The sequence below is a fragment of the Cheilinus undulatus genome, linkage group 2 (genome assembly GCF_018320785.1).
Source record: "Cheilinus undulatus linkage group 2, ASM1832078v1, whole genome shotgun sequence".
In the NCBI taxonomy this organism is placed as follows: domain Eukaryota; kingdom Metazoa; phylum Chordata; class Actinopteri; order Labriformes; family Labridae; genus Cheilinus; species Cheilinus undulatus.
In genome coordinates, this window is record NC_054866.1 from 51,338,166 (window position 1) to 51,410,254 (window position 72,089).

General features: G+C 40.2%; 1 long non-coding RNA gene across 1 annotated transcript; it reads right to left on the reverse strand.

Annotated features, from left to right (window-relative positions):
- Positions 1-29,984: 29,984 nt before the first annotated feature.
- On the reverse strand, positions 29,985-46,376 carry LOC121515590. Its single transcript, XR_005992381.1, has 10 exons — positions 46,200-46,376; positions 43,406-43,541; positions 42,153-42,237; positions 41,853-41,953; positions 41,674-41,757; positions 41,434-41,550; positions 40,188-40,272; positions 39,577-39,952; positions 36,340-36,398; positions 29,985-36,249 (listed from the first exon to the last, which is right to left on the reverse strand). It is a non-coding gene; the product is annotated as an uncharacterized LOC121515590 (long non-coding RNA).
- Between the last annotated feature and the right edge of the window lie 25,713 nt (positions 46,377-72,089).

Genomic DNA, 72,089 nt, shown 5'->3' on the forward strand with positions numbered 1-72,089 from the left:
GTTTATTATCACCAGCGCACGCTTCATAATTCTCTGCCATAAAGAGGCAGGAAAGAATGCAAAACAATGCAAAACAAACCTCAAATTACAAATGTTCCAATTTGTGCAAGACCATGAACACTCTGCAGAAACTTGCATGTGACTGCAGAAATAAGAAGTGAATTCTGAGGTCTAGTGGTGTTTGAAAATAATCGTTTCCACAGTGCATGTGCTTGTGGGTGAGTCTGCATTGATGCAGTGTGAGAACATAATAGATGCATATGGATGTTGCTTGAGGATTTTCCCCTGCACCTGGACTGTATGCGCTCTAATAAGACTCTGTTTCCCTTTCGAACAGGGCTGCTTTATTCCATTATTCTTCTTGTCTTCACAGCAGTACTCTTCACATGTGACGCCACTCAACCAAGCACTTCCTTTGTTTTTTGACCAGGTTGGCACAGTCAACTGTATGTGATATTATTAGAAAGTAACCTGACACGCCAGATGGATGTGTTTCACACATTTTCACACACGTTTGAGAAAAGGCAGAGTATTTGAAAAAAACTCAGAGTGTGATTGGATGAACATTCTATCAGATCTCTATGGGCCAATCAGAGCAATATAACACCTGACATAGCAGCTATTGAGCTGTGCATGCACAGCTACTGAGCAATAACGCGAAACACAGCGACTACAGACATGTAAGTACTCGACTTTTGTCGTTGATGAAAAGAAAACAACTCACTGCTGTTCTTTGTTCTTCTTTTAATGAAGAAATGTTGTGAAGTTCTGATAAAACTGGCTTTAGCAGCATCCGCGCTAATCTCTTCCTCCATAACTAAACCAGCTCTTGCTGCTGCTTGTTTACATCACGACTCAACTGCGCCTGAAAGTGCTGCCCCTCGTTGCTGATTGGTCCTGTCACTTTCTAACCAGGCCCAAACAGTTCAGATGGGAGCTTTGCAAAATGGATTCACCAGTGAAAAACAAGGAAACGGGCGTATCCATCTGCTTTTCAGGGTTAATTAGAAAGTGGAAGAGTTTAGGAATAACAGCAACTCAGCATGACCAATGGATCTATGTTAAAGCGCTACGGCGAAAACACCTGCAGAACTTAGAAATAAAATGCGGGGTGCAGGTGGCTGAGTGGTATGAGGCACGTCCCATGTGCACGGACGACCCGGGTTCAAGTCCAGCCTGGGGGCCTTTGCTGCATGTCTCTCCCCCGCTCTTGTCCCTGTTTCCAACGCTATCCACTGTGCTCCCCTATCAGATAAAAGCAAAAAAAATCCCCCAAAAGAAATAAAATGCAGCTGTTAATCTGCAGCAGAGATGTGCATGTCATTTGTGTATAAAAATGATAAATCAAATATTTTCAAAGCTATGTGGCTACATCTAAAACTTGTCAGGTTGCATCCTGCTCTGCCCAATTGTATCACCGTCTTGTCTGAGCCTAAAAAGAAATGGCAGGCATTACTCTTTATGGAGTGTGGTGTTATTTGGAGTTTTACTGCAGAACTCACAGACAACTTTTTCACCTGACAGCGAGTGGCAACTTGTTGTCTGACATCCTCCAGCACTGGAGACACAGAATACATGCACTAATAACATCCTGCTGTATATTTCAGCCCTGTCTCTCTGCAGGAGACTGACCACACGGAGGGCAGCTCTGCCACAACACAAAACAACCGGAGCTGGATCCTGCACCATGTTACCACATCCAAACATCCTTGTTTGGGAAATTTGTGAAGGTCTATACAATCATTACCAAATTATGATTTATTCAACTTAGAAGTAAATGTGGAAAAGTAAGTCTTACACTCAGGAAGTAACTCGATGTTCCAGACTTCTTGTTATGTCTCAGATCTGCATAAACCTATCAGACCACCAACAGATGAAGATGACAGATAAATGGATTCACAGGTTGTTGAAAATATACTTGGAGAGATACTGCAGGAGGATGTGCCAAAGAGACATGGTAGGTGATTTATTTATTCCATTTAACATACAAATAAAATTCCCTATCTTGAATGACATGGAGTAAAATGAGAAATAACCTCAAATAATTCTTTAAAAAGAGATTTATCAACAGAACAAAAAAGTTCTACAGCAACTTTCCTGTATCCTACTTTTTACAGCTGTTTCTGGGTACATGGCGGCAGCGTGAAGTCTGTGTTACAGCTTGATCTTCATTTTGGTGTGAAAGTTAGTAAGTCAAACCATACAGACTGTTGTGCCATGTCTTCCTGCCGAGAACCTGAAGACTAGATGGTTTGCCTATTTTACCACAAGCTAAATGCTTCATGTATACAGATGACGAAATTATTGACAATTATTAGCCTTCCAATGAAAATGTCATTTCAAGTGCTCTTCAAGCTTTTTTGTGTGCCACACAAAGCATCTTATCCCACGGATGTCAAACTCAAGGCCTGGGGGCCAATTGCGGCCCACAGTGCAGTTTTACCCGGCCCACAAGATCATTTCATAATTTAATTAGAAGTGGCTCACCTGAATGAAGTCTGCAGATTCCCTCCAGTATAAAAATGTAAATTTAACCTTGAAGATTAAAAAAAAAAAAAAAAAAACCCTTGTTAAGTCATAAAAATCTGAAAAAGTAGAAGGAGTTGTTTGATGTTCAGATGCTCTGATAAATTATTGATGCGGAGCCTGTTAAATAAAGTCAGCACTCGTTTGATTACAAATCTCATTAGGACTTGCAAAATATGCTTTAATAACAAAATCCATCAACATAATCGCTATGTAAAGAGACTGAGAGCTGTCATTACACAAAGCATACAGCAGTGGTATTGTTACTATAGTGTTCAGATGCACAAACACATGCAGTGTAACACTCACACAGCTCTTAGAAATGCTTCTCTGAATGAGGAACTCTTAGAAAAATAGATATTTTTGGACCAGAGAGCAGGCTTCCTGTAGATCCTTGAAAAGTCTTCAATTGTGAATTTGAAATGTCAATTAAATAGAAATATGTAATATAAAAAGGTGTTACATAGATAGTCACCACATTCAAGTCGATATTTAGTAGATGGTCTTGTCTGGGCCCTTTAAAGCATTTCTAGGTTTTTTTTTTTTTTTTTGTATGCTTCTGGTCATTTTACAACTAGAAAATAAATCTCCAAAGCCCAGGTGGGTCTCTTGCAGACTGAATAAGATTGTCCTCCAGGAGTTTCCTATATTTTGCTGCATTCAAATCAGCCCCAAGCCCTCAGGGCCGGCTACCAAGAAGCATCCCCACAGCATGATGCTGCCACCACTGTGCTTCACAGTGGGGATGGTGTGTTTGTTGGGATGTGCATTGTTTGTGTTTGGCGTCTTGTCTGGTGGCCAAAAAGCTCTGTTTTGGTCTCATCAGACCAAAAAACTTTCTTCCTCTTGACCATGGAGTCTCTCGCATGCCTTTTGGTGAACTCTGGTCCAGATTGAATCTGAGTTTTCTTCAACAGTGGCTTTCTCTTTGCCACTCTCCCATAAAGCTTTGACTGGTGAAGAACCCGGCCAACAGTTGTTGTCTGCAGAGTCTCTCCCATTTCAGCTGCTGAACCTTGGAACTCCTTCAGAGTATAGTCATAGGTGTCTTGGTGGCCTCTCTCACTAGTCTCCTTCTCGCCTGATCAATCAGTTTGTGACAGTCTGATCTAGGCAGATTTACACATGTGCTAGATTCCTTCCAAAAGTGCTAAATTATATTGATCTGGATTGATAAATAAAGAGGAAAACATCCATGGGAATGAACACTTTTTATAGGCACTGTACCACTGCATATTAAGGCTGTTCATGCAAATAAAGAGGATTATTTTAAGACAAACACCTGAAGAAATTTAAGATAAAAAAAATCTTATGGTTTGACTTTATGTACTCTTATATCTCATGTTGATAAATCCAGAAATTTACTATAATAAAAAGTCAGAAATTAAAACATGACATTATTAAACTGACATTGCAGACAAGCTTCTTTTTACTAGCAGTGACACAAGAAAGAATGGCAAACTAGTAGAAAACTATTTGTATTCAGAAAGTTTCAAAGGGTTAAAACAGCATTCAAATGAAGATATCATCCTTCATGCTTCATATCAGATTGGAACAACATCAAAAAAGACTTCCCCCACATCCATACTGGCCTCTATATTTTTCCATGCCTCTCTGACCCTCCAACAGCACGAGTAATGCATCCGAATGAATCCCAAATAAGGTGCTTGAGCAAACCCAGCCTGGGTTCATTAGGCCACTGCCAGAGAAACCTGGAGAGAAGAGAGGTATAAAAATGAAAGAGGAGCAGGATCTGTGTCTGTCTGTCATGATCTCTGACATCAGTGCTGTCAAAGTAGAAATAATTCAAACAGAAGCTTTGATGGAAATCATTGGTGCTGCTTCTGTCTTTGGGAATCAGCAGATTTGGGTCACTCCTTGCAGTTGGTGACTTTTCAGTCCCCAGGATTTAACTCTTAGCATTTTACACAGAGTAAGTCAAATGTACTTTTCAGCAGACTTTCTTTTAAAAGACAAAGGTCTGCAGTATTTTTAATTACAATAATGTATGTAAATGTTTTTTATTCTTATCAGAACTGCCTATGAAGAGCTGCCCCATATAAAATAGACTACTGTTGAAAGGCATCAAAGGAAGCCCTGTTTAAAAGGTAAACTGGTTGAAACTTGGGTCCAGGTACAGGGAAGAAATATGCAAGAAAAATCAGTATGAATCATGGTTACATTCTGCCGCTATGACAATGCAGATTCATCCATGTCTGCATCACAATGCATTAATGACTACCCAGTGATTTACATGCCAACCGTCTTTTGCAGCATTGCACACTGACATCAGTTCTAGGATGGGAGTTTCCATCCTTTACAGAGTGTCAAACTCAGGGCCAACGGGCCAACTCCGGCCCGTGGAACAGTTATATCCAGCCTGCAAGATCATATCATATTTGTATTCTACCTGGACCACCAGTATGAGGTCTGCAGATTTCCTCCAGTATAAAAATGTAAATTTAACCTTGATGATTTAAAATGCCTTTGTTGAGCCAAAAAAAAATCTGAAAAAACTAAACTGTAAGAAAAATTAGTTAAGAAGTCAGGAATGTGGGGAAAGAAATTAATTTGTGTTTTTATTTCATATTTTCAATTTTGTATCTCAAGATTATGACTCAAACTTATGATTTTGACCTTTTATGTCATACTTTGACCTTTTCAACTCATAATTTGTACTTTATATGCCATATTTTATTTCTCTAGATTCACAATTTTAAATTTTAAGTCATATTTTTTACGTTTTCAACTCATTATTCTAAGTTTTGTATCATATTTTGACATTTTCAACTCCTAGCTTTAGCTTTTTAATCCCATATTTTGATTTTTAAACTCGTTATTTAAATTTTTTGCTCATATTTTGACATTTTTAATCCAGAATTTATACTTTTTATATCATATTATGACAATTTAGACTAACAATTTTAAATTAAAGTCATATTTTTTAACTTTTTAAGTCATTATTTAAATTATAGATCACATTTTGACATTTTCAACTCCTTAATTTGGCTTTATTTGTAATATATTTTGACTTTTAAACTCGTGATTTAAATTTTTTCTCATATTTTGACACTTTAAATTAATCATTTATAGTTTTTATATCATATTATGACACTGTAGACTCACAATTCTAAATCTAAGTCATATTTCTTAACTTTTTAACTGACTATTTTGGATTTTAGCTGATATTTTGACATTTTCAACCCGTAACTTTGGCTTTTTAAGTTATATTTTGACTTTTAAACTTATGATTTCAACTTTCTACTCATATATTTGTTCTTTAGAACATTATTTTTCAATTTTTAATATCATGTTCTGACCTTTGGAACTAATGAGCTTGAATTTTTATTTCTGATTTTGAGCCTTTAAACTTATGGTTTTTATTTATTTATTATTATTTTTTTTTTTTGGATTTCCAAATGATTTACCATCAGTGCTGTTTTTTTTTTTCTTTTTCCATATTTTATTACTGTTGAAAATGAGGTTGACAGTTTAAGTCTGTGATGACCATGTTGGGATCTCAGGTTAGACCTAAGTCCTGAACTGAGTCCCTGCTCTGATTGAGTTTGACACCCCTGCCTTATAGTCTACCTCTGCATGATTCCTCAGCATTCTATGACAAAGCTTTCTCTGCATTTAAAGTCCAGGAGTCTCCATCCTTTATATTCTACCTCTGCATGATTCCTCAGGCTTCTATAACAAAGCTTTCTCTGCATTTAAAGTCCAGGAGTCTCCATCCTTTATATTCTACCTCTGCATGATTCTTCAGCCTTCTATGACAAAGCTTTCTCTGCATTTAAAGTCCAGGAGTCTCCATCCTTTATATTCTACCTCTGCATGATTCCTCAGGCTTCTATAACAAAGCTTTCTCTGCATCTGCTTAAAGGCTGACGTCTGTTCTTCAGGGACTTCGTCAGCCGTCATCTGTCCTCACAGATGCTGCTGTCTCCCGTCTCCTCCCACACTCAGTTCTCGTCCTCATGTTGAACCCTCTGTTGCCCCGGGACGGTATTTCTAGATGAACTTTTGCCTGCTGTACTTTGTCCCGGTGGAGCTCACAGATACGTACATAAAGAAGACTCTTAAAGGGGAGTGATGTTTTCCTCAGCTTTTCTTGCCCTTCTCTGGTGGCTAGTGTTGAGTCTGTCTGCCCCTGAAAAGTTTGCTTCTCTTACATTTATGATTCATCGATTGTGCAAAAACAATAAGTCAAATCTGTCTGGTGCTTGTAGAGGTAGACCTTTGGTTTAGGTAAGAAGGAAAAAAGCCTTTTATTCAACCAGGAACACTTACTATGTTGCTCATCTGCTGTACGTTGTCAAATAGCAATATGTGGTGATTTGGTTTGGTACACTTTGGTGCCCACAGAAGGTCTAAGAATGCAGCTTAATGCAGAGTAAGTATTACTGTGACGGTCGAGGATGAACAGCTCCACTGGAGAGTCAAATGTTTGACATGGTTAAGACAGGTTGGTAAGGTCCCAAATCAAAAAGTCATTACTTTAGGTGTGGCTTAACTGGCTTCTTTTTAGCTGAATGCTGGTGTATGAACTAGGCCCATAAAGACAAGCACACTTTTCATGAGAGAACCGCAGCATGCTGCCAAAGCTACACCATGCTGAAAGCAGTCGACCGAGGCACTCTGTGGAAATTATATAGATGCCATTCTTCCTGTTAAAAGTTACTGTACTGACTTGAAACTGTTTTTGTTCCAGCAGGAAAGTTACATGTTGTTGCTATAAAGCAGGGGCGTCAAACTCATGGCCCGCGGGCCAAATCTGGCCTGTGGAACCGTTAAATCCGGCCTGCAAGATCATATGATATTTCTGTTATTACTGGCCATCAGTATGCAGATTTCCTCAAGTATAAAAATGTCAACTTAGATATACTTGTTAGGTCTTAAAATCTGAACAAGTAAGGAAGAAAAATAATTGGATAAAAAGTCAAGAATGTGGAAAAATAAACTAGTTTTTGTTTTAATTTTATATTTTCAATTTTTGCATCTCACAATAAGGACTCAAACTTGGGATTTTGGCTTTTTATTTTGTACTTTAAGCATTTCAACTTAATTAGTTTGTAAGGTACCTGATATTAAACAATACAAAAGCAGCAAAAAAGGAGCAACTTCCATGTTCGAGGAGTTGCTGATTCCCTATTTATCAACTGTGTCTGGAGGCTTACAAGAAAATAGTACAGTGCTTAACCCAGACATCCCACTCCCCAAAGACATGTTCCAACTTCTTCCATGAGACTCCAAGGCAATCCAAGTCCAGATGGGATAAATAGCCTAGTGAGTTCTGGGTCTGCCCTGATCAGATGCCCAAAACCACCTCATCTGTCTCCTTTCAGTGCAAAGGAGCAGCAGCTCTACTCTTAGTTCCCTCCGGATGTCTGAACTCTTCACCCTATCTCTAAGGCTGAGCCCAGCCATCCTTTGTAAAAAAAACTCATTTTGGCCGCTTGTGTCTGCGATCTCGTTCTTTCGGTCATTAACCAGAGTTCATGACCATAAGTAAGGGTTGGGAGAAAGACTGACCAGTAAATGGAGAGCTTTGCCTTCTGGCTCAGCCTCCTCATCATCACGACCGGTCCAGTACAACACCTGCAGTTCTGCTGCCAGTTCTGCACCAATCCACCTGTCAATCTCATGCTCCCTTTAACCCTCACCTGTGAACAAGATCACCAAGATACTTGAACTCGTTCACCTGAGACGGAGACTCACTCCCCACCTGGACGAAGCATTCCATCATTTTCCGTCAGAGAACCATGGCTGTGGTCTTGGAGGTGCTGGCTCTCATCCCTACCCAATGTCCCATTGCTTGCTGAAGGTCCCTAGCTGAGAAACCAACAGAATCACATTCTCAGCAAAAAGCAGAGAAGTAATTCTGAGGTCCCCAGACCAGAAACCCTCCTCCCAATGACTGGGCCTTGAGATTCTGTCCATGAAAATCACAAATAGAATAAAAGATAAGGGGCAGAAGCCAAAATGCATCAGGAACATGTTCATCTTTGTGCTGAGTATGCAGACACAACTCTCACTTTGTTATACAGGAATCTGACGGCTTGCCGCAGTGGCCCCAGGACCCCGTATTCCCACAGTACCCCCCACATGACCCCGAGGTACATGACTGTAAGCCTTCTCCACAAAGCACCTGTAGAATGGATGAGCAAACTCTCATGCTCCCTCAATCAATCCAGTACAATACTTGCAATCCCGCTGGTGCCGCACCAATCAAACTGTAGATCTAAGGCCCAATTTACCCTCCCTAGTGAACAAGACCCTGAGATAATGGGACGGCTTCACTTGCAGGTCTACCATCTGCAGGGATGGGCTTAGGGTTGGAGGTGAAGGGAGTTCTGAAAGAGAACAGTGTCTCCTTATCCATTCATTTAATTTCACTTTGTTCAGGGAGAGCCATTAAGACTAAAACTGTCATCTGTCAGGAGCAAACGCAACAGGTTTTGGCTGAACTGACACCAAATTGTTGGTTTAATTGATCTGCACACTGGATATTTTCCTGCAGTGACAGCAGGCTCTCTGGTCACTCTTTTGAATGGTTCATTGAAGCAGTTCTAAAACCTTCACGTTTAAAAGAAAGAGCAAACACTGATTTGGATCAGAAGTGGTTTTATAATCTTTTCATGCTTCTTTTCAAAAAGGTCAAATATGTTGTTAATTAAATTGAAGCAAAAGTACCAAAAACTCATGAACAGACTCACAGTGTGGACTCAGCCTCTCTCCATTCAACCATTAGTACTGAAGCAGGAACAGCTTGGTAATTTTTGGTGTTGATTAGTCAAGGATGAGAGATCTCAGAGTGTAGACACACATACATACACTCTTCCAAAATAGCCCATAAATAAGTCCTGGCTGTTAATCAGTGGATGAGAGAGCAGTTATTAATATCCCAGCTCTCGCTGTAATTTTGCCTCTCATCAAAAGATCAAATCAACTCCTCACTTTGAATTAACACTGGTCTGTGACAAACACACAGGCTTTAGAGGCTGCAGAGTGGTCCATCAGACCAAATGTGGCCAATCAGAGCATGTTTACTCAGAAAGTTACTGGTTTTGGAGCTAAAAGGCTCACTAAGGATGCACAATGTTGGATTTTTGCTGATATCTAATATTCCAATATTGCCAAACTCATTTTAACTGATACAAAAACAAATGTATGCACACATTTTTTATTGTAAAGACCACCAACCCAGTGTGCAAAGAGAAACCGAGTTAAACAGAGCTCAAAGTCCCAGTAGGCCTAATTTATCAAACTTGTGTAAAAACCAGCACAGATTTGGGTGTAGAACTCATCATACTACATGTCCATGTGTAATTTATGAAAAACGCATATCTGGCCAATCATAGCGTATGAATGAGCTGGTGTTGATAAATGCATCGGCTGAAAACAACTGGCAATGACATGCTTCTGAATATTCATGGTTCAGCCGGCCTCGCCCCCAGAGTTTACAACATGGAGAAACAAAACCTGCTCCCCTTGTTATGGTTTCAGTCTCCAGGTCAGAGAGGTAAAGGAAAATTAAAGATTTATTGTTTTTAGCCTATAGAGTGGCACATAAAGTAAATCAGAAACACCGCATGTGAAAGGTAATCACCGCACTGGTTAACAAAGCTGACTAATAATAAAACTTCAGCAGATATTCGAATATTTGTTTCATACATCTGAGATACACTATATTGCCAAAAGTATTTGCTCACCTGCCTTGACTCGCACAGGAACTTAGGTGACATCCCATTCTTAATCCATAGGGTTTAATATAACGTCCATCCACCCTTTGCAGCTACAACAGCTTCAACTCTTCTGGGAAGGCTTTCCACAAGGTTTAGGAGTGTGTTTATGGGAATTTTTCACCATTCTTCCAGAAGCGCATTTGTGAGGTCACACACTGATGTTGGACAAGAAGGCCTGGATCTCAGTCTCTGCTCTAATTCATCCCAAAGGTGTTCTGTCAGGTTGAGGTCAGGACTCTGTGCAGGCCAGTCAAGTTCATCCACACCAAACTCTCTCATCCATGTCTTTATGGACCTTGCTTTGTGCACTGGTGCACAGTCATATTGGAACAGGAAGGGGCCATCCCCAAACTGTTCCCACAAAGTTGGGAGCATGGAATTGTCCAAAATCTCTTGGTTTGCTGAAGCATCCAGCTCCTTGAAAACAATCCAACACCATAATCCCCCCTCCACCAAACTTTATACTTGGCACAATGCAGTCAGACAAGTACCATTCTCCTAGCGACCACCAAACCCAGACTCATCCATCAGATTGCCAGATGGAGAAGCGTGATTCGTCACTCTGAAGAACGCATCTCCACTGCTCTAGAGTCCAGTAGCGGCGTGCTTTACACCACTGCATCTGACGCTTTGCTTTACACTTGGTGATGTATGGCTTGGATGCAGCTGCTCGGCCATGGAAACCCATTCCATGAAGCTCTCTACGCACTGTTCTTGAGCTAATCTGAAGGTCACATGAAGTTTGGAGGTCTGTAGCCATTGACTCTGCAGAAAGTTGGCGACCTCTGCGTACTATGGGCCTCAGCATCCGCTGACCCCGCTTCGTCATTTTACGTGGCCTACCACTTGGTTGCTGAGTTGCTGTTGTTTCCAATCGCTTCCACTTTGTTATAAAACCACTGACAGTTGACTGTGGAATATTTAGGAGCAAGGAAATTTCACCACTGGTCTTGTTGCACAGGTAGCATCCTATCATTGTAACATCACAGTACCATGCTGGAATTCACTGAGCTCCTGAGAGCGACCCATTCTTTCACAAATGTTTGTAGAAACAGTCTGCATGCCTAGGTGCTTGATTTTATACACCTGTGGTCATGGAAGTGGAACATATATAGAAGCTAGTACTCATTGGCTCCTACAAGGACGGCATGGTCAAATGCGACAATTGACATGTGTTATTCAAAGTGAAATAACTTTTTAACCATAACTCAAAAGTACTGACTTGTTTTTTCTTCTGAAAGTCCTCTGTTGGGTCATTCTATGATGATATCCATGCCTGCTTAGCTCTTACAGAATGTTTTCTCGCAAGCCTTGAACTTGGCTGACTTTTCGGGGTCTTTAAAGATTAAATCAACACCAGCAACTCCCATACTGGATGTCTTTTTATCAATTTATAATCGTTTTTTCAATTTTTCCTGCAGCTAGCTAGTCAGCCCGCTGCCATATTGTTTGTTTGTATCCCAGAATGCATTGTGACTGGGCTGTGACAACCAACAGCAGGCTGTTCTGTCGTCACTTCACACTTTGCTGCATAAGGCATACTCACAGACTTAGAAACTGGAGAATAGAGTCTGAATGACTCATACTAGAGAGAACAAATTTATAGAGGCTGTGATTTGTCCCTCAGAGTGACTGCACTTTAAAAAAGCTGGAATTAAGATTGATTTTGACACCAGCTCATTATTGATACAATGTACTAAATAACTACTATTGAAGGTAACACCTTTATTAATGGGTTAATGGTTAACAAAGTTACATTTTTGATTAACTTGGCTAATACTATTGAAACACTCACAACAAACACCTCTGTCTCCTCTGCAAAATAAATTATCCACTGATGAAAACACTGAGGATCATGATTTTGAGACTGAGAGAGAGATGCAACTCAATCTCACAAAACAGCCATGCACACACTCCAGATCACACCCAGACACACACACACACCCTGGCGTTTCAATTACATTACACACTGGTGGCTAATTGCTGGAGCGATGGTTTCTGTAATGACTTCTCAGGGAAAAAGGAATTAACATGCAGAGGCTGTTCCAGCTGCAATGATTGACCTACACAAGCTAACACCCAAACCATGACTTTCAGACACGGCACAATGAAATGAAGCACTTGTACATCCGTGTCTTAAGAGCACACAAACCGCCATACACTAATAAGAGCAACACACAGTCCAACAGACATTAACGCACTCACACTTGTGATTGGAGGCATCAGTTGGGCTGAAGGGCTCCAGGGACAGAGACAGCCAGGCTGCTAATGTTGCCGTCTTAGTTTATGGTTATTAAAATGCCTGGAAATGGCCGTAATGAAAGAGTTGTGGATTAAAGTTTGGAGGGTAATGTAGGAAGGAAGCATGACCGCTCTTTCATAATGGAACAAGGCCCAGAAGGCTCAGCAGATTATTGGTTTTTATTTGGAGTTGTAAATTAACGGCAGAGCAGCATGGTGGGTTTTAACCACAATCGTGTTTGTCCCGCTCATGTTTGTAGCCTGGGTAATTATAGTTAAAGGGTAAGTTACAGAGTAATAGTTTTGGACCAGTGGTGAGAAACATTTGTTTGGTGTTTTTTCCCCTTACATTGGTTTTATTTTGCCTAAAGACTCTGAAAAGAAAATGAATGAGCAGCTCTGAGCTTTTATTTAAAAAATATCTATTTAGATGTGAATATAAAATCCAGACAAGGAAAGTGTTCTTTCCTTTATGGTGGGTGTGATGCATGAAGCCTCTGCCAGAGTAATGGTTTATATATTTTGAGGAAAAATATGGCAGTGTAGGTGTAACTTTTTATAGAGTTGGTTTGTTTTCACAGCTATTCCTTTAAGAAACTGTCAAGCTTTGTACACCTCATCTTAAGTCTTTTCTGAGACAAACAGTGAAGTTATAAATCAATCGCTGCCATGAGGGCAAACCGCTCAAACATTTTCCAACTTTTGCAAGGGGCTGTGAGTTTACTTCACTTACTAGTCTTATACTTAAAGACTTTTAGAGCCATTTCAGAGTCATAAAAAACCTTCAAAACTTTAAATAAACCATAAGAGTTGGGTCACACTCCCATCAGATTGGTTGTTTGGTTTAAGATGCTCATTAAACTGAATCCAAACAGTTCTAAGGCAACCTTTTTCTTACAGTGTATATAATCCTTAACAAAACTGCACATGCACCAAAAACCCCATAATGTGCATGTGCCCAAAATCATTCAGATCTATGCATGGGCATCTTCACTGTCTTTATAAGTCCTGATCCACCTGGAAATGTGACCACACAGAGGTGCAACCAAAATAATTCAAACCCCATTGCAAATCAGGTTGATTGTGAAAATTTACAGACTTTCTGCTTTTTGCAATGAACAAATCAAACAAAAGAAAATAAATAGCTCAACAAAATTACAGGTACATCTCAAAAATTAGAATATCATGAAAAGTTCAATATTTTTTGTCACTCAGAAAGTGAAACCCATATATTACATAGATTCATTACACATAGAGTGAAATATTTCAAGCCTTTATTTCTTGAAATGTTGATGACTATGGCTTACAGATAATGAAATCTAAAATTCAGTGTCTCAGAAAATTACAATATTACATAAGATCAATCAAAAAGGATATTTTAAACAGAAAAGTCAGGCTTCTGAAAGTATGTTCATTTCTATGCACTCAGTACTTGGTTGGGCCTCCTTTTGCATGAAGTACTGCATCAATGTGGCGTGGCATCAAGGGGATCAGCCTGTGGCACTGCTCAGGGGTAATGGAAGCCCAGGTTGCTTTGATAGTGGCCTTCAGGTCATCTGCGTTGTTGGGTCTGTTGTCTCTCATCTTCCTCTTGACAATACCCTGTAGATTCTCTAAAGGGTTCAGGTCAGGCCAGTTTGATGGCCAATCAAGCACAGTAACACCATGGTCACTGAACCAGCTTTTGTTACCTTTGGCAGTGTGGGCAGGTGCCAAGTCCTGCTGCAAAATGAAATCAGCATCTCCATAAAGCTTGTCAGCAGAAGGAAGCATGAAGGTCTCTAAAATGTCCTAGTAGATGGCTGCGTTGACTGTGGACTTCAGAAAACACAGTGTACCAACACCAGCAGATGCCATGGCAGCCCAAATCATCACTGACTGTGGAAACTTCACACTGGACTTTAAGCAACGTGGATTCTGTGCCTCTCCACTCTTCCTCCAGACTCTGGGACCTTGATTTCCAAATGACATGCCAAATGTACTTTCATTTGAAAAGAGGAGTTTGGACCACTGAGCAACAGTCCAGTTCTTTTTCTCCACAGCCCAGGTAAGATGCTTCTGACGTTGTCTCTGGTTCAGAAGTGGTTTAACATGAGGAATGCCACATTTGTAGTCCAGGTCTAGGATTGGTCTGTGTGTAGTGGCTCTTGATGCCCTGACTCCAACCTCAGTCCACTCCTTGTGAAGCTCCCCCAAATTCTTGAATGGATTTTGCTTGAAAATCCTCTCAAGGCTGCAGTTCTCCCTTATGCTGGTGCACCTTTTCCTACCACACTTTTTCCTTCCACTCAACTTTCTATGAATATGCTTGGATACAGCACTCTGTGAACAACCAGCTTCTTTAGCAATGACCTTTCGTGGCTTACCCTCCATGTGGAGGGGGTCAGTGACTGTCTTCTGGACATCTTTCAAGTCTGCAGTCTTCCCCATGATTGAGTAGCCTACTGACCCAGACTAAGAGACCATTTAAAGGCTCAGGAAACCTTTGCAGGTGTTTGGAGTTCATTAGCTGATTAGGGTGTGACCCCATGACTTTCCAATATTGAACTTTATCACAACATTCTCATTTTCTGAGACACTGAATTTTGGGTTTCCATTATCTATAAGCCATAATCATCAACATTTCAAGAAATAAAGGCTTGAAATATTTCACTCTATGTGCCTCTCCAGAGGCTTGCAGTCCTGTATAAACCTAGTATTCAGCCACCCCTAATCAATGCTCACAAGCAGAAATGGTTGCAGTGGGGCCAGAAATACATGAAGACTCATTTTCAAACTGTCTTGTTTACTGATGAGTGCCGTGCAACCCTTGATGGTCCAGATGGATGGAGTAGTGGATGGTTGGTGGATGGCCACCATGTCCCAACAAGGCTGGGATGTCAGTAAGGAGGGGGCGGAGTCATGTTTTGAGCCAGAATCATGGGGAGAGAGCTGGTAGGCCCCTTTAGGGTCCCTGAAGGTGTGAAAATTACCTCTGCAGAGTATAGAGTTTCTGACTGACCACTTCCTTCCATGGTACAAAAAGAAGAACTATGCCTTCCGTAGCAAAATTTTTTTCATGCATGACAATGCTCCATCTCATGGTACAAAGAATACCTCTGTATCATTGGCTGCTATGGGCATAAAAAGAGAGAAACCCATGGTGTGGCCCCCATCCTCCCCTGACCTCAACCCTATTGAGAACCTTTGGAGCATCCTCAAGCTAAAGATCTATGAGGGTGGGAGGCAGTTCACATCAAAACAGCAGCTCTGGGAGGATATTCTGACATCCTGCAAAGAAATTAAAGTAGAAACTCTCCAAAAACTCACAAGTTCAATGGATGCAAGAATGGTGAAGTTGATATCAAAAAAGGGCTCCTATGTTAACATGGAACTTTGCCTGTTAAGATGTTTTTGATTGAAATAGCTTTGATTTCTGTAAATATGACCTAATGTTGCAAATTCAACAAATGACAATTTTCAGTTCTTTACAACCTATAAAATGTTTTAAAACCTTGTTGTGTATAACAATGTGGAACAGCTCATTTTGAGTTTTTTTTTTTTTTTTTTAATAAAAATAGTTATCATCGAGAGTTTTGTTGAAAAAAAAATGCTGTCATTTGCATTAATATTTAGGAAAATCAGAGAAAATATCATTTGCATAATGATTTGGAACGTGGTGTAAAATGACTTTTCCGGTCTCAAAATTATTCAACCCCTTCATGGCAAACATCTTTAGTATTTAGGAGAGCACCCTTCTGCTTCTATGACTGGCTGCAAACCGGACGCGTAGCCAGACACCAGCTTCCCAAGGAATTTTAGTCCATTCCTCATGTGCAACGACCTCCAGCTCAGAAATATTCTTGGGTCTGCATGCTGCAACCATCCCACCAGACATGTTCAACAGGGTTCAAGTCAGGCAACTGTGATGGTTATTGTAGAATCTTCCAGGACTTCTTCTGCAACCAAGCCTTGGTGGAATTAGATGAATGCATGGGATCATTGAAAGTCCAATGATGCTCAAGCTTCAGACATTTCCTCCTAGGTTTTCCTGATAACTTCCACACGCTGCAGGTTTCCAGCGCCAGAGGATGCAAAGCAACCCCAGAGCATCACCGAGCCACCACCATGCTTAACTGTGGGCACAGTGTTCTTTTCAGCTTCATTCTTCTTCCTCCAGACATACCGCTGATCCATTGTGCCAGAAAGTTCCAGTTTGGTTTCATCGCTCCACAGAATCCAAAAACCACTGTGGCTCACTTATTGAATTTTGAGCCTATTTTCTTGTGTTTTTGGGTCAGTAGTGGCGTACATCTTGGAGTTCCATTGATAGCTTCCTTTATCTGCCCCATCCAGGTAGTGGAACCACTGTTCCTGTAACTCTGAACTTGTGAACTATGCTTCCAATGGTGTCTTGAGGAACATTCAGGGCCTTTGCGATCTTTTTGTATCCTGCTCCTTGTTTGTGAAGAACAATGATCTCTCCTTTGAACAGTTTTAAAGGATGCAAAAGTCCTTCAAGAATCCGGCCATGTGACTGCAGTGATGCCGTTCTGTACATTTGCGAAGTCAAGTCAAAGTCATTTATGTATTCAAAACGCCTTCTGCTGATAAAGATTTTAAGGCTTAAAACACTATGAAAGGAAAATCAATACTTTGAAACTTGAGGGAACTGACCAATGACCTGGAAAAAGAAATGTTTAAAAGGCTAATTTTCATTTTTTTTGCTTCAGTATAAAAGAAGGCAGTTATTTGTTTGATTCTCTTTCTCTTGCAGACTCCAAACTATTTCCAATCTTCCCTTAAGATTTGCAAGCATAATTAAAGATAAACCTGATTTCAAAATGAAATCATAAGCCTGCTGTGACTTCTTAAATTATGACTTGAACTCAAAAGTACTAATCGATCTCTAACGGGGTGCAGCGAGTTTGAAGGTTGCTTTGAAATTCACTTCAAGGCTAAAATATTTGACACTGCAGATTTTCAGGGAGTGTTTGGAGTGTTTTCTTAGTACTCAACATTCACACTCTGGGGGCTGACCGCTAAAGCAGAGTAAAGATGTAGTAAAGGTCAAGATCTTTGAAATCTTTCAGCTGAGCTGCCAAGATTTTAAACGTGGGAGGTTCTGCAGCTATAACCTCCTGGCAAACAAGTTTTTTTAAGAGAGAGCTTCTTGTCTCAAGCATGCTAGAAGCTGCTTTCCAAGTATCGATGCATAATCTAAAAGACACAGCTAAGGCACAAACTAACTCAAAGTATAAGCTGTGGAAAAAGAAATGCATGCATGTATGAACTGGACTGACTTTCGATTGTTTTAGTAGGGATGTACAGCATTGGCTTTTTGGCCAATATCCGATATGCTGATATTTAGAAATTAATTTTAGACAATACCAATATCAATACTGACATTCAAATATGTATTTCAGACCGATGACTTTAGCCCTTTGAACAAATTTTAATGTCTAAGGATGAACAAAGAAACAAACTTGCTTGTTCCTGCTTTAGGCAGACTATGTAAAGTTCAAGCAACAATGATTCTGACAAAATCTCATTATCACATCTACAGTTGAGGTCAAAATCATTAGCTCTCCTATGAAAATGTCAGTTTGTCTTAGGTATTTCCAAAGTGCTGTTAAACAGAGGGGAGAATTTTTAACACAGCTTTTCCTAACATCCTGTTTTTATTTTGGATGCTTACATTATTTTACTTTGCACACAGAAACAAAATTATTTCTCTAAAACCAAACTACCAGGGTCAAAATTACTAGCCCTCTTTGGAACTGACCTTTTAGTCGAGCCATAGCAAAAACCACTGTTGGTCAGTGATGTCCCTTAACTTTGTAAAGCTCAAAGCTTGTAAAATCAAGATAAACCAACAGTTACTCCCTTTACACACAGTATAAAAGCTTCAGAAGGGGTTTAGGCTGTCACTTGAGATGGCACCATGCCAAAAGAAATCAGTTTAGACTTGAAAAGAAGAATTGTTGATGCTCACAAAGCAGAGGGATCTACAACATTATCACAACGTTTCCAAATTTTGAGGAGTTGTTTGAGAAGAATCATCAAGAAATTCAATGAGAGGCACACAGTCCAGAACAAGCCTGGCAGAAGTAGGAAGAGAAAGATTTCAAACACCCTGAAAAGAAAACTAGTGAGAGATGTGTCTAAAGATCCCAGAACCACTGACAAGGCTCTAGGAAATGACTTAGTCAAGTAAGGAACTGTAGTCTCAAAGAAGACCATCACTAGAGCCCTGCACAGGAATGGACCAAGAAAAACTCCCCTTTTGCAGAAGAGACCCCTTAAAGCCAGACTGAAGTCTGCTAAGGACAACCTGGGGAAGGATTATGAATACTGGAAGCGTGTCCTTTGGTCAGATGGAACCAAACTAGCACTATTTGGCCATATAGACGGTGATGTTTGCTGCTCAGCTGCTCAGCTGCTCCACTTTAGTTGCCTTTTTAGTTGTCATACAGTTCATGGATTCTTGTGACAGTAGTTCTTGTAGGTGTTCTGTCAAAAGGGTCATCAGAGGCAACCCGGATGATGTCTTGAAGCCCCTTGTCATCAACGATGTCCATGATCTGCAGTCTTTATTAGCGATCACATAAGTTAGCTTAGATGTTTTCATTTTGGGGACAGATCCAGGTCCACTGGACTGCCCCAGTGTAGCTTGGTGTTATGGCTTGATCCCATGTTGTTGTTAGCGTCTTTGCTATCATTAGCACCATTAGCTATCACAGCTTGATCCCATGTTGTTGTTAGTGTCTTTGCTAACATGAGCACCATTAGCGATCATGGCTTCATCCCATGTTGTTGTTAGCGTCTTTGCTATCATTAACACCATTAGCTATCATGGCTTGATCCCATGTTGTTGTTAGCGTCTTTGCTATCATTAACACCATTAGCTATCATGGCTTGATCCCATGTTGTTGTTAGCGTCTTTGCTATCATTAGCACCATTAGCTATCATGGCTCTATCCCATGTTGTTGTTAGCGTCTTTGATAACATGAGCAACATTAGCTATCCTAGCTTAAACCCGTGTTGCTATTAGCCTCTTTGATAACATGAGCAACATTAGCTATCATGGCTTCATCCAGTGTTGTTGTTAGCGTCTTTGCTAACATTAGCAACATTAGCTATCGTAGCTTAAACCCGTGTTGCTGTTAGCCTCTTTGATAACATTAGCAACATTAGCTATCATGGCTTGATCCCATGTTGTTGTTAGCACCTTTGCTAACATTAGCAAAGATGCGTTTTGCCCAGAGGTGGTGCTTCAAACTCATTGTGCTTCGGTGTAAAGACAGTTCATCACTGCAGTATGTACACACAACTTTTGTTTCATCCAGACTTCCATTAGGCAGCTTTTTAAACTGAAATTTGCCGTGAAGCAGACCTGGGTCTGTCTCCTCACTCATCACTGCTGGCTCTCTTTTGCCCGCCTTTAACCTTTTCATCCCTGACATGTAAACATCAGCGCAGGAGGACTACGGGTGGAAGTTGTGGTCAAACTTAGTCATATGATTAAATTGCGTTATTATTTTTTAATGCATTAAGCTTTTCAGATTATAAGCGTTAATGCGTTTATAGTAACAGGCCTAGTTTATATCAATGAAATTTTCATAAGGGGCTTATAATTTTGTCCTCGTGTATGTAGATTTTATGTTTATCTTCAGTATATTTTTAAGTCTCTCCCCTCCTGAATTAAAACAAACCAAATAATATGAAATAATTTCAAATTCAAAGATTACTATTTACATTTTTTTTTAAAAATCTTGGTGTTGACTTGAAATGATGCTTGTTTTGGGAGATCTTTGAAAGGAAGTCTTTGGAATTAGTTTTCCACAGCAGGAAAGCAACAGATGGTCGACTGTGAAAAAAACAGCAATGGCTGGGTCAGAGACGTTCCTGTTTGTCTCTGACTCACTCTTTAATCTCCATATGTTTGTGTCTGAATTCCTTTCAATTTTTTTCTTTCTCAACTCCGTTCAACTTTAAAGTTCGTCCTGATTTGCATCGCATGAATACACACACCAGTGAGTCAGCACACAAACACACACACATGTACGTCAGCGAGCTGTAGCATCCCAGCCAGGCCCATGAGTTAACTTCTTTGAATAATTAAGACACTACCATATTTTATTTTGGTCGTCTCTCATGGGAAATCAGGGGTTTGGACGACACTCGCTTTCACACCGCAGCTCAAGTCCCTTTGTTTCCTTCTTCCCCTCGCAGCACACTTTTATCTTTCTTTGTCTCACAGCAGCACAAGCCAGAGGTTAGCTGGAGTTTAGTCCCCAGTTTCTTTTTTTAAATCAAAAATTAACTGCTAAACCCCTCCTGTGTCCTCTCTTTCAGGCTCATTATCTCTTTTATATTTTCCCTTTGTCTTTTTGGATCTCATTTTTGTTCACTTCAATAGAAGCAGGGGAAACACTGCTTTTTACAGAACATTAAAACTGGTGGACTTAATTAAAAACAAACAGCAGCCAAGGAAAAAAAGATGTGATTATAGGAGCTGTTCTCAAAAAAGCTGGGGCGCTGAGTAAAAAGACTGTCAGATCCTGCAAATCATAGTTTATTCACAATAGAATACAAACATATCAGATGTTGAAAGTGAGACAGTAGTCGATGACAGCTACACATCTCATAAAAGTAGGGACAGGGCCATGCTTCCATTATGTCCTAAGCCTTCTTCCTGTGGGAAGTGAGGAAGAGGAATGTTGGAATGTTGTCCCATTCTTGTCTGATGGAGGATTCTAGCTGCTCAACAGTCCCGGGTCTTCTTTGCCTGTTTTTTTCCTTTTATGATGCTCCAAATGTTTTCTATGGGTGAAAGGTCCAGACTGCAGGCAGACCAGTTCAGCACCTGGACTTGTCTATTGTGAAGCCATGCTGTTGTGATGGATGAGGTATGTTGTGTAGCATTGTCTTGCTGAAACATGCAAGTCCTTCCCTAAAAGAGACGTTGTCTGGATGGGAGTATGTTGCTCTAAAACCTTGATCTACTTTTCAGCATTGATAGTTCCTTACCCCTTCCATAGGCACCATATACTATCAGAGGTGCAAGCGTTTGAATTGTCCACTGATAATAAGCAGGATGGTCCCCCTCCTCTGAAGTCTGCAGGACACAGAGTCTGTAGTGTTCATATAGAAATTCACATTTTGATTCATCTGACCACAGAACAGTTTTACATTTTGTCTCAGTCCATTGGCGATGAGAAGATGGTGTTGTTTCTGGATCATGTTCACATATGGCTTCTTCTTTGCCTGATACAGCTTTAACTTTGGATGGCAAGACCAACCATGACCTATCTGATCCATGCAGTGATTTCCAGTACAGAATCACGTCTGTTTTACAGGCGATTCCACCTGAGGGCCTGAAAATCACCAGCAAGTTGACCTTTGGCCTTGTTCCTGGCCCACAGATTTCTCCAGATTCTCTGAATATTTTGATAATATTATTGATTATAGATGGAAGGCAGAGGTGGGTAGTAACACGTTACATTTACTCCGTAACATGTACTAGAGTAGTCTTTGTTGTTGTTTTAAATCCTACTTCTGAGAGTAGTTATTGAGCAGGGTACTTTTTACTCCTACTCCGTTACAATTGTGATGAAAAAAACAATACTTCTACTCCGTTACATTGGGCATGCACTGGTCGCTACTTTCACTTGTCTATAATTTATTTTCATGAAGCTTTTTTTCACACTCAGCTGAGCTCTCACAGCAGCGTGAGGTAAAATCCTCAGCACTACAGAATAAACGGAGGAGTGACCCCTCCCCCTTAATTATCAACAGTTGGAGATAATGGCTGAAGATGTAATACCTGCGTCTCCTTCAGAGGATCACGTTCATCCCTGGTCCAACATCAAGACTATTTGCCTTTCAAACGACGAGGAACAACAGACACATAATGCGCTGCCTACTGTGTCTACCTAAAACGGTGGAAATCTCGTGCTTCAAAAATAGCACATAAAATCTAAGAAAGCACGTTATGGTAAGAAAGCTAAACAAACTAATGACTGCACTGTTAGTTAGCGTAACGTCTAAGTTCAAATCTCTGTTTTCACCTGCAGACTGCAAAGACACAGTTGTGTCAGTGATAAATTACATCACATGTCCAACCATCTATGAAACTGCAACACATGTGATTTTACACGCCATTATTTAACAGTACATCATAGGTGATACTATTATCATGCATGTTTGCATATCTCTGATATCAGTGATTATACCTAACATGGTTATGTTAAAATAATCACGTAGAAATAAGATAACCTTTATGAGAGAGTCTGTTTTTTCTCATTATGTTGAATTTTTCATACCATAATTGTGATTAACAAACATAACTCAACTGTTTTTATATTAAGTTTTTTATTTCTTTTACTTTTGGCAAGTTATGCTACTTTATTTATGACAATGTGCAGTTTACATTACCTGAAAAATATGTCGTAATGCAATACATTTTAATAAATTGCACAAAATGAAGTTACTCATGAAGTTACTCACTACTTGAGTAGTCTTTTAACAAGGTACTTATTTACTCTTACTCAAATACTTATTTTATGAGTACTTTTACTTCTGCTTGAGTAATTATTGTTGTTAAGTAACAGTACTGTTACTTGAGTATTGTAACTGTGTACTCTACCCACCACTGATGGCGGGATATTTAAAATCTTCACAATCTTTTTGCATAGCAAAAAACCTCTGGTCATCTTTACGTCTGAGAGACTCTGCCTCTCTAAAATGCTCCTTTTGCACCCAGCCATGTTACTGACCTGTTGCAAATTAACCTAATTATTATTTTTTTCATTAGTACCACTTACTTTTCCAGCCTTCTGGTTGCCCCATCCCTACTTTTTTTGAGACATGATGCTGCCATTGAATTCAAAATATGTGTTGGACCCATAGAAATGTGAAGCATGTTAATGGACACTTTTGTTCATTTGAATGGACTCAAGGAACACCCCCCCACCCTTAATATATTTAAATTTATATTAATTTGTAAATTACTTAGTTCAGTTCCAACCGGATATATCCATGCACAAAACACTAGTAGAGTTCTAGCAGGATTATTTGTGGTAAAGCAAGTAAAAGTTACACAGGCACTGTTTGGGGCAGCCAAGTGGTCTTGCTGACGCATGGTTGCACATGCGTTGTTCAGTAGACCGAGATGCTCGCTGGTATGATCCCACGCTAAACTGATGTGCTTGTGTTCTTGTATTTACAGGTGAGCAAAGTGATAAACTGTGAAACTATGTATAAACATAATAGTACAGATGTGTAACAAGTGTGTGTGTGCATCTGTGAGCGTATGTAAGTTATGTTATGTCGAAGTTTGCAACTTATTTGATAGTCTTTAAAGTGCCGCACCTGATGTATTTTGCCCGCAAAGATGCCAGTAGTTTATCAGACTTCCTGCTTTAATTTGTGCTGTGTGAGTGTGCAGAATATTTTCAATGTGAGTGTGAATGACAGAAGAAACAAACATTTGTTAGCAGCATGTGTCAGTGAGCGAGTAAGTGTACATGTTGTTCAGTAGACTGAAATGCCCGCTGGTATGATGCCACACTAAACTGATGTGCTTCTGTTCTTGTATTTACAGTCAAAAGTTTATTAAACAAACCCATGCACTCCTTGAAGTCCCTGTTTTTGTCCAAGTGTGCAACATATGCACATATTTTTTAATGAAATGGTAGAAAGTCTCAGTTTCAACATGTGATGTGTTGTTTATTGTTTTTTTTTTTTTAATTTGCAGATCATTAAATTATGATTTTATTTACATTCTACACACTGTCCCAGCATTTTAGGAATTCTGGTTGTACATGATGCATAAATGAGAGAAACTGCTGGGATGTCAGAGCCATGAATATTGCTGGTAAAGTGCATGTGAGTTAAAATTACAAGCCCATTTAATTCTTTCTTTTCTTTCATAAATGCTGGGAAGCACAGTCTTAAATCAGGTCTTGGAGTTCATGCACAACAGCCACACTTGCTTTTGTTGGACTTAACTTCCTGTCTCCTTGAGGACATTTGTTCCCTGAAACTTGACCCCATGACCTTGTGATGAGCAAAGATAAAAATGAAATGTGTGCAGAGAAAGCACAATTACCTTTTTAGCTCCCGTTCTCTTTTCAACCCCCATATAGCCCACATGTTTAAATGTCTTATATTCTCTTCTCAGCTGCAGCGCTGCATGATGCCACAGGGCAGCATTTACACAGGAGGTGAAATTTCACTTCACACGCGCACATATCTAACCCTGCTACCTCACATTTCTTTATAGTCGAGCCAATCGTTCTGATAACCCCGCCAGGTCTTCTATGTGTATGTAAATATGTCACCGACTGTTTACCGCCAGGCCAAGCTTTTCATATTAGCACTGATACGCTACTAAGCCTTCTTTATAGCGGTGCCAACTGCTGGCTAGAACAGAGTCAGCGTGTCTGCGTCCATGTAAATCTTATCACTGTCTGCCATAGGCATAAACGCAGCATATTAGCATTGATGCTCCACAATAACAGCATTCATGGCTGCAGCAGCTCCCAAACACTGCAGAGGGAGCGTGACAGAGCCGAGGTAGGACAAACAAATAACAGAAGAGGAGCAAGGAAATAGAAATATTAGAATACAGAGAAACACAAAGAGCCAGAGAGGATTATACGAGGGCAGTCCAAAATGTGTCTGATAAATGGAAGTATAAAAAAAGGAATAAAAAGAGCCATTGGGTCAAAGTGAGAGGGGCTCTGCTGGGCATCGCCTTGCTTTTACTGCTGTCCACAAAGGCCAAGTTATCTCATTACCACCCAGAATAACAGCTCAGCTTCATCACTCTTCCTTTCTCTGAGCCAAACAGCAGCATTGCAGCCAACAGACCACTCTGAATACAGCACTGTTTGTTCTTTTTAACAGCACTCGTTGTACAGACCAATGTTTCCTTCCAGACAAAACTGGACCTCCTTCAGCCTTGTCATCGCTGTGATTAAAGACGATGGTGCTCATTACTGTCTTCAATAAAAATCAATAATTATTTCACTTCTTGCTGAATGTTATGGAAAGATCAGCAAATTCCCAATGGTGGTAGACCAGTTGCATTTCATTGTGCTGAAAGACTCCGATTTCAGACACTTCTCACCGCTCTTCTGCTTCCCTTCTCCAAAGATAAACTCGCTGTTACTGCACCCTTACAAAGCCACTGGATTGGTCAGATTCCATATCTGTCATCTGATGGATCCTTCTTGCAAAGCTTCAACCTGAAACACTTGTATCAGGTCTGAAGAAAGAGACCACAACTGTGGAAAAATGGTTCAATTCTTCATCATGCTGCGTGCCAGCTCACACAGCGCTCTCAGTAAAGCAGTTTCCGGCCCACAAGCGAATCAAATTGACTTGATCACCCTCCCCGTGACTTTCCCTTTTTTCTATGATCAAACTTGTGCTCAAAGGAACACGTATGTGCACCCATATATGATAGAATAATGTGTAGTACTATCCCTGTAGCAGCGGCATATTTAGTGTGCTTTTACTTCAGAAATAAATAATAAAAGAGAGAGACCATGAGAGTTGTTGCCATGACAAAGGTTCATCGTCTCAGTCGCTTGAAGCAGTGTGAACTGGCAGGTGTTTAAAACGTTGCAGAGTGGATCATTGCAAACAGTTACAAGTCTCATCTCATTTTAAATCTTTGGTCTCAGTTAAAACTATTAGGAACAAGACCTGTTTTCAATAGCTGATGGAATGAAAGTCCCCAGATGACATGATCACTAGTTAAAACAAAACACCAGAGCTGTTACGTCCATCCACAGAGGGAAATATAGGAGAAACCGGGTGAAGACGGCGGTGTGCTCTGATGCTGATCGCAGGTCACCTGAGCTGATCAGATCTAACTAGTTGTTATTGATGTTTATCATTTTAGTTTTTGTGTACCCATGTTTTTCCCTTTCAAGGAGCTGAAAGGCCTTTGCATGCTGAGTCTGTTTATTTCATCCAAATTTTTCGCACGCTAAAAAACATTCGTCTCTCACATGTTTTTTTTTCGGAACAGGCTCCTCCTCTCCCTCTGTCTCTCACACTGAAACCCCATTTCAAACACCAAAGTTTGCTCATTTATTATGTGGATATCAGTCATGGAAATATAACAGGGATGGGTGATTGATGACTCAGATCAGCACCTGTTGCTTTATTCTTTCTTGACACATTCTACAAATCTTTGCAGTGAAGGTACACAAAAACACATCGGCTTCAGTGTGCAAGGTCCGAGTGCATGACGTTTTTTCAGATTAGGGATCAGAAAATAACAGACCCAGAGTGTAAAGACCTTAAGAACAACAAAATCCTCATCCTTGCTTTTTGTCCTCACAGTATGAAACCATCAGGTGTTACTGCCACATTTTTTATTGAATACGTGCAATGTTTTTTTATCATCAAATTACTGATTATAAAAATACATCCAAAGAAAACTGCCTCGGTGTGCAGAGACCTTAACACCTAACAGTCTGCCGCCCTCAAACTGACCTGCTGTTGCCACTTCACTGAGCGCATGTTGAGCTGCAGGGGGTCCAGGCTCTCTGCATCACAAAGGGAAATGTTCGACAGATGGGGAGCATCACATGTGAGGTGAGGTGAGGTGAGGTGAGGATATCAAATAATAATTACATGAAGTACCACTACAGCAAAAGTTAGTCTTCTGTGAGAATTTTACATTTCAAGAGAAGTTTTATGTAGTCAGACTGTATGAGTAATAAAGGAGGGGCTGCATGTTTTACTCAAGGACATCTGACTGTGACAGAGACTGACACTGAGATCATACTGAGTACAGAGACCCGTCTATTCGCTGCCCAGCTGTCTGGGCTCTGTGTAGATCAGGGGTGTCAAACTCAATCACAGCAGGGGGCGGATTCTGAATTTACGTCTAACCCGAGATTCTAACGGGGCCAATCTCATTTTCACCAGTGATGAATTATGGGGGAAGAATAAAAATTAGCCCTGACTACAAATGATTCTGAGATTTTAAAAAGTCAAAATGATACGTTTAAAGACACATTAAAATGTCAAATTTATTTGTTCAGAAGGTCAAAACACAAAATTAAAAGCTAAAATAGTGATGTTAAAAGGCAAATATATTAGAGAGAGCTGAAATCATGATTTTTTTTCTTTTTTTTTTAGATCAGTTTAAGAAAATTTAAAATTGTGTGTGATTTTAAATCCCAAATTTTGACCTTTTAGACTCACAATACAAAATAAAAATTTAAATCTAAAAGTTCAACTATGAAATAAAAAGTCCAAATGTTTTTAAAAGGCATATGAGATAAAGTTGAAATCATAAATTTAAAATGTCAAAATATGTGTTAAAAATTCTCAATTGTATTCAAAACATTTAAATATGAGTTAAAATTTTAAATTGTAAGTCTAAAAAGGTCAAAATATGGAATAAAAAATAAAAGTTAGGGGTCAAATGTGAGATAAAATTGGATCAGTTTAGAATATCAAAATATGCTTCCTCTTCCTCCTCGTTGGAGTCACTGTCCTCCCATGTTCGACACATCTGCACTAAAGAGCTGAGTCCAGAGGTCGATGGAACAGGGTTGTCAACGTAGCTATCCTCAGCTTCTTCAACAAGCTTTTGCTAATTTTGACCAATGGCCTTTGTTTTTTTTTTTAACCAATTTTCGCCCATTTCTGACTTCGTTTTGCTACTTTTTGCCCAATTTTGCCATCTCCATGATCCCCCAGTTGGCTGGGGTAGTCAGTTTTGACTTTTTTCTTCTGCTTTTTTTTGTTGTTCCAATGTACATAAAGGAAATAAACACATTTAAACCAAAAACATTTGTAATTGCAACAATTTCTGGGAGAAATGGTGTACTTTCTGGAAAAATTACAGGGGTGCCAATACTTTTGTCCATGTCTGTAGACGCCTCACTGACTGGCTGGCTGTACGTTAAAATAGCCGCCATATTGCCAGAGGCAAGTCCGCTACGTAAGGTAATACAAGTCGACGAGGAGTACGTGAATTGTCCAAATAAGCAAAAACAATTACATTCATTGATTTAAATGCAAGTACCAATACTAAAAACAACAACGATTGAACAAGATTTTGAGTAAGAATCTGCATTTTTGGACCCAAAATAATTCAATTAGAAAAATTTCTGAAAATTAGAAATTAAATGTCTCTTTCAAGACACACTGTGCAAAGTGGAGATGAAATTTAAATGCTGTTAACTAGGTGATCATTTAAATGTTACTGCTCCTTTTACAATTTAAAGGCAAGATAGAAATTAGATTAAAAATGGGTTAAAAAACAAAAGTTAAATGGCAGATTTGATGTGGATTTAATTTTTAAAGACCTCGAAAAGCCACCCAAACCCAGGCTTGACAAGCTTCTGTAAGGGCTACTTGTCAGTCAATAAAACTGGTAAAACCCCATAAAAATCTTTAACTCATAATTATCAAACAATCACAACAGAAGCCTTATGTTCACAGCAACATTTATTAAACAAAAACAAAACACACAAGGCATAGGGATCACCCAATATGCAAAACTTTTGACAAACAGGAAACTAATTTTTAGGTCAAGTTATTTTATTTCAAGTCAACACAAGAGGATACCTTAAAAATGTGGAGAAAACAAAACAATAACTAAATGAGTTTTAATGAATGCAGTCTATACATTTGAAAAATTTTAAACCAGTCAACAGGTTTGAGAATTTTAATTTTTAATATTTTTGGTTAGAATTTGTTATTTTTGAACACCAAATTCTTGAGACTACAGATTCTACCATTTGATTATTTAACACTGTACAAATTAATACAAAATTTTATTGATTATCAAGGTTAAGATTTAATTCTGTCTTAAACAGGTCAATAATTAGTGGTGAAATCTTCGACACTGACAGAACAAGGGGAAGATGAGGAAGTGGACAAGCTGCCACTGCTGTGGTGGTAACCCATTCTAATATAGAAGTATGTTTGAATGAGAGCATGTTTGCAACCAGTTACAGGGTATAAAAGAGAATCAGCCAACTTCTGAACTGCTCTAGGAGTCATGAAGTGAAAGCACAAAGCTTTTTTCAGACCAGTTACATTCTTTTAAAAGGACAAACTGGCAAACATACACTAAGTAACTTTAAAAACACACATTGTGAAATTTGCTAGAATTGTCATGAGATGTACTCAGATGCTTCAAACAACTTCTCAGACACACAATATACCTTTGTTCTGCATGACTGATTGTGCCTTTTCTCAACCACAGACCAATTCATGAGAGTTGTACTCACAAGTGTATAAACTGGGTAGGTGAGTGAAATATTGGGATGGGATAAATTGTTGACTAAAAACGTGTGGGCGCGTACAGCTCTTCAGGAGGAATGGCAGGTGATCCCACAGAGAGATTAATGGCCTCATATCATCTATGCCTCGGAGAGTGGCCGATTTTGTGCGAGCAAATGGAGGTCATACCAGATACTGAAATTTGGACTTGTAAGAATGGGTGGTATTGTCAACTTTTTATTGCGTGATTGAATAAACTGTTTCCTTGATTCCTGATTTTTGTGTGCATGTCTCCCACAAGATGTGTGCAATAAGAATAATAACTATAATTGGAAATAAAGTTCATGAATTACAAGTAATATATTCATGAATTTCAATGTGTGTTTTTAAAGTTACTTAGTATATTACCAACTGTTCTTGAGTGATCTGTAGAGGTTTCTTGGGATGCATGATATTAACAGTCTGATATCAGTATGAGCAGATAGAAAGTTTGACATCTGCTGGTATTTGCCATTTTTTAGTTACTGATGAGATTTACAGCTGGTATTTTGGCTGAGAATATCAGTATACATTGACTATAAATTTTGGCCATATAAACTACAAAATAGTCGATTTTTAGGTTTGTAAAACATGTAAATATTGGTATCCATACTGCTATCAGAATCAATCTGTAAATGTCAACATATCAGAACAAAAAAAAAACCACTATCATGCATCCCAAGATGTTTCCTAAAGTAATCTCATAACTCTGCTTGCAAAAACAGGTAAGTTAAAACTGCATGTACCAATAGATGGTTGGATTAAAATTGTTAGCTGCTGGTAAAGCAACCAGAATCAGATAATTTTTAACTAAAGTTAGATTTATCAAATTACAGCCAACATTTTTAATCCAACAATCTCTGCTGCTGTCACAGTCAGCAGGCAACAGGAGACACCACTGTAGCGTAAATCCTGCAACCATATAATGGCTGCAGGATTTACACTACAGTTATTGACTCCTCAGGATTATCGGTCAATACCAGCAACTGAAAAGACCGACAGAAACAATCTAGAGATGTGAGATTATCCAATAAAAGTTCATTGTGATAACACTTTACATGACAACTTAAAAACTTGAACAACAAAAAATAATAGTGAAACAAAGATAAAACGTTAAATTGAGGAAATGCCATTAACGCATTGTGACAAGGAAACAAGGCAGTTGGACTAAAATGGAAAAAATTAGAAGATAATAGAAAAGCAAATTATCATGATAGAAAAACTCTAGACTCAACAAAATGTAACAAAATATATTATGATAAATTTTCCCAAATCCTCAGTCCTAGTTTGGTGCAAAATTATTAACTTGCCATTTAATATGGGATTTTTAAATCCGTCATCTTGTGTTTTAATAAAACAGAGCAATAAATGATTCTGTATTATAACAAATACCATATTGAGTACATAACACTAGGGCTGAAAAATTCTGCAAAAACAACCAACTTAAAATAAATATTTTGACTTGTACTGCAAATTTGATACAATTTTTTTGTACTGAAGGGAACAAATCATTTTTGCAAATTATTCTAGAAAAACAAACAAATGCTTGCAAGATGTATTAAATGGTATTTGACACATTCAGGTTGAATAAAAATTGCACATTTTGCAATCTGATATTTTGCCCTACAACCAACTAAAAATCCAGAAAACCAACAAAACAAAATTAAGAGTTAATGAAAATAAAGATAAATCCAAACAAAAATAGGCCTAACATTTATCCAATCCTGTAGTTTTGCCCCTACTTCAGGGATAATGCGGTTAACTATTGAATCTATACTAGATGAGTGTGAGACCTCCCCCCCCCCAAACACTGAGCAGTCTGAAAATGTTTGTTCAGGCAGACGTAGAGATATAGTAGTAGCAGAGATCAAACACACTGGCCAGCTGGCACTCGTGAGGTTTCATTGTGAAAAAACAGATAATTCGATGAGATGACACTGCTATGCAAGGCCAAGCAAACAAGACATGCTGCATTTCACTGTGTGCACACTGAAAGTGAACCCATGTGGTGGAATTCACTCATTCCTTGTATAATGAAAGTAGCATTGTGTTTTAAAGGCAGCCAATATACTGTGTGCTGACTGTACCACTCAATCTTTTTGTCAACCAGTAGTTCAGCACCAGTTCTGTGAATCCTGATCTAGGAAGGCTGTGAGGGTAAGACCAACCCTTCCTAGATCAGGAAGAGCTTCCTAGAAGCTCTTCCAAAGGGAACGGCTAAAGCTTTTAGCTAATGAAGTAGACAGCCCTCAAGCCAAGAAAGCTGGGGGCCATTTTAGTAGAAGGCCCTACGACCTCCTTGGACCCCCCGCCGAGGTAGCTGGGGGCTGTTTTAGTAACGGCCCTCAGCTACCTTGGCCCTCCTGTCGAGGAAGCTGAGGCCATTTTCATAATGGCCCCAGCTTCCTCGACAGAAGCTGCTGGTGAGGTTGTGGATGTGGCACCCCGTGTCGTCCAGCCCAGGCTGCAACAGGAGGACCGAGACCCCATTGTTGCTGCCTGTAGAGCCTCTGGCCACATCCAGCAGAGAGGTCAGGGTGAAACCTGTACATCGAGCTGCTGAGGAGCGCTTTAACGATCACTAGAGGCAACACCACCCCGAGCTTAATATCAGCAACAATGTGGCTTCCAGATGCCAGGAAACAGCCAGAGATGGAATTAAACAAATGAAAAAATGTGATGTCTGTAATGGAATGTTGTCAGACCATCACACAACCTGAACAGTGCAGAGCACAGACCCCGAGGAAGTCTTCACCATGACACATAGTTACTGGCCTCAGATTCGCCAAGTCCAGGCCTGTCACATGATCACCGGTGGACTAGTCAGACACACAAAACACAAAGGCATTGTGGGGCTGCAGTTTCAACTAAACTTCCTCACTTAGATCCAATAATTCTTACAAAACCTAAAAGTCAAAAAAGTTTTAATCTACACTAACACTGTCTTGCAAGGCCAGTAAAGCCTTTATCTAACCATCTTGCTGCTTTGAAAACGGCAGGTGCAGGTGGCATCTAGTCATCCCACAGGCTCAGAATCCCGAAACCTTATAAAAGCGTACCTAACAAACCCCTGAGCCGGAAGGACAACCAGACACTACCCACAGATGCTGCATGCAAAGGGCACAAGATGCTACTCTAACAACCTGTCATCTCTGCTAATGCACAGCAGTAATCCTGAGTCTATGCTCACTGCCACAAACCATGTCTATCAGAAGCACCCTATCACCTAACTGTGACCAATGGATCACATAATAAACCATCAATCAATCAAAAAGACATACAAGCAGCTAGGAACAGGCACAGGCTAACAGGCTAACACAAGATGCTGGGAAAAGACCCTATCACCTTAAACGTGACACAACTGAAACAGCTGACTAAACCTGTCCCACTGGATCACAACAGATCCCAACAAACAAACATCCCACTGTGAAAATTTGAGTTCCTGTGCACGGTGAAAAGATCCATCTCTGGCAAAGATGTGATCAGCCACAACCTGGTAGTCTCACTGACATTCAAGGGTCAGAATCAGAGAACCATGCACACTAATCAGTCAGCCATCTGTCTACAGGTTGTCCTGAGGAGTCTTCTCAAACCCAAATCCCCATGCCTGGTGTCCACAAGGCCTGCGAGGCTTAAGGGAGAGTCCTGCATCTTAGCATACAGCAGCCACAGAACCATGATGTACCGAGAGCTCAGGGGTTTGTGTAAAAGTTACACAATTATATGGTTTCGGGATTCTGAGCTGTCAGGACACCAAGGCGTTTTCTGCAGTCACAATACGCCCAGACTCAAGACTCTACACCTCAAGCCTCACTGGTCCTGTAAAGCACCATGCACAGGGACAATGGGTGTGACAAGACCCTCCAGGATAACCCACAGACAGACAGCTAACGATCAGTGCAGATGCTTCTCTCACCCCAACCCTGAATGCAAATGAAAACCAACTAGGAAGCAGATGATCACAAGTCTGTCTGAGATGTTTCTTTCACTGTGCCCAGGAAGTCAGCCTTCCACAGGTGGACAGCTCTGCTCCAGCCTTCACCCGAGTGTCTAAAGCATGCATCTAACACCTGACTACACAACCACTAAGATATCTGCCAACCTTTCACTCGGGTGATCTACCAGCTATGATGACAAACTACCCTACCTTTAAACACTGTTAGCTATGGCCACTCAATGATCAACAAAGAAACAGAGAAACCCTCAGGTTCATAACCAGCAGGGATTTCATCCCCTCTAGAAACTGCAGCCGAAAACTTTACACAACCATCAACTCACCATCAGACAAACCAAGAGCAGAGGCATGTCACACCAAGAAATGCCTCTCCTCCTGAAGCCCTAGACTAGGAACTCTGTAGGCCAGTAAAACCTTAATCTAACCATCTTGCTGCTTTGAAAACGGCAGGTGCAGGTGGCATCTAGTCATCCCACAGGCTCAGAATCCCGAAACCTTATAAAAGCGTACCTCTAACAAACCCCTGAGCCAGAAGGACAACCAGACACTACCCACAGATGCTGCATGCAAAGGGCACAAGATGCTACTCTAACAGTCCGGCACTCACGTGCCAACACTACACCCTGTGCTACTTCCACTGGGAAAAGACCCTATCACCTTAAACGTGACACAACTGAAACAGCTGACTAAACCTGTCCCACTGGATCACAACAGATCCCAACAAACAAACATCCCACTGTGAAAATTTGAGTTCCTGTGCACGGTGAAAAGATCCATCTCTGGCAAAGATGTGATCAGCCACAACCTGGTAGTCTCACTGACATTCAAGGGTCAGAATCAGAGAACCATGCACACTAATCAGTCAGCCATCTGTCTACAGGTTGTCCTGAGGAGTCTTCTCAAACCCAAATCCCCATGCCTGGTGTCCACAAGGCCTGCGAGGCTTAAGGGAGAGTCCTGCATCTTAGCATACAGCAACCACAGAACCATGATGTACCGAGAGCTCAGGGGTTTGTGTAAAAGGTACACAATTATATGGTTTCGGGATTCTGAGCTGTCAGGACACCAAGGCGTTTTCTGCAGTCACAATACGCCCAGACACAAGACTCTACACCTCAAGCCTCACTGGTCCTGTAAAGCACCATGCACAGGGACAATGGGCATGACAAGACCCTCCAGGATAACCCACAGACAGACAGCTAACGATCAGTGCAGATGCTTCTCTCACCCCAACCCTGAATGCAAATGAAAACCAACCAGGAAGCAGATGATCACAAGTCTGTCTGAGATGTTTCTTTCACTGTGCCCAGGAAGTCAGCTTTCCACAGGTGGACACCTAAACACCTGACTACACAAACACTAAGTTACAGTCAAACCTACCTGTGGCCACTCGACAACCAGCACAAACCAAACACCACATCATCTAACACATTTGTGTCTTGTGGTTGTGACAGTGCCTTGGATGACCACGCCACAGGTCGAGTCAGGACAAAAATGAGGCCAGGAACTCTACGCCCTGGCTCAGACCACCGCGGTGTCTACAGTTGCAGCTGCCCAGGCTGTGAAACAGACTGAGGACACAGACAGGAAGCAGCTGATGAAGCCTCGGCAGTGTGTGGCCTTCTGTGATCGCTGCGGTCACACAGCGGCGCGAGGTACAGGCGTAGCCCTGGCCTCAAAGCTGAATATGGCCGAAAGCTCAACAGGCAGCACTCATTTTTGGTCCCGGCCATCCTGTAGCAGCCTGGACGGGCCCTACTGATGGTGCCACACCCACCAAATTTCCACTTTAACCTCACCAGCAGCTTCTGCAATTTAAGGAATTTTCATTTTTTATGCAGTTTTATCTTTTTTTTTATCAAATTGATTAAAGTGATAGATTTTTTAGGTTATTAGACAAAGGACTTAATTTCATTTACTCTTTAATATTGGTTATTAAAATTTGACCGTGTAAAGATCCAGAACCTTTTGTGAGCCAAGGAACCATGTGGACTGTATAAATGTCTAGAGTTTTCTTATTTGGGTGGCCTACATGGAGGAATGTTTGACTGAAGCATTTTTCTGTCTCTGCTACCAATTTCTACCCACTTACTGTCCTCTAATATCCCCCAGATATTCTATTCCTGTGACATAACTTTAAAAGGGCTTAACACAACTGTGCATACCCAGTTTATGCTGCCTTTTTTATTGCTACTTACTGTTTCTAAGTGCACACAGTTACTGCAACAGTACATTTGGCCTGCTGGGAAACCAGAGTGGACGTCTGGCCTTGTTAAAAAGAAGGGAGCATGCCCTCCTAGTCCAGGCAGTCGTTCCATAGATATTTATGCAGGAGGCAGCGTCCTCCTGGCCAGAGCGGTTTCCCTTTTGTCTTGTGTTTTTTTTTTTTTTTGAGTGTAGTGTTATCAAAGATGCACTACACATCCAGAGGACACTTACTGATCTGAGTGTGCCAACATCACAGATCACCACACCATCCTCTTCAAAAGAACCTAATAAGGGAAAATAAATGAATCATTTTAGAATAAAGAAAACATTCCAGTGTTATTACAAATATCTTGAAGTTCAGTGTAAATACTAACCTGATATTTCATCAAGGTTCTTCATTGCTCATGTGAGATGGACTTCATGTGACAGAGTGCTAAAAAAAAAAAAAGTTATCTCAGAATATCTCAAATACACTTGCAGATGTTTAGCATTTAATTTCATTAATTTACGGAAGTCTAAATGATAGTTTGACAGTTTAAAACTTCACCTTCTTTGCTAAAAATAAGATAAATAGCACAGCTTATTGTAAGCAACTGATTAGGTATTTTTGCAGGGACAACTTTTCTCATCTAGAGCTGCTGCTACAGGTTAAGCCTCTTCTCAGTGCCATCGGTCATACACCAACATTAATCAAGTTTCATTAATGTTTTTAGATTTGTGCAATCATGAAAAAGAGACAACAGTGTGTTAAAGTCCTAGTTGTCAGCAGTACTGAGAGCCTGAGAGCATAGCTAACTTGGTTTGTACTAGGGCTGAACGATTTGCAAAAATAATCTAATTGCAATTTTTTCCTGCAATATTGCAATTGCGATCTGAAATGCGATTATTTAGCTTCCTCAGTTTTTTTTCTGTTGTTCAACAAACATCAGCAAGAAATCATTCTATATTATAACAAGTACAATATTAGATAAGTTCAACTAGGTCTAAATTTAGGAAAAAAAATCTTTCTGCTATTTTGGCTCATACAGCAAATTTGATATCAACTGCTTTATTGAAGGGGATGATCATTTCTCATATTCACATTCTAATGAAGAAAAATAAATGCATGAGCAAGAAAAGTAAAATTTTTGTTAAAAAAATAAATTAAAAAAATACTGGAAGGTTTGAATAACGTATAAATCAGTGATAATTAATGTGTGGCTCATTTAGGTCTTAATTCTAAATATTATTCTCTCAGAAAACCTTAAAAAAGGAAACTTTTGTGCGCTTTTTCACCTTTTTTCACCCATTTAAGCAACCTTTCCCATTGAATACCACTTTTTTGCCAATTTTTACACTTTTATCCCATTTTTTGCCACTTTTATTCCATTTCTGCCCATTGACACCCTTTTTTCTCCACATTTTCACCCATTAAAGCTACTAATTGTCATTAAATAACACTTTTATCCTAGTTTTTGCCCATTTTAGTCACTTTCCACACTTTTTTTCGCCATGGTTTTGCCACTTTTGTACCATTTTATGCCAACTGTAACTCGTTTTTGGTCACTTCTCACCCATTTTTGCTACTTTCTGACCCTTTTTCCAACTTTCCTCCCTATTTTTGCCTCTTTTCACCCTTTTTTGTTGCTTTTTGACCATTTTTGCCACCTTTAACTAATTTTTATTGCTACTTCAAGCTGTTTTTGCCACTTTTCACCACTTAGTTGAAAAATGCCTTTGCAAGAGCCACATTCTATTTGGCTCTTTGGTTGAGTAACACTGGTATAAACATTAAAAACATTTTATTAACCTGGTATTTTGACTCTTTTCCGGTTAAAGAAATATTGCACTGTCTGCGATTTAAATATTGCAGCATGCCATATTGCGATTTAATCTAATTTGCGATTAATTGCCCAGCCCTAGTTTGCATCCTCTTTAGAGGTTTTAAACATCTTGTGTACAAACTGCCCCTTATAGTCCGCTTTCCTCAGGCACTCTTAGTCTCACAGCTGTGCCTCCACATGATTTACTATTCAGTCAATTTGGAGATGACGCAGAGCCAAACCATTCTGATGTCATCTGTGTTAACTCTACATTAAGATTAGACCAATATGGATTTTTGGGGGCCGATACCGATATAAAGGAATAAAAAATATTGAGTGTTTAAAAGGGAGTTTTACAATATCTCAATTGTTTACAGTTGGGCATGAGCCAACTATCTTAGACCAGACTTGTTTTTAATTAGCTTTGCCAGGAAGTTAACTTTAGGAGGGATATAAGCAGCTGTATTGTTGTAGATATTGCAAAAGATAGCATGCTTACATTGGGCATAATTTACATTTATTTTAAGAGAGTGGGGGCACATCAAGGATTACACCATTTATCAAGTAGGGGCTGGGCAATTAATCGCAAATTAGATTAAATCGCAATATGCCCTGCTGCAATATTCTAATCTCAGACAGTGCAATATTTCTTGAACCTGAAATGAGTCAGAATACCAGACACACTTTTTTGCAGTAGATGTTTAATGCTCTACACCAGGGTTACTCAACCAAGACCCAAAATATTGAAAAATACCTTTGCAAGAGCCACAATCTAAGAGATGAAAAGTGACAAAATGGCATGAAGTACAATCAAAATAAGTTAAAGGTGGCAAAAATGGTCAAAAAGCAGCAAAAATGGATGAAAAGGGGCGAAAATTGGGAGAAAACATGGAAAATAGTCAGAAAGTAGCAAAAATGGTCCAAAAGTGGCAAAAAAAAGAGTGAAAAGTGACTAAAATGGGCAAAAAGCAATCATGAGTATCAAAAATGAGCAAAAAAATAGGAAACAAGTTGTATGTAATGGCAAAAGGTAGCTTACATGGGCAAAAAAAAGACAAAAAAGAGAAAAAGGGCAAAAATGGGGGGAAAAAAGTGACAAAAAGAAAAAGCAAAAATTTTGGGAAAAAATCAAACAAGTGGTATGTAATGGCAAAAGGTCACTTAAATGGGTAAAAAGTGAAAAAAAAAGGTGAAAAAGGGCAAAAAAAATTGGATTACAGTGGAATAAATTGGGAAAAGTGGCAAAAGAAGTTGCAAAATGGCCCCAAAAAAGTGATATTTAATGGCAAAAGATAGCTGAAATGGGGGAAAAGTGGCAAAAATGGTTAAAAAAAAAAGAAAGTATTTTAAAGGTTTTCTGGGGAATAATATTTCAGATTAAAACATAAAAGAGCCACATGGCGAGTATCACTGCTCTACACTATATACAGAGTTTCTTTTGTGGATTTTTCTTTTTTTTTTTACATAAATCTTACTTTTCTCACTCATGTATTTTTGTTATTCAAAACAAGAAAAGATATGGATCAAAATGCCTTTTTTTTTTTTAAAGTTATGTATTCCTAGTTTTATTCATCTTATATGGTGCTCTTTTTAATAAAGAGTGATTTATCGCTTGTGTTTGTTAAGCAACACTTAAGACGGGGAACCTAAAAATAATCGTACATTAAATCACAATCTTAATATTGGGGGAAAAAAAATTGCAATTAAGATTTTTGTAAATCGTTCAGCCCTATTATCAAGCAGACAATGTCACAGTTTAGTGCACAAAAAGAGCACACATATAGTGTGAAAGTCAGTCCCAGCACTTACCATCATTGGTTTTGTTGTCCAGTGCCTGTATGTGGGCGAGGAGCAGAATGTTTTCCAGACCTCAGCTTGGACAAAGGGCTCCCCCGCCATCCTTGGTGTCTCTTCCTCCTCTGAGTTGAAGGACCCATTGGCATGGGAAGTTCAGGGCTCCAGTTGCAGCTCTGGCAGTGGAACTCCAGGAAAGCATTGAGGGATAATTCCCAAAATGTGTCACTGTGATGAGAAGGAATGCAGCGCTGCAGGGAACTCTGGACAGCATAAATGCATGTCAAGGTGGTCTTGGAAGTCACTTCTTATCAAGGTTGTTGCTTTTCCTCATTCATGTGTTCACAGGTTTAAAAGGGCAGTCTCCCTCTCTGTGTCAATGGTCTTAACTCTGCAAAACACAACAGAACTGGTTCATTACTGTCTTACTATAAAAGAGGAAAGGATTGCTGATGCACATGGAACCTTTATTTTGTTTCCTCCTACTATAAAGAAAAGGCACATTTCTCTAATTCAGTTGCTCATTTTTATAACTCAGTTGCAACAACAAAATAAAAAGACAAATAAGAAAATCTGCATAACTTATTATATAATAGATAGAAAATTGCCGTTTATTCTGTTCTTACCATGAAATGCAGATGCGTCATCACATCTCTGCAACAAGACAACAGTGGTTCACTATGTCCTTGACATGCCACAATGATGTCCATCCTGCAGAAGCAACAAGACAGTACAGCGCTGTTACCCTTAGAGCTCACTGCTATTTTTTTCACCGTCATATCTGCCTGGACATTTTGTCTTAAAAAGCTTGTAAAACATCAACCCTGTACTGCACAGTCAAGGGTTTTTATTTAGGACAACCTTGGCTTTAAGAATATATCTACTACAGTAATGTCACTTGAATTTTTAACAAGTTATGGGACTCTAAAGACAAAAGAAAAAAAAATGGAATTTGAACCCCAGCAATTTTTTTTTATAACACACAGAAAATATTAGTGACTACACCTTTTCTTAGCATAGACTTGTTTTCCGTCTCTTGGGGACAAAACAGTAAAAAAAATTAAAACATTTTATGACTAATGCTTTTCAAAATATCTATCCATATTTATGGACGAAGAAAAGTATGCATTTTTTGCACTTAGATTCATTTATCGTAGTCCCAAAGCAGCAGAGTCAACTGGTTGACTACAACTCCCACTATGCATTGCGGTAAACAACATGGCAATGCCCTGGGCAGAAAGCCTTAGTAAGTGATCGAAAAATAGATTAAAAATGGATTAAAAATAGCATCCTTTAGGGCTACAGGGACAGTGAGGTTAGCTAACAAATGACAGGGAAGTCAGCTTTCAGAGGGAAAAAAAACAAGTAGCTATGACTTATTTATTCAAAAGTTAACAGTTTTTATAGACTTGTCACTTGTTATTTGCAACAACACCATCCTCAGAGACCCTGGAAAGTCAGCCAAGTTCTGGGCTCGCTAGAAAATGTTCTGTAAGAGCTACAAATGCACGGAGAACATAATCAGAAAGGCATAACGGAGAACTCTTTAAAAAAAAAAAAAAAAAAAAAAAAAAACGTGTCTATGACCTACGCTTCAAGTTACCAAGTGATCTATAAAGGGATGTGCCTGTGGCACGGATCCATGCCGTGTGAGCTCTAAGGGTTAACCTTCCATTTACACAAGACTACTGTATGGATCAGCCTTGAGCAACATCAATATACAATCTGAAATCTAATGTAGCATCTATTTATGTTTTCTAGGCTTTGTGATTTGGTTGATTCACCCGTTACTTCACACAAAGAAACAGACTGTGGACTCCTGCACAATACCATCTGCAAACAACAACAATCCCTAATAGAAACACATTTTACCTGAAGTTCAGGTACTTTGACATCTTTAGCCCCTATGTGTTAGTGAGGCTGTCATTAGTCCTGGTCCTTGCAGGGCAATTATGCTCATCCCAGCAACATGGAGGAGGTCCAAAGGTCCTAAAATTTTAAAAAAGCATATTTGCATGTTAAATACCAGCTCCAACCACAAAAATACAAATAAAAAAAATCTGTGTAACTTTGTATGTTATTGATAGAAAAATGCCGTTTTCCTGTTCTTACCATGAAATGCAGATTAGTCATCACATCTCTGCAACATGACAGTCTGGTTCACTATGTCCTTGACATGCCACAATGATGTCCATCCTGCAGAAGCAACAAGAGGGTACAGTGCTGTTAACAAGAACATCAGCAGTCTTCCACTTATACAGGAGTAGTGTATGGGTCAGTCTGGGTCATACCACAATAATAGAGACAGTCTGCTCCCTCTCTCAGCCCAGGTCTTTGTCCAACTGCAAGGCAACCATGCTCATCACAGCAACAAGATGGAGGTCCAAAGCTCCTAAAAAATAGACCTGTATCTATTTGGGGCAGATTTTTTGCACACAACCATACAAAATTTCATAACAGTCTGTTTTTAAATAACCATCCATCCATCTTCTTCTGCTTATCCGAGATCGGGTTGCGGGGGAAGCAGCCTAAGCAGGTTTTTAAATAACTTTGTTTGTAATGGATGTAGATTGCTATTTTCCAGTACACACCATGTAAAGCAGATAGGTCATCACTTCTCTGCAACATGACAGGAGTTGTTCACTATGTCCTCGACATGCCATGGTGACGTTAATCCTGCAGAAGCAGTAAGAGGGTACAGTGTTGTTAACCAGAAATTCAACAGCCCTCCATTTATAAAAAAAAAAAAAAAAAAAAAAAAAAAAAAAAAAAAGTACCGTGAGTGTTAACCCTCAGGCATCACTAAGGACATTTGTCCATTTGGGCTAATTTTTCCTCTTTCCCTGCTCTTTATTTTGGCTGTGTTAGTGCATATGGTCTAATTGTTTGCAACAAAGTTTCTTTCAAGGTAATTTTTTGAATTCAAATTCCAATTCCTCTAATAGGTCAGGGCAACACTGAAACAAATTTACTACCCTTTAAAGCCATTAAGGACAAAAATGTCCACCACAAACAAAATGCTACCAACATATTAATATTTTTTCTGCTTTTTTTTTTTGCATAAATCTCTTAAACAACTCCAACTGTGCTCAAAACTACCAAACATTAAATCATTTGGAGGATTTTAACCCTTTAAATTTTAGTCAAATCTTTGATCAACATCAGTTCTGATCAAAACAATCAATTATTGAATAATTTTCAGGATTTTAACACTTTAAATGCCAGTTTGATTACAGGATGGTCATATTTTTTATTTAAAAAAAAAAAAAAAAAACACACAAAACAGTAATTGTTTTCCAGATAACTAAGGTTGGGGGGGGGGGGGGGGTAAAATCAGTCCTGGTTATGTCAAACATTAGCCAAAATATTGACTTTGATGCATATTTAGTTTTTGCCTAGCATCCGATTTAAAATTTACCAACATTTAAGTCACTTGTGGACAAAAATGACCCATTAACTCTCATTCAAACCACATTTTTTGATCCTTAAGTAATCAAACTGGCATTTAAAGGGTTAAAATCCTCAAAAATACTCAGAATTTTAGTAGTTTTGAGCACAGCTGAAGTTGTTTAAGAGATTTATGCAAAAAAAGGCAGAAAAAATATATAAATCTGTTAAGTTTTTATAGCAGTTTTTTGGAAGTGGACATTTATGTCCTTAATTGTTTGAAGGGGTAGTAAATTAAAGTGACGCCTGAGGGTTAAGCATACCACAATAATAGTGACAACAAACTGTAACTGTACACGCTATAAATAAGAATGTACCAGTTAAAAAGACTAGACTCCTGCATCAATATCATCTGCAAACAACAACAACAACAACCACTAAAATAAACTATTTTTACCTGAGGTTCAGGTACTTGGGTGTATAGTGCATAGTGAGGGTGTAGCAAGTCCTGCTCCCTCTCTCAGTCCAGGTCCCTGTCTGATTGGCTGCAAGACAACCAGGCTTGTCAGCAACATGGAGGAGGTCCAAAGGCCCTAAAATATAGAGAGCATGTCACAGGGCAGAACATGGCACATTTTGTGCATAATGTACTATTGTGTTGATTGAAGATGGGAGTCTCAGACAACTTCCTTTTTGACATCTAAGTGTGTCTTGTTTATTGCTTTAAACCCTAGGTTTAGTGTAGGGTACATACAGGTATACGGAGTAAACCCATTAATTACTTATAAGTCTGTAGTACCCCCACTTCTCAATCCCTTCATGCAGATTTGTGCTACATTTTGTTCCTGGCCTAGGCATGACTCACCCTACTTCACTCTTAGTTGTTAACTACTGTCCTTGGTTGTTCTGGTGAGAATTTAGGGGTAGGGCAGTAAAATAAAGGGGATCACACATTGTAGTCCTATGGGATATATAGCAATGCAAACAGAGCTGGCTGTGCTACATTCTATCAGCTTATTTCCCTCATCAGAATTTCACATTGATCCTTACTTCTTAAAGTCAAGCAGCAGAAGTTGCAAAAGCAGTCAACATAAACAGTTTATCCTTCTCTGGATCACTACACTCACTACAAAGACATAGTACATAAATTAAGAGCATACCCACTTTTGCAGGCACTACTACATCGCAGTCTTAAACTAACACAAGGGTTGAAATGTTCCCCCAAAAGCGACAAACTGATTGAAATGGATAAATGCTGAATTAAATAAATATCACAAAAATTACTGTCTCCAAATAATTAATTAAAAACAGAACTGAACTAGAAAAGCACTCGGAGAGTGCAGACCTCCGCCATTAGCCCTATCTCCTAATAGTGAAGAATTCTTTAAAAAAATTCCTGGATCCAGACGGTGATCTGGATCACTCCCAAAATCTAATCAGTTCTTCCTTATGCCATTTCTGACATGTCCTAAAAATTTCATCAAAATCTGTCCAGAACTATTTGAGTTATGTTGCTGACAAACAAACAAACTAACAAACCCTGCCGATCACATAACCTCCTTGGAGGAGGTAAAAATTCTTCACTAGGAAACTTACCAAGACTCAAGCTGAAAAAATAACATGGCCTAACCTAATAAAGTACCATATATCTCTTAAACTACGATATCTACATGAATAAACCTGGTGTCAAAATAAAGATGGCTTTCTACAGTGTTGTAATTTCAATAAAGATGGAACATGGCATATCTGAAGGATTTCTGTCTTTACTCTTGTAGAGTAATTAGCTCAAGTAAATGAAACAGTTAATTGTTGGATTATTCTGTTATTAAATGGGATACAATAGTCCAATAAAATGTCTATACTGTTTAGAGGAGGGATATGTTACTTATAATAAGCATTTATTTTTTAATTATGGAAATTCCACCTTGTCTAATGATGTGTTAAAATATTAGTTTGAGCTCTGAGATGCTTTTCAAAGAGCTGATGAATTATGGTTGGCTATTTGGGTATTTATATCTTACATTGGGACATTTACTGTACTTCTGTTGCTTTATTAACATAAAAGAGATGCTTTCTAATTTTTTACCACTCATTTTTGATGCTTTTAGCTAAAGGGGAAGGGGGCTCATATTGGTCTTTGCCCTGGGCCTCCAAATGACTAAACCCGGCCCTGCCTCACACCTGCAGCTCTCTCAGACACATCGCTCCACCCTGCCTCATTCTGTAGCTTTGGTTTCCTGTTTCTGCTCTTTTGACAGAACTTATCATCAGCAGAACATTAAAGATCAAGTAAAACACCGTTTGGACAAGTTTCACAAGATATTATGTTATCTCAACATGTGACCAGTGTGTGTGTGTGTGTGTGGGTCACTGATGATCGACGACGTGTATCGCAATGATCATCAGAAAATATGAGTGTGGGGGAGCATGGACAGAAAGCGACTGAAGAAACTTGTTAAAATCAGGACGGACGAAGCTTCAGTTTGAACACTACACCACCAGCGGACCTCCTCTGCTCTCTCTGGTGTTCCTCCGTTTCGCGCACCCGACGATAATAATACACGGATTAAAAGGAAATAAAAGTTTTCATTCAGACCTGGCACTGAAGAGCCACAGGTGACTGGAGGGCCATGGGCTGAGTATCTCTACATTTTGGCTTCAGCCCCACCAAAACGGCCAAACGACGTCCCTGAGGCTAAAACTTACCATAGTCTCGTCAAATCCTCCGCCGTATATAATTCAATGAAGTTCCAGCAGTGTTCTCGTGCATATCCGCCAAGCTCGCAGTAGCACGCGCACAAGACCGTTCTATCTGCTTTCAAAATAAAAGCTTCAAAGGCCAGAGCTGCATTGTGCGCTCTTATTCTGTGAAATGACGGAGGAAGTCCAAACGATACTGTTGTATTGGTCGATCCTCTTCACAAGTCACTTAACTTTCTCTTTTTGGATTTGACTGCGTGACAAAAATTACTTGTGTGGCGTGAGCGCGTGTGTTAGGTGGCAACTGCCTGTGTCTCACGCTCATTGCGTGAAAGTTGGCATCCTTAATTTACGGATACTCCCTGGCTTGAGCTATCAAGCTATCAGGAATGCCAACGTAGATGTTTCGGCACGAGTGGACAACAGACTAAGCGAGCACATAGATGCTGTATTCCTACAACAGCAGTTAAATGAGAACATGATAGGTTTTCAATTGAAAAGCCCACAGCATGGCGAGCTAGCACATGCTAACCGGAAGTATTCAGACTCACCTGTCCAACAGAAACAGCCCAACTTTGGGTCGCTCTCCAGCCAAAGGCTCCCAAAATCCAGACTGCTCTTTATCCGAAGCGGCTCCTCATGTGCCGACAAGCCGGTGAAAGCTTAGTCGCGTTTGTAGTTTGTGAACAAGTTCGTAGCTGCTCATTCAGCACTCTCACACCGCTGGATCCGCCATGGCTGCCTCAAACAGGTTTCCATGTGTTGGCACTGGTTTAAATACCCACCGCCCCCCACCGTTCTCCACGTGAAGCACAGCCGGACTGGCTGTGACGTCACTCTGCTGCCCCCTATTTTTTATTAGTAATAAGCGACATTATCAAATCAATATTGACTAAAGCAGTGACCCTCAACGCCCATTTAAGCAGCCTTGAGCAGTTAAATGAAAGGTATTTCCCATTTTGCCACTCTTTCATGCTTTTTGCCCATTTAAGTCACTTTTCAGTCATTTTTGCCACTTTTGGACCATTTTTGCCCCTGTTAACTCAATTTTGTCGCTTCCCACCAATTTTTTCCACTTATTGCTCATTTTTGCCATTTAATCCTCAGTGTTTGCCGGTTTTAGCCGCCCATTTTTGCTACTTCTTTTTGTCAGTTCTTGCCCATTTTTGACACTGTTATGCTGTTTTTCCACCTTTTTATACATTTTTGCCCAGTATTCACTTCTCACTCATTTTTATAACCACATTTTTGCCACTTTTGGACCATTTTTGCCACCGTTAACTGACTCTTTGGTCACTTCCCACTCATTTTTGTCATTTTTCTCCAAATGTTTTCCACTTTTAGCCCATTTTTTTCACCATTAACTCATTTTTTGGTTACTTCTTGCCCATTTTTACCACTTTTTCTCTCATTGTTTGCTGCTGTTTGACCAGTTTTGCTACCTTTAACCAATCTTTATTGCCACTTTGCACCACTTAGATTGCGGCTCTTGCTCATGCATTTTTCAACAATTTGGCTCTTTGGCTGAGGAGTGTTGAGTAACACTGGACTTATGGAATTGGTCAACAGCCTGAAATCCACATAAAACAGAGTAAAATACAATACTGCTCCTCCCTTAAAAATGTCCAAAAGGTGTAGTACAGCGCTGTGAAACAATGCAAATAAATTTAATTTAACTATAGTAAAAATATTGCTCACAAATGGGGAAATTACATTTATTTAATTTTTAAATAGCTATACTAGAAAATTATTATCTTTTTTATATTGAAGATTTTTTAATTAAACAAGGCAGGAACAGGTAAAAAACAACAATTCATAGAAAGGAAAAAACATTCCCAAATCTGCCTGCAAATGTCCTTAGCCCATACTCCCCAGCATTTCCCCTGTCAAGCATACAAAGATAAATACATTCACATACGTAGTTAGACAACCAGACAGGGCCATTTCTGGGCGATATAGGCGGTTGCACCATGCTGACGGGGGCGCCGTCATGAACCCTGAACATTTTGAATAGGTCCACTAATGTAACAGATCATCAACTCCTGCACACCTGTAACCTCTGCGCCCCTTGTTTGTGAAACAGTCCAGCCTTATCTCCACCTCTCTCTCTCTCTCTCTCTCTCTCTCTCCCTCTCTCTCTCTCTCTCTCCATGCGCCCCCGCACACGCACACACTGGGAGCCGAACAAGACGTTTAGAGAAAATAAGTTTTCTTTTTCCCCGTTCAAACAGTGCTGAACGGACAGGATGTAGAGATAGAGCCCTGCGTCGGACATCTAACACCCTACCTGCCCATTCCCCCTGATCTCCTGATCATTAACACCTACCTGTACAGTGTGTGTCATCCCTCCCTCCCACCTGTACCCGCAACATGCGCATCCAATTCCTCCTAAAGTCAGACCATCCACGGAATGACAGAAACCGTTCAGTTTAAGAAATTATAATACTGCGTTTACTCAAGCACTGTCCTGAAAAATAAGGTTGGAGGAGTTCAAGTATTTAAAGCTTCTATGCGCATTTAAGGAATTATACTGTGCCCTGTTTACTAATTTAAACAGTTTTAGTGCAAAAATTAAATTCAGACCTGATCCCAACACAGCCTTCTGACTTGGTTCTTTTAGTAGAGCTAACAGGAAAAGTCTCTTTAAAAAACTGCTGCAGGTGCTCTTGAAATATGTCTGTCAGTGTTTATATGCTAATGTGTTTATAACCCTGCGTTTCTGACACTGGGCTGATATGATGTGTAAATCCTGTGTGGTGGATAAGTTCATCAGTCAGAGGTGGAGCCATGGGGGGGCTTGTGGGGTCTCTGCCCCTAATGTTTACTCAAAATATTAAGTCTTTAACTTTGGTAAAAGTACGTTATCTCTGATTACTGATGAATGTAAAAAGAACTATCTCTTATTTTGATAAACAGATTGATCCTGCTGATCACACCATGGAAATTTCATTCTTGTTGCCAAACTGAAGAAAAAAAATCAGGTGTTTTTTTTTTGTTTGAAAAGCTTAAAAGCACATGCTACAGAATAAATAAAAAACCTTACTATTAATATTTCTGCATTTTTTTAAATAAATATGCATCTTTAACCACACATGGGGGGGGGCCAAATTGTAAGTTCGCCTAGGGCACCAAAATGGCTAGAAACGGCCCTGTTGACACCCCTGGTGTAGATCTTCAGTTTTAACATTAAACAAACACATTCTGACATTAAAGGTGACATTTAACTCTTTAAACGCCAAAGTCGCAAAATTGCGACAAGCGACATTGCTGAATTAAACAGGCTCTGTCTGCAAATATGGTGCCTAATGCTGTTACTACTTTACACCAGGAAATGGTGGACATGAGTAACGTCAATCCCAGCAGCATTTGTGGGCGTGTTTCTATTCAAAGTTTTGGAGAGAGAGAGTTTTGAAAGACACACCCCCAATCGAGAAGAGGAGGAAGCGGTAGTAGTAGTTGGAGTGAGAAGAGAGAAAGAGAGCAAATTGTAGTGAGAATACCCACAATGCGGGGAGGTCTGTTCACCGTTACCACCGTTTAGGTATATTCACCGAAGAGGAATATTCACCCTCTGACGATGACTTTCAGTCGTCTGGTGAGACCGAAACTGACAGTGCATCTGTGAGCAGCTACAGTGGGTCACTGCGCCATGACAGTCCACAAGTGGCACATACCGAAGCCGATGCGTTGCCTCGCCGTGGCCGGGGTGGGAGTAATCAGCGAATGCTGGGGAGGGGATGTGGTGGGGGTAGCAGGGGTGGTCAAAACACGGCGAATAGTGACAGAGGTAGTGGCAGACGTGGTAGAAGCCGTGGGAGAAAATGCACAGCCAATGGCGGTGGAGGCAGCAGGGGTGTTCACGGTTGATGTCAGAATATGCAAATTAGATGAGTGAATTTACTCCCATCACAAACTTTGGGTCATAGTGAAGATTTGGCTCATTTACAGTATGCCTTTATCTCTAAACACTTTCAAGCTACAGCCTTTTGAAATTTTGATATCAAAATTGAATATTTTAAACTGTGGCGCCTAAAGGGTTAAAACCCGTCATCACTTTTAAAAATAGTCTTCTGTGGTCTAGACACGGAGTCACCCTGATGATTGATTAACAGTGACAGTATTAGTCTGATGGCATGCAATCAAACTACAGCAGAGCCGTGACGGACCGGAGATGGACCCAGCAGAAGTCCTAGGTAAGACCACACACCTGTTTGTCACAACAGTTTGACAGTGCTGATTCCACAGACATGAAATCTTACAGAAACTCACAGGAACAAACTTCACTTCAGCAGTGTTACAGCTGCAGTTAGGGAAAAAAAAAGTCTGGAGAAAATCCTGTCTAGTCCCCCTTTCTTGAAACCCACCGTCACATGGGGACATGTATGCAGTATCCTGATCCTGTACTGAATGAGCTCCTTACTGGTCTGAGCCCCTCTTCAGTCTGTCCCCTAGATACTGAGTTTTGACCCCCTGCTGAGACGACTCACCTCACCTGCTTCACTGATCTAATTCTTTCACTACACCCCATCCCGTCATGACCACAGGTGTTTTTAATTCATATATCTCACCTCGTATAAAGTAAAGCACTCTGAGCCCAGCAGGGACTGGTGAGCAGCTAGTGGCTAAATCCGTTCCAGGAAGCGGCACCTGATGGAGCCGCATACTGAAGGTAAAGACAGCAGCTTCCCACCTGTGCTTCACATCTACACTCATTATTTATACAGTCACTCCTCTTTGTAGAGACATTTGAATAATAGATCCAACATGTTGTCCAGCACTGATGCTGACGGCTCTGAGGTGAGGGTTTGTAGAAGCAGAGTCATCCCAGTTAGACAGGGCAGACAACAAAGACAGGAGCTCTGGGACCCTTGGGTGTCACAGTGGAGATCAAACAGACAGCAGCGCTGGCTCTGCATGAGCTGGGAATACATGAATACAAAGAGTGGACGGAGACAAGGGGATGAAAGGGGAGAGAGATGGAGGAGTACGGGAATGGACTGGTGGATGAATCCCTTGCTGGATCTTGGGCTAATTGGACTTTTACAGAGCTGATAATGCAAACACCCAAGGAAATGAAAGAGTTTTACTTTAATGGTTATTAAATGTTTGAAAAAAACATTAGATGGTCAGATGTTGCAGGTTAAACTCTTAGGATGTCGTCACTCTGCATCAAGGACAATAGGGAAGAAGTAAATGCAATGCAGACTAGGTGAGCTGTTTCCAAAACATATGCAAAGAAGACAAATGCAGATAAATGTAATCAAAACCCAGAATGCATTGCACACAAGAGAATCTGCTTGGAAAATGATATTTATGTTCTCATAAAGGACATAAACAACATATCAGATGTTGAAACTGAAACATTTTGCCATTTCAAAAACATTAGCTCATTTTGAATTTGATGGTAGTATGACATCTCAAAAAAGTAGGGACAGGGCAACAAAATGCTTAAAAAAAACAGAAGGAGCATTTTGCAACCAATTAGGTTAATTGGCAACAGGTCAGTAACATGACTGGGTTTAAAAGGAGCCATTTAGAGAGGCAGAGACTCACAGAAGTTAACATGGGCAGAGGTTCATCAATCTGAAAAAGCAGAAATTGTGAAATAGTTGCAGAAAATATTTCTCAATTTAATATACCAAGACTTTAAATATTCCACCATCTACAGTCCATAATATCATCAAAATATTCAGAGACTCTGGAGATATCTGTGCACAGGGGGCAAGGCTGGAGGACGATATTGGATATATCCAGATATCATTGTCTGTCAACACAGCTGGCAGTGCCCTCCACAAATACAAGTTAAAACTGTATCATGCAAAGAAGAAGCTACATGTGAAAATGATCAAGAAATGCTTGTGTCTTCTCTGGGCCACATCTCATTTAGGCCACGTATCCATAGGTGGCATTTTTTTTGCACTTGCAGCGCTCGGGACTTCAATTCCAGAGCGCTTTTCACCAATGCAACGTTGTTTTGAAATAGCTCCATGTGATTTATATTTCTGTCAAGGAAATATCACACAGAAGACGTGCAGACATCGTGAGACAGGCAGCAGCTGCAGACCTGACAACTCTCCTCCAAAAAGACAAAGAAAGATGAACATCTCATCTTCTAAACCTCTGACAATAGCCAACTTCTCTTTTGCTCAAGCAAGGTGACAAAAACAGCTGACGCTGAAGGTTCTTTTTTCAACTAGAGCACTGAGACTGCTGGACTACACTGATTTTGAATTAAAAATAAGTGCTAAAAAAGCCGGCTATGGACACAGGTCCTCAAAAAAGACAATGCCACTTTCAGGGAAGACCTTGACATTCATCACAACAGCATGGCTTCAAAGAAGAAGAGTCCAGGTTCCTGAACTGGCCTGCCTACAGTCCAGGAATTTAAGCAACAGAAAACATTTGGAGCACCAGAAAAGGAAAAACCTTGAAAGAAGACCCAGGACTGTTGAGCAGCTAGAATCCTACATAAGACAAGCATGGGACAACATTCCTCTTCTAAAACGTCAGCAACTCATCTCTCCACCTCCTTTGTAATTACAGACTGTTGTTAAAAGAAGGGAGGGTGCTGAATAGGACCCTAAAGTAGGTCAAGGGGGTTTATTTAAAATATTGCAGACAAAGTTGAGTTGGCTGGCTGGTGCAGGCACAATCGCTGGCAAGATGTTGGAGGCACTGTATGAAAAAGACAAAATATTAAAATTTCAAAAATTCCCAGATGAGATCACTATGACAAAAGCCCACTAAGTAGTTGTTGGGAGTTAGGCTACCACTCAGGAGCTGAAGGAAAATTCTGATGTCTGCAGCTCCAACCTGAGGTGGTAGGAGATCCTGATTACACAACAATCAGCTTCAGCTGTGACATCTGATGAGGTGCAGCTGAGACTGCCAGTTCTGCCCTGCCCAACCAGCCTGCAGTGAGAGAGAGAAAAACAAAGCTTCTCCTCTCCAGTGCAAAACATTGTTCAAAAACTCAGGCCAACCAATGAGATCCTGCCCCAAGTGGAGGAGTTCAAGAATCCAGGGGTCTTGTTTACGAGTGAGGGAAGAATGGGTCGGGAGATTGACAAACAGATTGGTGCGGCGTTGGCAGTGTCGTGGAAAAGAAAGAGCTGAGTCGACAGGCGAAGCTCTTGATTTACCGGTCGATCTACGTTACTACCCTCACCTATGGTCAGGAGCTGTGGGTTGTGATCGAAAGAACAAGATCGCGGATATAAGCAGCTGAAATGAGTTTACTCCGCAGGGTGTCTGGGCTCTCCCTTAGAGATAGGGTGAGACGCTCAGCCATTCAGGAGGGACTTGGAGTAGAGCCGCTGCTCCTCCGCGTCGAGAGGAGCCAGATGAGGTGGCTCAGGCATCTGGTCCGGATGCCTTCTGGATGCCTCCCTGGTGAGTCTGGGCTTCCCTGCTTAGGCTGCTACCCCCACGACCTGACCTTGGATAAGCAGAAGAAGACAGATGGATGGAGGTTAACCAAGACAGATGCTACACAATGGTAAAAATGGCCCTGTCCCTACTTTTTTGAAATGTGCTGCTGCCACCAAATTCAACATAAGCTAATATTTTTCACGAAATAGTAAATGTCTCAGTTTCAATGTCTGATGTTGTTTTTCTTCTATTGTTAATAAAATGAGTTTATGAGATTTGCAAATCATTGCATTTGGTTTTATCTTCATCTTACATAGTACTGTGTCCCAACTTTTTTGGAATTGGGGTTGATTGTATCCCACAAATCCAGCCTTGAAGTATTAACAAGTGTTGAGGCTTTTGTATGCCTTCAGGCCTTGCTTTGCCAGATATTTCGGTGGATATATTTGTGTTTTGGTGGAAGATGTTGCATGCCAAAAGTGACATACCCTCGATAAAAAGGTGAATAAATGTTTAAGCTTTAATGAGTTAAGAGATTTCTGCAAAATTCTAATATTGCTCATTCCTACTTGTTGCTGACACTCGACATGGTTAATACACAATTTCCTAATTTTAAGATGATACTGAGTCTCCTGTCCCACAGCAACTGTGGCCTAAATGTCTCATCAATAATGTCTTACTAATTTAGTCTTGCTGCTGTCTGTTAGTCCTCATAGACTGATGATCTCAACTGTAACCTTCACTAAAACAGTAAATCCAACTTTCGTGGTTTATTCAGAGTTGTCCTTAAGAAAGACAAAAGCAGCCACTGTGGATAGTCCTCTGTAACTACAGATGAATGCTAAATGACAGATGAAACAAAACTGATCAACACTGGTTTCTGATGTTTGCATCCACATCCAGACTAAAAACAGACACAGTTGATAACACTCGCTCTCTTTCTCTTATAACCCACTAAATAATTTACACTCAGACTGGAAGAGGAAAGAGACTGTGCATGTGAGTACAGTCTCTTTATCTCTCAGTGGGAAGCCAGCTGTGAGCACTAGCAGTGAATCCATGATTCATGTCGTGCATCATGACCTGCACGCAGGAGAGAAAAGGTGAGATGTCCTGTGGAAATCATTCACACTTGTTGTATGTGGCAGCACCAATATGGAGGAGTGTTTTAGTCATAATTCATCACAGCAGGAGGCATCCAGCACACATCCTGATCGGACATTTAACCGCCTCAACATCTGTTCAACACTTACCTCCTGCTGAGTCTCTCTGCTCCTCCCGCTGTCCATAAGGCTCAATCTGTGGTTAAATGCAGTTTAACTGGACTTTTTCTGTCTCCAGCCAAAATGGCAGTCCTCAAGAATTTCAGCCTTTTAGAATAACTACTGGACATTTGCTTTAGATAGCCATGTGTCACCAATAACCTGGATTCAACAGCAATAAAACAAACATTTTTCCCTCCAAGCCTGACGGTAAACCAGAGTGTTTCTTTCCTTGTTATTATAGCCTCCCTGTTTACACATATTGCATCACTGCAAAAAGACATTCTTTTATTTGTCTTTGTGTACATTATCAAAGCAAAAATTACCAAAGTTGAGAGCTTCACACAGTCATTTGCACCATATATGCCTAAATTTAATCCATAAAAAGCAGCAATTAGCTTCACATTAGTGCCATAAAGTTACCCCGTTAGTACATCAGCTTCTAGCATAACTTAGCAACTTACAATAGTCAAATACCATCCTCCACTGGAAACACCAAACATAAAGCTAACCAGTGTTCTGTAGACTAGGGGCCACCCTAAAATGCCACATTATAACTAACTGGATTTAGAAATAATGCCCCAGCACTACAACATTTGGTTTCAGGAAGATATTACATTTTTTTTTTTTTTTTTTTTTTTTTGCTTTTTTCATGAAAAACAACATTGACTTTAAGTAATCAAACTGGAATTTAAAGGGTTAAAATCCTCAAAACGATTGATTGTTTGGTAGTTTTGAGCACAGATGAAGTTGTTTAAGACATTTATGCAAAAAAAGCTATACTTTTATTCTATAAAAGTTTTTTATAGCAGTTTTTTGTAAGTGGGTAGTAAATTAAAGTGATGCCTGAGGGTTAATAAAGGGAGGATTTCCTAACATGTTTGTGGCCTTGTGTTCCACAGCGTGGTCTTGAGCCGCCCCGCTATATTTGACTTCGAACCCCGGCTCCACAGCAGGCCGAGCATGTCTCGTTTGACAGATGGATTTCACATTAAGAACACAGCAGTCTCACCAGATCTTCAAAAGTCTCTGCTGGAGTCTCTGTATTCTTCTCTCGTCCTGCTGCAGGATGCTGCAGGCGACTGCTGCTGAAGCTGAAGTGTTCTTGAGCAAGACGCGAAACCTCCGGAGATGAAGCCAGAGAAAGCTGGAGAGAGTGACGAATTCACAGAGGACTTCTCTGCACAAACGTGTCAAACATTTTGTCAAACAATCACAACAGTTTGTCAGAGCGTTGTGTGTTTGTGCTTGTGTGTTTGTGAGTCCAGCCTGTGGCAAGGGTAAAGCTTACACTGAATATTTAGATGCTTTTCTTTGCCTGTGTGCCACTACACCCCATAATAATGCCCACAGGCCACCAGGGTCTCCACCTGTCCCCATCAATCAAACTCTCACTAAAAAACACACGAGTGTATTACAGCAGGCTCTGCTTTACTGCTTCATTTCTTTTTTAATAAAACAGGTTTCAACATAGCTGGGAGTAAAGACAAACGTTGAGTCCCCACTCAGAAAATATTCATGTCTAAACCCTCCAAGCTGTGAAAATGTTGACAGCATGATCAGGGTTATTGCTTCAATCTGGATCATTCTCTCCTGCTGCTTTGCATGCATCAAATCTATTCTCATGAGTTACTTAATACTATGTTTATTTTACGAGCGTTAGCTTTATTCTCATGAGATGTGATTGGCAAAGGAGAAATACGAGATACATTTTTGTGAGTGAAGCAGTGTGACAGAGAGAGCACAGGCAGGGGAAGCAGTTGCATCAAGTTGAACAAAAATATGATGGCATCAAGTGTCTAGAGGCTGGAAAATTCCTCCATCAACTCCAGCAGCTACTGCTAGTCATAGTCAGCCTCATGATCCTGGCTGCTGCCAACACTGCAGTTGCAGGACAGTTATCTATTCGATGCAAACGTGGAAAGATCAGCAACATTTTGTAGTTGGTCAAAAATATTCATCCGTGTTGAAACCAGCAGCAGGAAGCTAGTTAGCCATCTAAAGAGAGGATATACAGTCACATTAGCCTTCTCATATGAGGATGTTGTATGTGGAGTTCCCTGCACCATTACACCTCATTTTGCAGAACATAGAAAGCACATTACAACAATCAGTGTCCTTTCAAGATGGCCGCCATTCAAAATGCTCCAAAGCCTCTACACAAAACTGTTCAAGGCACAAAAACTTTAAATTTTATGACTGAAACTCATTTATTTCTGCTCAGCCAGCATGTTGTTGTTAAGCCCATATGTGGGCTACAGTATGGTCCCATGTGGGTTTGTCCTATGAGATGTGTGGATTGCTGACAGGCCCAGATCTGGGGAAGGCTGCAAAAACATTTCTGCTGCTCTGAAGGTTCTCAAGAGCACAGAGGCCTCCTGAATCCTCACATGGAAGAAGATTGGCACAACCAGGACTCTCGTAAGAGCTGGTCAGGGGAGAGGGGCCTTGGTAGGAGAGGTGACCAAGAACCTGGCAGTCACTCTGAGCTCCAGATATCCTGGATGGAGATGGGACAAAGTTCCAGAAGGACAACCATCACTGCAGCCCTCCACTCATCTGTGGTTTACCGCAGAGTGAGATGGAAGCCTCTCCTCTGTGGAGTTCTTTGCATATTCTAAGCAGGGTTTCCATGTAAGGAGAGGCTGGGCCATAGAGCCCAGATCTAGAAGAAGTTGGATAGGATGTTAAAGAAAATGCAATTTCAAACATTTTTGTAACTCTTGACATGGGTGAGATTCTGCATACTTCCCTCTGTGGTCTCCTTAAAGAGCTGATTTGAACTGAGATTTTAGTTAGAAAAAACAAATCCATCCTTGGGTGTCTGCAGACTGTAGAATTCCTTCCTACCCTAACTATTACACCTCTGTTTTCCGACTGTTTCCTGAGTGTCTGAGCTTCAGTATCAGCTCTGAGTGAGTCTGTTTGTTTAGAATAATGCTTTCATAGCCCATAAATATGGCAATAAATCAGACAGGCTTTGCTGCAGAGCACACAGGAGTCTGAAATTTCAATTTATTAGCCTTACAAATCAGGTCAGCGCCGGGTTCAGGTGAGAGCCGAAACTTACCAACCAGAACGCCGCAGGTTCTGCCTGCTGAGAGTCTGAGCGTAAAAACATCCCACGGTGGGATTTTCCTTTTGATTTAAGTATAATTCACAATCTCTCGCTGACAAATCTCCTGTCAGGAGGCGCTCCTCGCTGATTCGCTTTGTCTTCCTCCTGGGCTGCTCCTGGACCATGAAAGGAGATCAGACTGTCTGAGTCGTAAAAAATCTTCATAAACACGTCTTCACTTTCACTCTATACCCTTCCTTTTCAGGATTTCTCCACTTTTCAAACACCAGGTGTAGAGATCTAATTTAATATAAGGGTCCTGTAGGGATGGGTATTTCAAACTTTAGCTTTGTGAGGCTTCTGGAGAATCTTTTTAATTATTATTAAAATAGGATTGTCTCAGTGCACCAGCACTACCCCCAGCTTGTTGTTGAGTGCTAACTGGAAAAGTTTTCTATTAATGAGCCTCAATCCAACGGCTCAGGATGGGTGGCTCCACTGTTATGTTGTATTGTTTCAATGCTTGCACATTAAGGATCAGAGCTCATTTAGTCAGAGTGAATTTATGCTGTAAAGAGTACTCAACCGTGCCCGAGTCCGCTTGAAGAGATTGTTTCAGGTACATTTTCCTGGGTGTGGTACACGGGAGATATAAACACAACTTGCACATTGGCCGGAGAACGGGCTACTCATCAGGGAGTAGAGTTTTAACATCCTTAGACCTTGCATGTACATGTGAGGACATTACATGATGGCTTTCCTACAGGAAAGTAAGTATTTCTTCCATTAGAATATTTGAGATAATTGTCCAGAATGTCCCTTTAAATTTCAGTTATTCACTTGAAAAATACCAAGGATTTTCCCTGAAAATGTCAGGATTTTTCATGCAAATTTCAGGGAATTTGTTTGGGGATTTTAAAATATTTTCCTGAAAATTCCACAGATATGTTTGTTTTGTTTGGAGGGTTTAATTGGAGGTGTGAGGATGTTTGCTTTGAATATTTTTGGCATTTTTATGTAACCCTGCAAAGCAGATGGATTCGCCCTGCACAGCTAGTCCAGTTTTATGTCTTCTTTATATTTCCCAGCAGCAAATGTCTTCTTTCAGGAATTAAAATGATGGTATTTGGACAGACTTTAAAGAGTTATGTTTGAGTTTTTTCTCTGTTTCTTAGAACAGCTCAGAGTGTCTGAGAAGATGGGAATTCATCTTCTTCTCCTCTCAGGATCAGTGACTGATTTACATCTGCTCTCAAAGCAACACAAACAAATGCACTTCGATCAGAATAATCTCCTCCCTGCTCCCTGGATGACTTTGGTTAAATGTTATAAAACTTGGAGACCTTGAATCGACGTGGGAGAACACAAAGGAAACTTGTCTTGTAGATAAAATGCTCTTTTATTAAACCAAACAACTGTGAGCTTAAGTGACCCTAAGCTCATTTTAAAGCCGTAGAAGCGTCTGAGAGCGCTGTCAGAAAAAAGCTGCAGGCTGCAGTCACTCAGAGATAAGAGCTCTGCTCCTCACATCTACAAACAAACCAGATAAAAGACAAAACCTGCTCGCTGTTTTTTAATAGTTTGCAACCGGGAGCAGAACTGAAGGCCGGGATCTGATTAGAAAAGAAACATAAAGGGGTGATTTTGTTGTGGAAGGAAGGCAGGAACAAAAGAAAGAAAAAAAGAAAGAGGAATGAAAGAAACAGCCAGTCAGAGGAGAGGAAACGCAGGAGAGTGTGGGACATAATGACCTGGATTTGAATATCAGAGCATCAGCACATTCTTTGATTGGATGCTTTATTATACAGTAAATACGCACCTAGAATGTGGAGAAATGTTTACAGCTGGGGAAAAAAAATCTCTGAGGATTCCTGAAACACCAATAAACCACATCAGGAGTCTGAGTGTGAGCAGCAAATCCCCAGAGGAAATTTATACACGACTCTGAGAGCATCTGTGGATGTTACATTACAACAAATAAGAGAAGATGCAGTCCTGTAGCATCACAATTATTAGTCTCACACTGAGAATCTCCATTCATCTCTCTGAATAATTAACTTCAATCACAAACATGAGCTCTTAGCAGCTTAATGACGCTCTAAAGTCTATAAAGGAATACATTTCTGTTTGAAGTTTAAAATATGTTAAAGTTTGTGTGAAATCTCTATATGTTGAAGACGTTTCAATATTTGGACCTCACAGATGTTAATATTAGAAGTGTTTAATGGTTTTTCAGTCATCTGACCTCCCAGATGCTTTTTACACCACAGGTCACACTTTTATTCACAACACTGCCCTTCACATTCACACACTTGTGTGTCGTCAGTATTAAAGTGATATTTGGGATTTTATTAAGGTGGGTTGTATGAGGTACCTGGTGATAGCAGTGCCATTAGCCTTCCCATTAAAGGTCACATATTATGCAAATTTCACTTTTTCAGGCTTTTCTAAAAAAAAATACGTGCATTCCCTCCCCCATCCCTTCCTCCACCTTTCAGAAAATTTGTGCTGAAACAAGCCGTTCTCAGATTTTCCCCTCATGACTCATGAGGGGAGTTAGCCCCGCCTCCAGGTTCGGTTGGCCCTCCCAACTTGGAAGAAAGTCCCACCCTCCTCTCCTGATCTTTCTCTCTGTTGCCATCTGAGATCAGGAGAGCCACGTCCATTTCCTGAGAGGGACGTGGTCAGGGGCGGAGTCAGACAGCTCGTTAACATTTAAAGCCACAGACACAGAAACAGCTCGTTCTGAGCAGGGCTGAAACAGAGGGGTTTATACGACATGCAAAAATCCAATACTGGAGTGTTTTTTTCAGCAACAAACTTCACAGGCATGTTTTGGGGACCTCTGAGACCAATATAAATTTGTCTTAAAAAGGTAAAATATGTCCCCTTTAAATAGGTTAATCCTTTACCCACTGACAGGTGTATTTTAAGCAAGTTTAAGGTAAAAACAAAAAAGCCAAAAAAACATTGCTGACTCGGCTGAACACTATCAGGCATTTTTGTGGTATTTCATTTTTCACCCACCAAGCTGTGTTTTGCTAGTTTGCCGTTTTAAACCCTTTTTTGACACTTTTTTTCTAATTGTTGCCACTGTTTTGCTTCTAAAAAAACAATTTTTTCCATTTCTTTTGTGCCATATTTTCTACTTTTTGCCAATTTTAACCCTTTCTCCCTGCTTTCTGCTCATTGTTACCATTCTTTTCCTCCTCCCATTTTTGACACTTATTCTCATCTTTACCACTGTTTGTTACTAAACAACCATTGAATAAATGGAATAATTCAAGTAAAAAGTGAAGGGGAACTTTGGGTCTCACCTCGGACACGAATTGACGACAAAACTAAAACTAATAAAAACTTAAATGAAGCCTTTTTGAAAAAAAAAACTTTAAAAAACAGCAGTGAAAACAAACACAAACTAAAATGAAAAAGAAATAAAATTTAAAGTAATGAAAAATCCTTGACCATTAACCCTTTCTCGCTACTTTTCGCTCTTTTTATAACATTTTAGCTATTTTTTAGCATATTTTGCCAATTTTGTCCCGTCCTGCCTCTTTAAACCCATTCTCAAAGTTCATTTTAGTCATTTCTGCCCTTTTTAGTTTTAGTCTAGTTGTAGTCCGTAAAAAGTCCTCACGTTTTAGTCTTTACTTTTAGTCCAAGCATTTATTTTCTTGCCTAAATCTGGTACCAAATCATGGTAGTGTGTTCACTGCAATCTGCCAAACCTGGGGTCCCTGCTTTCTACAGCTGGGAGGCAGAATAGATACAGATGCTTTGTTTTTTGACAGATTTTCCCACAGTGGAGAAATATCACAGATTTTGAATGTCTGACGAAAACTACATTACAATTTAATCTAGTTTTAGTCATCTTGGCGAAACCAAACTTAGTTTTGTCAGTTTTATTCATCACAGATCTGTTTTTGTTAGTCTTAGTCTAGTTTTTGTAGTGGAAAAAAAGGCTGTAGATGAACATTTTTAGTTATAGTTTTAGTTGACAAATTAACACTGCACATTATGGCCTCGCTATGATGTCTGACTTTACTTTCCCTCGTGGTTAAGCTCAGTTTGTTCATCCACATCATTAACTTTAAGGTATAATATAAATAATATTTTTCTATAATATTGTAATAAAAAGCTCATTCTGAAAAGGGGTTAACATTTTTAAACTGTTTGTACTCTTACTTTGTGAGAGTGGTTACTGTTCAGGTTGAAAAACAAACATGGTTATCCTGGCTTAACTTTACAATGGATCATGATTTTGCTGACCTCCGTGCCCCCCCAGTTTGACTGGACCCCAGAAAGCTCGCCCCTTTCACCCCCCGCCCCCCCATGGGCAGCCTTTCACCACCACCATGTTGGTCCGATGTTTTTTTGACGAAACTGTTAGTTTTACTCTAGATGGACTTTCCAAAAAGCCTTTGGGATCATCAGGGTGTTTTTAGTCAAAAGTGAGACGAGCCTTTGTGTTCTTTTTGTTCAGCAGTGGTTTTGGACTTTAACAGCTGACTCAGCGTTTTCTGAAATGAAACATTTCAATTTAATGGTGTCTTGTCTCGTTACTAGCCATTAGAAGAATAAAGCCACAGTCATCAACCCTCTTCACTGACACACAGACAGCCCAAAAGCGCACACACACACACACACACACACCCACACACCCCCCCACACACACACACACACACACCCCCCACACACAGAAGTGGACTGGGACTCTTGCATACCGAGCATTTTCCTTAATCTGTGATTACATTCCTGTAGGCATTTGTATTAAATTAAGGCTTTTAATTTTAAAAATATGAGGAATTCTACTTGATATGGTGTATGCTCCTCTCTGACTGAGAGTTAGTCAGTCAAAACAGAGAAAGCACACCTTTAAACTGTGTCAGATTTCTTTTTACAGCAGTAGCTCTATGTAATCAGGGGACAAAGGGGCATTTTTAACGTTATGTTATAGTTTGACCTGCTCTGAGGGTTCAGTCAGAGCCAGGGCCAATATTTCTCCCCAGTCCAGTAAGGGCTCAGTGACATACACAGAAAACTTTCTCTCTCTGGCAGCGTTAAACTCCCATCATCTGTCATGTCCTGTTCCTGCTCCAGTCGGCTCTCCTGCTCAGGAAAGTTGAAGAAGGTCCGTAACAGCGCCGGCGTTTAGTAAGGCAGGGATGGAGAGTGATTTAGACTGCAGGTATGTGAGACGCTCTCCCCGATTAGAAATGTCCTGAAGAAGAGTAGTGACGTCCCGTGTGTGACAGCAGCAGCTCTCAGTGTTCTTGTGCATGAGCACAAGTTTCCACACCTACACCTCCAGGTAACTTTGGGCCTCTCCTGCTAACCAGTCTGCACTAAAGTTTCTCTCCCTCTCTAACATTTTTGCTGAGTCAGCATCTGTGGATGAATGTGAGCACTCCGGTTCATAAAAATATCCCCTCATATCCACAATGTGCAATTGTCACTCAAGTCAGAATCGTTTTAGCTCAGTTACTAGGTCTGGGGCTGCATGGCGGTATGGGGGGCTAGCACCGTTTAATCACAGCAAGAAGGTCCATGGTTTGCTTCTGCGTCAGGGCCTTTCTGTGCGGAGTTTGCATGTTCCCCCCCGTGCATGCATGGGTTCTCTGCATGGGTTTCTCTCTCACGCCAAACTCACATCTGTTTCCTCTCTCTGCACCAGAAGATTCCAGTGTGTATTTTTCTCTCCTGTGGACTCATACAAGTCAGATGTCCTGCAGAGCTCAAGTCTCAGGTGGAGTTTCCTCAGGAGACAAAAATTTGTGCAAACTCATGTATGGGAGTACATATTTAATAGACTGTGTTCATTCAGCTGCTCCTATAGCTCTGTGCGTATTAACTTTGCATCGTCTGTGTGTGCAGAAATTAGTGGACTCTCTCTGGTGGCAGGAATGTATAATGTTCTGTGCCTGTATGTGAGAATAAAATGAAACTTCAATCCCTCTCAGAGCTGCAGCATGGAGCAGAAATTCCCCAGCGTGGTTGGATTTGAGTGTATGCATAAAGAACCGGACTGTGTGCTTCATATCTCTGCCTTTCATCATCTCTCTCCGTCAGATGAGAGACGGTTGGACGTTGCGCTCATGCAGCTTACGCACTAACATGTAAATGTGTCCTCGTGTGTCTCATGTGGTTTTCCATCTCACAGCCTGTTTCTGTGCACATGCAGAAACACTTTTGATGGAATTAGGACACTCTAATGTTGTGGAAGTCTGTTTTAACCACACAGCTCATCTACTCTTGTCAAACACGATTTCTGCAACTCTTAGCAGCGTCCTGGGCCTCGCTTTTCAACATTCATGACTGAAACATGTCGCTTGGAGTTCATGAGGGAAATGGGTGTCCTCATTATAAAGTAAACACAATTCTTTCAGGGCATTTACCAAAGTGAATCTGTCAAGCTCTTGTCACTTAAAGTCTCTTTTCACTTTAAAAGAACTCACAGACAGCTCAGTGGACGAGTCCAAAGTCAAAATCAGACAAAACTGGTGTAAAGTTGCAACAGCGTAATTAAAAAAATGTTCTTAGTTTTTTAAGGCATCTGGGGACCTGAATTAGACCTCTCTGAATTACACAATCAAATTTCAGCCTGTAGTTAACAGAGCTCTCCTTTAAGCATTTTTGGTCCACCTTAACCAAAAGCCATGTGCAGATTGCATTAAAAGTAGAGAAGCATTCTGTTCTCTGGATTCTAAGTGCATTAGATGGGCGCAGTCTAAGTAAGGGTAATGCCCGACAACATGTCTAATTATCAGGGATTAATGGATGACATGGAGACCTGAACCATCCAACATGCGGCGGAGGACAGTTACCTCCACGAAATAACAAAAATAAACAAAAATAACAATAAAACAAAAATAATTAACAAAACTACTAATTTATAATTTCATATGTTTTGTGATCAAAATAGAAAGTTTTACTAAAACAAACATTTCTTTCCCCTAGCAACACCTGAGGGCTTGACTAATAACTGGAATAGCCATTCCAATCCCATAACATTCTTAGGGAATGTAAACATAGTTCAGTACTCCAGTAAATAGGGCGAGCCATAGATACCAAGTCACAACGGAACAAAAGAACTAGTCCGCTCAGCACACTTTCTGAACGGACTTATCAATGAAAAGACATGAAGTTGAGTGAGACTCAGAGTCATCTGTGATCAGACTATAAACCTGTACGTTAACATGAACAGTCATCTGATAGAAAGTAGTTTTAGCAGACCAGCTGTTTGAATACACAGAATAATTCCTCCTTCAGCACTATGAGGTCACAGACTTGAAACAGAGCTGTCCATGCCCTGCAGGTGCTGATTCTCCGTCAGACACGTCAATATTTATCAGATGTTATGCTGGTTTATCAGAAGCGTTTCCTTTGGCTCTGCAAAGAAATAATGGCTTCTTTTCTTTTGTTTGTGTTATCTACATTTTCTGTCAATAGTTTATAGCAGTTAAAAAAGTGAGTTTTTTTGCGACACTCACCTCTCAGTGTTAAAGTGAGCCTGGAAACAAGACGTACATCGGATATAGACGATAAGACTGTCCTATGCTACTGGTCTTAAACCTGGAGTCTGTCATTTTATTTATGTCAGTTAAGTGACCGTTGATGCTGGTCTGCAGGCTCCTTAGGCTGGCAGCGCTGTTCTCCCTGCTCAGAAAATATGACTGTCTCAGGTTGCTATGGTTACTCCTAACAGAGTAACGGCTAACGGCTGCTGTGCATTAATTTAGAGCAGTGTAATGACTTTTTGACTGGGACTACTTGTCAAGTTCGAACGTTGTCCATATATCAGAAGTTAATGGACACCAATGGAATTTCCAGAGCCAATCAGAATTTAGTATTCACAAAGACCATGGTATACCATCTGATATATGTGTGTACATACACCCTGAAATAAATATCAAATCATAAACTGCCAAGATGTAGCTGTCATGCACCCTGTCGGAAACAGCCGTTATAGTTGAAACTATCCTGCAGCATATCCGAGTTATGCACAAACTTTTAAGTGATCGGGACATTTTTTCAATAACCTGGTAACGTGTAAATCAGGGGTGTCAAACTCAATCACAGCAGGGGCTGAAATCTGAATTTAGGTTTAACCTGAGGGCTTTACAGGGTCAAGATTTAACCGAAAACTGTCCACTGTGTTTTTACAGGTAATCAATAATAGGGAAAATGAAACAGTGCAGATAAATGGTTTTAAGATTTCTTAAAAAAAATTCAAAATGATTAAATATCACAGCATCAATGTTACTGTGTGTCCATGTCAAATAAATGTTAAATAAATAAATGAGTTAAAGGCTCAAAATCTGAGATAAAAAGTCAACTTTATAAGTCCTAAAGGTCAAAACACAAAAATTAAAAGTCAACATAAAATTTTAAAAGGCAAATTTATGTGATACAGACTTGAAATCATGAGTTTAAAGGTCAAGATATGAGATGAAATGCAAAATCAAGAGTTTAAAGGTCAATATAGAAGATAAAATTCAAAATTGTGACTCTAAAGGGTCAAAATATGAGATATGATTCTAGATCAGGAGTTTAAAAAGTGAAAATATGGGATTAAAATTCAAAGTTAGGAGTTTAAAAGGTCAATATGATTTAAAATGAAAAAGTGTGAACCTTAAAGGTCACAATATGAGAGAAAAGGTCAAAATTATGAATTTAAAAGGTCAAAATATGAGATTTAAAAGTCATAATCCAAAGTTTATGTCATAATCTTGGGATGCAAAATGAAGATATGAAATGAAAACACAAATTAATTTCTTTCCCTCATTCCTGACTATTTTTACTCTCTCCTTTTTCAGATTTTTATGACTTAACAAGGTTTTTTTTTAAATCTTCAAGGTTAAATTTACATTTTTATACTGGAGGAAATCTGCAGACCTCATTCAGCTGAGCCACTTTAATTAAAATATGAAATGATCTTGTGGGCCAGGTAAAACTGCATCGTGGGCCCCAGTTGGCCCCCGGGCCTTGAGTTTGACACCCGTGATGCAAATACATTCAGTAAATATCACCTTAACTTGCATGTAGCAGGACAGCTAGTTTTGATCCTAAAGCAGACTGGCATGAGATGGAGCAGACATGAGCAGAAAATGCTGCAAAGTTTTAGAAGCTTCAGTGGCTGTAGTCCGTTCATAGTGGATCTCAAACTGTCCTTACCTCCTCGTTGTACTGCTGTCCGTTTGAAAATTATAGGAAGATTAACTTCTCTGACACACCTGCCAAAGGTAAATTGACCAAACTGTATGTGCAGCAGTGAGGTGAGGAGAACAAGATGTGATGTGAATGTGAATGAGAGCTCCAGCCGTACCAGCCCGGAGTGAGGAGACTTCAGTGTGTCAGATCTGCCTCACAGAGTGTCATCCCACCTCACCGAGGGGTTCTCAGGTTAAACACTTTCCAGCAGTGTCTTCAGCATGATAAGCAGAAGACATCTGAAGCTAGTCTGCTTCATGGAAGACCTCCATTTCTGAATTTCACAGAGAAGGCACTTTAATTACATCATTCACAGGCTTGCAGACATGATGACACGTTCACAAGCTCATCATTCCTGCAGACTAAGGTGTGCATGCTGGTGTGATGAGATCAAGCTCATCTTTAATTTGCTGGAAGGTAGGTAAAGTCACAATTCTAACAAAAGTACCCAGAACTCTCAGTTCCATACACCACTTTTAGGAGAAAAGATATTCATTTTTTTCAGCAAGCTATGACCCTTAAAATATGCAAATTACACTGGAGATATACACTCAGTACAACCTTAAATGTGCTCTGAATCAAAAGCACATTCTTAAATATACTTGCATTTTTGTGACTGTGGATCGTTGGCAGAGTCAGTCGTCCCACTACAAGAAGGTTTGGGGCTGGATCCCTAGATCCAACAGCCACATGTCAATGTTTCTAGCAGTTTTAGTAGAAAACATTAAGCAAACTGAAGTCAATCACCGTTAACTATAACATTTGCACATTTGGATGAGAGCTGACTAAAAAAGTGTGGTTTATTACATCTCCTCTCTCAGCGATCCATTAACATCCCTGGATTAAGTGTTTTTAGATGCATCTTGAAAGATTATGATGACTTCTCAACAAATGTAGAGTAACTCTGGTGACCACTCAACAGTCACAGAGTCACTCTGGTGACAACTCAACAGTCACAGAGTCACTCTGGTGACAACTCAACAGTCACAGAGTCACTCTGGTGACAACTCAACAGTCACAGAGTCACTCTGAAGACCCCTCAACAGTCACAGAGTCACTCTGGTGGCCACTCAACAGTCACAGAGTCACTCTGGTGACAACTCAACAGTCACAGAGTCACTCTGGTGGCCACTCAACAGTCACAGAGTCACTCTGAAGACCTCTCAACAGTCACAGAGTCACTCTGGTGACCTCTCAACAGTCACAGAGTCACTCTGAAGACCTCCCAACAGTCACAGAGTCACTCTGAAGACCTCTCAACAGTCACAGAGTCACTCTGGTGAGCCCTCAACAGTCACAGAGTCACTCTGGTGACAACTCAACAGTCACAGAGTCACTCTGAAGACCCCTCAACAGTCACAGAGTAACTCTGGTGACAACTCAACAGTCACAGAGTCACTCTGGTGACAACTCAACAGTCACAGAGTCACTCTGGTGACAACTCAACAGTCACAGAGTCACTCTGGTGGCCACTCAACAGTCACAGAGTCACTCTGAAGACCTCTCAACAGTCACAGAGTCACTCTGGTGACCTCTCAACAGTCACAGAGTCACTCTGAAGACCTCTCAACAGTCACAGAGTCACTCTGAAGACCTCTCAACAGTCACAGAGTCACTCTGGTGACCCCTCAACAGTCACAGAGTCACTCTGGTGACCCCTCAACAGTCACAGAGTCACTCTTGTGACCCCTCAACAGTCACAGAATCACTCTGGTGACCACTCAACGGTCACAGAGTCACTCTGGTGACTCCTCAACAGTCACAGAGTCACTCTGGTGGCCACTCAACAGTCACAGAGTCACTCTGGTGACCCCTCAACAGTCACAGAGTCACTCTGGTGGCCACTCAACAGTCACAGAGTCACTCTGGTGACCCCTCAACAGTCACAGAATCACTCTGGTGACCCCTCAACAGTCACAGAGTCACTGTAAAGACCCCTGAACAGTCACAGAGTCACTCTGATGACCCCTCAACAGTCACAGAGTCACTCTGGTGACCCCTCAACAGTCACAGAGTCACTCTGGTGACCCCTCAACAGTCACAGAGTCACTCTGGTGACCCCTCAACGGTCACAGAATCACTCTGGTGACCACTCAACGGTCACAGAGTCACTCTGGTGACTCCTCAACAGTCACAGAGTCACTCTGGTGGCCACTCAACAGTCACAGAGTCACTCTGGTGACCCCTCAACAGTCACAGAGTCACTCTGGTGACCACTCAACAGTCACAGAGTCACTCTGGTGACCCCTCAACAGTCACAGAATCACTCTGGTGACCCCTCAACAGTCACAGAGTCACTGTAAAGACCCCTGAACAGTCACAGAGTCACTCTGATGACCCCTCAACAGTCACAGAGTCACTCTGGTGACCACTCAACAGTCCCGCTGAAAGTAAAATATTCAGTTTTTTACTGCTTTACTATATCTTGAATACTGTGAGAAAGCTCACTGTGGTAAAAGCCTCACCTCATTTGCATATGTTCAGTCATTACTGTTAGATGAGTCTCTTCGGTAAAATGCTTCCCCTCATTGGCAACTTGCACCTATTTCTTTATTTTAATTTACCACACTAATTACTAATTTCATCCATTTACTATACTCAACGCTGTAACTTATCAATCTATTCAGTGTAAATCAATAATGTAAGAAGCCTCTCGGTGGTAAAATGCCTCACTGCATATACACACTTGCCAGAATCAATTATCTTATCTTCTTCATGCACATCTGCCCACATCCATGAATATTTTCTGATCATGCTTTGTCACCATTCTTTCATCTTTTGCACATCTTGTAACCATACAATCAATGCACATGGACTTGTTTACTAGAAAAAAATCAAGAGCCTGTACTGTCTGTCTGTCAGTCAATCATGTCGGTAATGAGGTTTGTTCATTTTTCTCTCATTTCTTTTCAATAATTGTGATTTCCACACAGATTTCTTTTCCTTCTGTTCATGTCTGCATGCATGCTTAGACTGCTGGGTTTTCTTGTTTGTGTTTGGCTTTATTTTTTTTCACCCATGGCTGATGATAAAAACATGTTAAAATTAATGACACATCAACCCCAGAGAGGCAAATGAATATGTTGTTTACATACTCTTCTTGCATGTTCTGCAGTTCTCACTCAAAGCAAAGACTCCCCCCCCTTCACGGACCTTCTGTCTGCTAACCTGACTACGCTCGTACATCAGCCAGATTGTTTCTAAGCTCTGTCAAATAAAGCAGCTCTGCTTGTTGTTCTTCTTTTATCATTGACATGGAGGGGAGATAATTAAAGAGAGATGATGGAGTAGTACTGAAGCTGGGATTCACACTTGACGATGGCTGAGTTTTAGATGGAGGTGTAGCTGATAGATCGAGGTGCAGATAGAGGGATGCCGGCTGTCCCAGCAGGAACGAGAGGCTCCCTGCTGCGTGTTTGTGCACCAGTTTGATCATTTGTTCATCTGCCGTTTGTTTGTTCAGTCTTGTTGTCTTTCATTTCCTGTTGTACAGAGAGGCTTTGATGGAAAAACAACACATCTGCTCAAGGCAGAGCCCCTCCTTCTTCTACCTTTCCCTCACTCTGGATTTGTGTTCTTAGGAGTTTTTCTGTGCACCTTTACCCTCAACTTTTCATCTCTGTTTGACTTTTTGTTTTCTATTCATAAAGGTGTCATTCTTCAGGTCAGAGAAGTTTCTCCTCTTTGCCTTAATGCCTACCTCTGTGCTGCAAACTCTGGAGGGGAGGGCAACAAAACTGTAATAATAGCAACTATTATTAACCCTCAGGCATCACTAGGGACATTTTTGTCCATTTGGGCAATTTTTCCTCTTTATCCGCTCACCATTTTGGCTGTGTTAGTCCATATGGTCTAATTTTTTGCAACAAAGTTTCTTTCTTGTCAAATTTTCAAATTCAAATTTCAATTGCTCTAATAGGTCAGGGTAACACTGAAAAACAAAGTTACCACCCTTTAGAGCCATTAAGGACAAAAATGTCCACTTCCAAAACACTGCTTTAAAAAATGAACAGAATAATATTTTTTCTGCTTTTTTTGTATGAATCTCTTAAATAACTTCAGCTGTGCTGAAAACTACCAAATATTCAATCATTTTGAGGAGTTTTACCCTTTAAAAGCCAGTTTTATTACCTAAAGTCAATGTTGTTTTTATGAAAGCAAAAAAGCAAAAAGCAAGAAAAAAAAAAAAAAATGTGATCTCTTCCTTAAACTAAATGTTGGATGGCTGGGGCATTATTTCTAAATCCAGCTTGGATATGTCAAGGATTAGCCAAAATATTTACTTTGATGCATTATTAGTGTTTTGGTGGAATTAGTAGATTTAAATTTACTACCCTTTCGAGTCATTAAGGACAAAAACGTCCACTTCCAAAAATTGCAATAAAAATAGTATACTTTCATATTTTTTTCTGCTTTTTTGGGTCAAATCTGTTGATCAACTTCAGTTCAGACCAAAACAATCAAATATTGAATAATTTTCAGGATTTTAACCCTTTAAATGTCAGTTTGATTACAGGATGGTAATATTTTCTCTAAAAAAGCCCCCAAAACATTAACTATTTTCCAGATAACTAATGTTGTGGGGGTGGGGGGTGTTTTTTTTAAAATCAGCCCTGGGTGTGCCAAACATCAGCCAAAATATTGACTTTGATGCGTTATTAGTTTTTTTGTAGCATCCGATTCAAAATTTACTTCCCTTTTGAGTCAATTGTGGACAAACGTCCATTGACTCCCATTCAAACCACATTTTTTAATCTCATAGCCATGTTATGGTTTAATTTTTGAGAAAAATAGTCAAATTTCTCATTTTTACTGTTCATCACTAAAATCAGCCATTTCCCTATTATAGGCCTATGCATGAAAAGCCTGTCATTTCATTAGTTTTTGTGCTTGTGTTATTGAGCTTATTGGGCTATTTTAAGATAGTGTTTGTATGTGTGCACGTGTGTCTGCTTGAGGGTGTGTGTGTATGTAGGTGTGTATGCATGCGTGTATGCTGTTTCATGTGTCTTTGAATTAGACAGATTGCCAACTTGACCTCAACCTTTCCCAGGTCACACTTGCACTTCAAAGAGCTGACTGCGGAGAAAACAAAATCAATGCTTAGTGAGTTTATGCACCTTCTTGGATTCCCATCAGAAACTGTGTGTGGCTTGGCTATCTGGTCATTTCATTCCCTCTTACACCATTTTTGTCCTTAATTACTGTAAAGGGTAGTAAATTAAAGTGATGCCTGAGGGTTCCCTCAGTTCTTTTCAGCTGCAGCACTCTTAAATGCCCAGTCATTCCTTCTTTGGGACCGGAGATATGCATGTTTCATGACCGTCATATTGACCTGGGAATGTGGACGTATGGCTTTAGAATAAAATCTCAGATTTTTGCATGCCAAAGCTGCTCCACAACTTCAGGGTTCTTTTGCTTTAAGGGCACTTTTGCCAGGATCCAAGTACACTTTAGCCCAAAGTCTGGTTCCATTTGCTCAGTATGAATGCAAATGTTCCGGACTCCCAAGTCCACCTAGAGAGGTGGTTGACCAAGAC